Source organism: Phoxinus phoxinus, assembly GCF_949152265.1.
Source record: "Phoxinus phoxinus genome assembly, chromosome: 2".
NCBI lineage: Eukaryota > Metazoa > Chordata > Actinopteri > Cypriniformes > Leuciscidae > Phoxinus > Phoxinus phoxinus.
The window spans coordinates 47,568,162-47,640,250 of NC_136877.1; the positions used below are offsets into that span (position 1 = coordinate 47,568,162).

The 72,089-nt window shown below is 39.8% G+C and overlaps 2 protein-coding genes and 1 long non-coding RNA gene across 5 annotated transcripts; 2 read left to right on the forward strand and 1 right to left on the reverse strand.

Annotated features, from left to right (window-relative positions):
• Positions 1–28,708: 28,708 nt before the first annotated feature.
• Positions 28,709–32,448, forward strand: LOC307012419. Of its 2 annotated transcripts, none has more exons than XR_013800616.1 (4): positions 28,709–29,076; positions 30,361–30,477; positions 30,580–31,376; positions 32,316–32,448. It is a non-coding gene; the product is annotated as an uncharacterized lncRNA (long non-coding RNA). The 2 variants fall into 2 exon arrangements; XR_013800617.1 differs by having other exon boundaries at positions 30,927–31,376.
• Positions 32,449–33,310: 862 nt separating this feature from the next.
• LOC307012407 (uncharacterized protein) lies at positions 33,311–42,412 on the forward strand. 2 transcript variants are annotated; one of them, XR_013800613.1, is made up of 5 exons: positions 33,311–33,371; positions 33,519–35,368; positions 40,239–40,330; positions 40,550–40,683; positions 40,765–42,412. XR_013800613.1 is itself a non-coding variant. In XM_079639024.1 (4 exons), the coding sequence occupies exons 1-4, from the start codon at positions 35,319–35,321 to the stop codon at positions 40,801–40,803; spliced, it is 315 nt and encodes a 104-aa protein (XP_079495150.1). In that variant the 5' UTR covers positions 35,230–35,318; the 3' UTR covers positions 40,804–42,412. The 2 variants fall into 2 exon arrangements, 1 of the variants encoding a protein (XP_079495150.1); XM_079639024.1 differs by lacking the exon at positions 33,311–33,371 and having other exon boundaries at positions 35,230–35,368.
• Positions 34,194–35,659, reverse strand: LOC307012383 (E3 SUMO-protein ligase ZBED1-like). Its single transcript, XM_079638970.1, has 2 exons — positions 34,982–35,659; positions 34,194–34,330 (listed from the first exon to the last, which is right to left on the reverse strand). The coding sequence occupies exons 1-2, from the start codon at positions 35,561–35,563 to the stop codon at positions 34,307–34,309; spliced, it is 606 nt and encodes a 201-aa protein (XP_079495096.1). The 5' UTR covers positions 35,564–35,659; the 3' UTR covers positions 34,194–34,306.
• Positions 42,413–72,089: the final 29,677 nt, after the last annotated feature.

Below are 72,089 nucleotides of genomic sequence, written 5' to 3' on the forward strand. Positions count from 1 at the left end.
ATATTTTATGTAAAGCTTAAAAGTCATCAAAAAAAAAAAAAAAAAAAAGCTGAAAACAAATAATCTCTATATATTAATAGACATATATGGTTGTTATAACTGTGTAGCCTATAATCTTTTCGTCTTTGCAAAGTTTCTAATTTTGCAATTGATGCATTTGCAGTTTAGTTGACAAGCACAGAGAAGAACTCTCTAACAAACATGGAAAGGGGAACATACAAAATCACTGGATAAAAGATGGCAGAGTACGCAGAGAGCTTTCCACAACTCTTAACTGTACTCAACATCCACCAATGTGTTTATGGACAGAAAGGGTCCGAGAACCATACTTTTCAGGAGATGTGGGATCTCTATAGCCAGCGTTCTGTCCAGAAGGCCAGAGGATTTTCAGTTTGAGGGATTCGATCCAGAAGCTCTGTCAGCCGGTGGCTATTACACCCGTGTGCAAATGAAAAGATTTAGGAAGTTCATTTATGACAGGAAGAATCAAGTTAGTTGTCTGAATCACAACATTAAATCAAATACAAATTTCAGCACATTACTTCATTCATGAAAAAAAAAAAAGTTAAATCAGAATGTTATGACTTATATTTGTTACACAGAAATCAAGCTCTTCTATGAATGACCCCTCATTGCTGGATGACACTCACTTACTAGAGGTGATCAAATCTGAGTCCACAGCATCATCAAAGAAGTCCTCGTCCACAGCATCATCTGACAGCATTTTTTTTTTTAATGCTCTGTTCAGCCACACAAAGGAGATTCATCTGAGTCGTCTTTTGGTGCAAAAGTTGAAGTTCAGTAAGTGTTACTCAGCCGCCCGCTTGCTGGACTCCAGAAAGAACCGGCTGATTAACTGCTTAATTAATCAGCTGTGGCTTTATCCTGATTGTGGAGGAAAGGCTCGAGTGTCTCCACTGAAACATCAGAAGGTCAGCGTGTGCAGCAGAGAGTGACTGTGATGATCCTGAACTCAGCAAACTTTGGATTCTGATCCTGAAAATCAACTCCAGGTGTGTTAATGAGTTCATCAGGAGGTCTTGTCAGCCACAAATGTGACGGATCAAGGTTGGGCAGTCCTCCGAGCTACAGAGCAGAATGAGGCCACTCCAGAAAACTCAAACCAAGACTCATCTCTTACCGGTACAGGAGTCACCTCGAATTGCTCAGTCGAAGAAACCTCACGAAAGCATACAAGAGAATTCAGCACTGCATAATTAGTAGAGGATCCGATTCTGAGCAATCTGGGTATTTCTTCACCAAATATCACCAAGACACTCCAGGATTTCATCAGTTGTCAGAAGAGACTCATCAACCTGCAGTCGACTAAAATGTGTGTGCACTGTGATGCCAGATCCAAAGACTCAGCAAAACTCCCTGAATCTGCACAGACGTCTCACACAGCAGAGCGATCCTGTCCAGAGCCACACTGTACAAAAGAAAACACACAGTTAATCTTGCTTCTCTTGGACGCTCCGCAACCTAACAACTCAGGGACACAGAAAGTACAAAGGAACAGTTTTTGTCTGATGAAAATAATGTCCACCTCAAAAGGATCGGACTAAACCGTGTACACAAGTTATGAATATTTTACCAGTTGTGGACGCACACAAATAAACTATTGTGAATTTCAACTAGGAATACGGTTGTGTAATTCTTCCAAAGCTTTACTCTGAATATTGCTTATATTGTTATGTTTTAATATTCTATATTTCATGCAACTAATATTTTATATAAATTCACAATTAATTGTATTATTTGTCCGATTTTTTAAACTACTATGTTGTGGAAAAGGCAACTTCTTAATTATATCCTAACTAACATTAGGGATTTTCCTACAACACACTAGGTTTTGTCCCTGGTACAGATTAATGCATTATCCTAAATAAAGAAAATCAATAAAACTGCATCAACTGCAGCCTTAAATGATAAATAAATGAAGTAACTATTTAGAAACGGAGCACGTTTCAATTCTATTATTGTACCAGTAAATCAGGGGAGAGCGCGAACGCAGTCCCCCACTACCAGAAATTATGCAGTCGAGATTCCCACATTTGGGGAATTCGCAGGGGTCAGCACAACCGGAGTGCAATGGCTGAGCCTCGCCCTGGGTGAACCACCTTCATGATCATGGTGTCTCCCCTGCCAGGTAAGTATGAGTTGTACACGCTCCCTGTAGGCTCGCCACTGAAGGAAACATCATTCTCAACCACGGTGAGGCGTCACTTCACTTCACATGGTTCATCATCACAATCTATTATAAACCCTCAATCTATGCTCTAAACTCTGGATCTTGTTAAATCATCTGTCTTTTTTTTTTTACTGTCGTACTGTCTTTAGACCCTTTTTGCGCCGACGTTACAATTATGTCACAGCATTAGCTGGAGGCAAAACAAAGGGAAAACTGGAGGCAGCCAATACAAACCAACACAGATTCGGCTACATAATGAGCTTAAAATATCATCTTGTGTTGTTGTCGGTGCCAGAATCGTCAGACTGCAGGCTTCCAATTAGAAATTTTATCGCATAATATATTCTAAACTATTGTGATCGTATATGCAAAACAGAGGATTCACAAATATTGTTGTGATTGATTGTGACTAGACTTTTTGAAGAACCTGGTAAGAAAGCATAATCCAGGGCTCCAGACTAACTTTTTTCCCTAGGAGCACAGTGGCCCCTAACTGAAAATTTTAGGAGCACAGCCAGGAAATTTAGGAGCACACACCGTAAATCAACATACTAACCAAATATTCACATTTCTACAAATTTCCAGTGTATTACTAATAAATACTTTGATAATGGATGCAGAAATTACAATGCCTTTGCGCTCTGATTTAACGTTACAGCCTCTTGTCTTCTCAAAGCAACCGGCAGTTGATTTATTAACACCGCATACTCTATGCTTGAGGATAAGATTGTTATTAAATAGAGTATTGGGTTTAAACTGTGAAGTGCCTGCACTGTCGGCAAACTTCGTGTTCCCCGCAGTTATGGGGTAGCGACTGCAACATTCGCAGTTCATGGAATTCGTCTCCTTACAGCACTACCTCAACCAGCTGAATTCTCACCGCCAGTCTTCCCGAAAATGGTGGGTTCGGCCTTTTTCGCCACTAAAACCTCTCACTCTGAATCATCATCCGACTGTGACACTGTACTAGGGCTGCAACATTTCAAATAGCTCACAGTTCTGTTTGTATCACGGTTTTAGGTTCACGGTTTCGGTATGATTCGGTATGTGTTATGTTCAGGGGGAAAAAAGACTACTTTCAAAAAAATTAAGAAATAATCTAACCACACAAGCAAAAGCACAAATAAATACAATAGAGCAAATATAGCCTAGCCTACTAATAAAATAAACTATGCTTTTCAGGTAGGTCTAACATTAGTTTTCAGGTACAGAAATTGAATAAAATAATCAAATGTCTAATAATAACATTGCATATTTGACTGTATAAATTAAAGATGAATCCTTATTAAAGTTATAAAAGCTATTTAATTCAGAGCTGATTCAGTAGGCCTACACCGATACTGTGAGTGTCTTTCTTCATATGTTCACTTAAGGCATAACAGATACTATGTCTGCTAGGATACTCATCAAGACGGACATGTTGACATACTTTTTGTGTGAATCTGTTCATTCAAGAGCAAGACTTGAAAGATAACTTGAAAGATAATATTTGCGCGCTGTCCGAGATGAGTAACCTACGCATACACACAGACGCGCGCGCGCACAAACACTCCCACACACACACACACGCGCGCACAAATCTAGACGCGAGTTCTCTTTCGCGTCTTGCTCTTGAATGTTTGCATTGGCAAAATAAATGAGTTTAGTTTAAACACCGATGGTAACATCTGCAGTTCAGGTCTCGCCTGCGCTCGTGCGCTATCAACTCCCGGGTGGTGACGGCGTAAATGACAGGTCGTGTTCGAGCATTTGGCACTCACATTGAACAATGCACAAAGAGTAATCGTTTTCTTCACGTTTTTTTATTATCGCTGTTGTAATGTTTTATTTGAGAAGCCAGCAAGTGAATTTAACTGGCATACTAGACGCAGGTCGGAAGAACGAGAGTACGCTTGCTCGTTGCTCAGACACACACACTGTAGCAGGTTGTGATATTTGTCTCCGTCTCCTTCCCACAGACGTTTAAACGCGCGCTCGATTATCTCTAGGACCCTCCCCCTCCACACATTAGTCACTTACAGTGGCCATTCCCTATTCTTCTCGCACTGCCACACATTCCGGATTAATTGATAAGCCCCTTCCACGTTTAACGTGTAAAAAAAAAAAAAAAAAAAAAAAAAAAAAAAAAAAAAGGGACAAATTTACTGGTCGCACATGTGCGACTGGATGTAAAATTCAGTCGCACACTCTCAAATTTTGGTCACAAAATGCGACCATTTGGTCGCAGTCTGGAGCCCTGTAATCAAGTATATAAAGTTTATGAATTAATTGACTGTCTGGACTTTCTGCTGCATCTTTTTCCTTCTAGAAAATATTCACATCTTTAAAATGGTGAACATGGTCGTCTTCTGGCCTTGGCGCTGACTAGGCAGAACTTCGGATCGTACCACACAAGACTTGTACGCGAGTCGTGACCATTCAACACATAGTTATAGGCATCTAAAGATTTATACGCCCTCAGCTTCTCTTTACGCTCAATTTCTCTATCAGGAAGGTGTAGATGTCAAAATGTTTTTTGCATGTGAAATGGTGCAGTTACAGCATCTGCCAGCAGGGGAAAAATGGGACTAACAAACCAAATTGGGACCCACTGCTTTTGCACACAAAGGTTTACATGCAGTTAATAACAAAGTTACTCAGCTGCATCACTACACAGCATTTTGTAATAAGCAAGTTTTCCAAACATAATCATCATTCTACTTTTACTAGTACATATATGAGCACTAACAACAACTTTAAAACATACATAATCAATATACTACTTCTATTAACTTCTGCTGCCACACTAGACTAAACTCATTTCTTTTGTTAACCACTTTAGGGGGGGTGCACCGTTCCCGGAAGTACTGCAATACCGGGTCGATGCGTGGAGTGGACGGAGCAAGCCCCTATTCCATCTCCCTGATCCAAAAATCAATTTAATATATGGTGCCCGGGTAGGGCACGTATCAGATATTAAACTGATAAGAACAGATACTACACTTGATCTTAGCCAAAAGGCCGAGAAGCGATACCCACAAATGGTCAGCAGTAGCAACTGCACTCTTTGAGACAGCAAATCTGATGATGGTAAGCTTTTATTATATTATTTTAACTAAAAAAAGTTAATGTATAGAATGTAATTGTTAACATTACTCAGACCAGGCTTAAAGGGTGATAAACCCCCCTTACTTCAGCACCGGTCGTTCACACCTCAGATTTGAAAAAGGCTGAAGAAATGTGCGTGTGTGTGGCCATATCAGTTAATTAGAATTTCATTAATTTAACTAACAAACAACTTCAATTCCAAGTGCACCAACAAAAATAAAGCCAAATTGCATATGGCATATGTATGGTACAGAATAGAATTTTAACAACATTACCGTGCATGGCACTTGAACTGCATTCAACAATAATACCACATCAAGAAAAACATTAAGTGCATAATATGGTGTGAATGTCGATTTAAATAGTACATTGGGTTAAATCTGTCGTTTAATGAGGTCTAATAGCCTATGTTGTTAGTGGCAAGAATGAATGAATACGTTTACAAATACATAGATCCGACTAGGCTATTTTATGTGTGTGTTTAAATGGTCCAGTGGTAGAACTTTTGCCAAGCGTATAAGAGGTTTCTGGGTTCTAATCCGCTCTCAAATAGTTTTTTTTTTCTCATCAAGACCGATTGACACGTTTGTGTGCATTTTGTTTTGTAATTTCACCGACTGGAACGAATGGAGAGTGTCCACAACGGATTGAAGCGCTCGTCCTAGTGAAGACTGTGCGCGAGCCACAAGAGAACACAGTGTCCGCGCCACTGATCGCAGCGGCAACGAGCACTTTGATCACTTGATTTCAAAAACACCACATTTCAGCGCTAGATCGCCTCTTATTTAACAAACTAATGAAATTACGCCTTAAGGGCCAGTACAAAATCCCTCAGGGGCCGGACCCAGCCCTGGGGCCGCCAATTGAATAGCCCGGTCCTAAATATATTTATAGGGTCATAAACCCCCCTTACTTTAACACCGGTCGTTCACACCTCAGATTTGATAAAAGGCTGAAGAAATGTGTGTAGAAAGCTGTGGTTGTAAGGGGGGATGGGTGGAGTGCGTGGAGGCAGGGCTAATTTGCATATTCATACAACCGCATACTAAATTAAGCAACGGTGTAGAGCGTGTTTCCCAAACCTGCTCCTTGAGGCACATTAAAAGTGCACATTTTGGATGTCTCCCTTTTCTGACCCATATATTTCTGGTCTTGGAGTCTCTACTAGAGCTGATGAGTTGATTCAGGAGTGATAATTAGGAAGAGTTGGAAAAAGTGTACTGTTGGCGTGCCTCCAGGAACAGGGTTGGGATACACTGGTGGAGAGTTATTCAAAATATGTCATTTTGATGAACAAATGAGTTTTCGGGATAAAATTCAATTCTGTTATTGTACCAGTAAATCAGGGGAGAGCGCGAACGCAGTCCCCCACTACCAGAAATTATGCAGTCGAGATTCCCACATTTGGGGAATTCGCAGGGGTCAGCACAACCGGAGTGCAATGGCTGAGCCTCGCCCTGGGTGAACCACCTTCATGATCATGGTGTCTCCCCTGCCAGGTAAGTATGAGTTGTACACGCTCCCTGTAGGCTCGCCACTGAAGGCAACATCATTCTCAACCACGGTGAGACGCCACTTCACTTCACATGGTTCATCATCACAATCTATTATAAACCCTCAATCTATGCTCTAAACTCTGGATCTAGTTAAATCAGTTGTCATGAAGTTTTACGCTGATTGTTGACAATGAGACCTTCCGATTGGCCGAGAGTCTACATTCCTTGAACACTCGACTGTAGATCTCTCTACCAATCATAGAGAAGACTTGACTCAACTCCACCAATCAGACAAGAGACATTTTTTTGCATGTGAAATGGTGCAGTTACAGCATCTGCCAGCAGGGGAAATGGGACTAATCAAATTGTGAACCACTGCGTTTGCACACAAAAGTTACTCATTGAATAAAACCTACAGTTTCACATGAAAAAAGAAGATAGTCGGCTGCATCACTACACAACAACACGTACTATATATTATAATAAAGGTAGAATGATGATTATACTTGGAATGAAATGCTTGCTTTATATTAATAAAAATACTATAATCAGTCACAACTTTAAAACACCCAAACACAACAACATGCACTACTTCTATTTACCTCTGCTGACAACACAAGACTAAAATAATTTCTTTTTTTAACCACTTTAGGGGGTGCACCGTTCCCGGAAGTACTGCAATACCGGGTCGATGCGTGGAGTGGACGGAGCAAGCCCCTATTCCATCTCCCTGATCCAAAAATCAATTTAATATATGGTGCCCGGGTAGGGCACGTATCAGATATTAAACTGATAAGAACAGATACTACACTTGATCTTAGCCAAAAGGCCGAGAAGCGATACCCACAAATGGTCAGGAGTAGCAACTGCACTCTTTGAGACGGCAAATCTGGTGATGGTGAGCTTTTATTATATTATTTTAACTCAAAAAGTTATTGTATAGACTGTTAACATTACTCACACAAGTCTTAAAGGGTCATAAACCCCCCTTAATTTAACACCGGTCGTTCACACCCCAGATTTGAAAAAGGCTGAAGAAATGTGTGCGTGTGTGTGGGGGGTAGTAGTATGTGTGTGTGTGTGTGTGTGTGTGTGTGTGAGAGGGGGGGGTTTAAGACAATAACTCAATAGAGCAAGTGAGGAATCTGAATTGATAATTAAGTTCAATGTAGCTTATAATATAGCCTTATTTGTGGCTTATTATATGTCACTTAATTGTGAAGTGGACATGCATTGTTTTTTTTTGTATATTTAATACCGAATAGTCAATAGCTGTTGAAAATATATTATTATATTATTTTATGGATTATATTTATTTTATTTTTCCTTAAGAGTTCAGGAGTCTGCCCATCTGTGCCAACCATAGCATGTTGAAATCCAAAAGAAATTCATTTAGCACATTGTGTACTGTATTTTATATTGCAGTAAATCTATCCCAACCACTGTTAAAGAAAACAAGAAGGCATGTGGTTTAAAAGATGGCAAGTAAAATAAAAAGCACATCTGTATGCAATACAGTTTCATTATTGTTCATTATTATCCAGAGCGGCTTACTATAAATAATTTGTGCGACCAAATCATGTTTTGCGCCAGTAACTGAAAAAGTTAGTAGCGCAAGTGCCACCAGTGGAAAAGGTTAGTGTAGTTCCCTGAAGTGTATTCAAGAAATGAAATCACTATTCTGTATATTAAGTTTGCTGTTGTTTTTATAGCATATAATTAAACAATTATAAATTTAAAGTGTTAAAAAATAATTAGGTCATAACTCTTATACATATCCTTTGCAAACATACATATATTCTTACGGCCTTTATTTTATTTACTTTTTTCAGAAATTATGGCAGGTCTCCTCAAGTTGAGGCTTTGCTCAATGGAGCGTCCTGGAGGAGAGAGAAACCTGCCAAGGAATGAGAATGGTCCAGATGTGGTTTCAAGAACAAGTAAAGATAAGTCAAAGCAGAACCCTGAATTGTATGTACTGCATAGATTGGAAGAGCAACAGAGATTGAAGGAGTACAGGAAGAATCTATCAGATGGAAAGAAGGAAATTCAGAAAGCACAAGCCCGTGAAAGGATGAGAAGGTATAGAGAATGCCTTCAAGGGGGTAAGGAAACACAAGGTGTCATGTCAAGAAAGCCTCAAACTAGGAGTGAACTGGAAAAAATTGCCGCAAGAAGGGAATACTTTAAGAACAAGAAGCGTGAACAGAGAGCTAGGATGTCAGCACAAAAGAAAAGACGAGAGAGAGAAAAGGATCGCAACAGGAAAAGGGTGTTGGCAGAAGCAAAGAAAGACTCAAGCATCAATAACAATCCACCTAATCACACGGGGGCCGCAACACCTGCTAATCAGGAATCTAACCCGGTTCAAATACAGTGTCAGCTAAATGCAACACCTGTTTTGTCTACTAGTTCTGGGTACAAAACTGTTTTTTCTAGAAGGAAGGCAACCTGGAGGATAAAAAAAGGCTGATGCCAAAAAGTCCACAGAAATATGGCACAATAGTAGCTGGCTTAGTTGTACCATGCAAGTGTCATCACCGTCTGTTCACCTTCAGATGATGCCAGAAAGCTTCACAAGTTACCGTGTATTGACCGGAAATGTCAAGAATGCGGTGATGATGCTGTAGAAGCATATCTGCAACCACTAGATGTAGCAGCAGAAAACGAAGTCTCCTGGCAGGTCTGGGGAAATACTACAGTGTGTGGAAATCTTAGGAAGGCCCTACTACCCAGAATTGATCCAGGAGATAAAATGTGAGCTCAAGATCTTACCCAACCATTTTTTTCAAGCTACATGGCAGCAGCGGAAGTTCGGGGAAACAGGGAAAAATCCCACCAAAGATTTAGTTTGTCTGTATTATGGACTTCGCTGAGAATTATACATGCCTTTTACAGAACGAGGTACAGAGTGCCCACTGGGATAAAGTCCAGGTTACAATTCACCCAGTAGTGCGTTTATATTCTTGTTCTTGTGGTGATCCAGAGCCAGTACGAGATTCAGTGATAATTGTGTCAAATGATGCCAAGCTTAACCATTAATATTTTGTTGTGACTTGAAGTTAGGGCTGGGCACCGAGTCTCGATACTTTTTAGGTACCGACCCAATTGCCTCGATACTATCGAGTATCGAAAAATGACATGTTGTTCGGTTCCAGATTTCGATACCTAAGGAGTTAACTCGTCAACGTCAGTGCTCAAACAAATACATATGAAATGCACAACGACACACATAAAGTCGCTCACGCACATACACACAAACTCTATTCACACGAAACACGCGGAACTCTCCGCGCACTCATATGAGACGCGCGCGCGCACGCACAAACTCTCGACACGCATACTTATGAGCCGCGACCCGAGAGCACACACACACACAAACTCTCCGCGCACATATTCATATGAGACGCGAGCACACACACATAATACCTTAAAGATGTGGAAAAATCGATCAAAAGTGTGGGTACATTTCTCCAGACTCGATGCCAACAGCGCGCGCGATGCAGTATTGCTGCAAAGACCGGTACCACGACAAACACGATGAAGACCTTGACAGTGCACGGAGTAAACATAAGAGCAGAAAGTTGCTCCGTCTTCGACTGGTAAATGAAGAGATATCTTGTTTATCACTCGGACAGTGTTTATATTGCAATAAATAATAGGCCTAACCTACTGAATGTACACTGCCGTTCAAAAATTTGTTGGTTAATGGTTAGTCAGAAATTTTTTTCAGTAAGGATGCATTAAAGTTATCAAAGGTGACATTAAAACATGTGTAATGTTACAAAATGTTTCGTTTTTAAATAAATGCTTTTCTTTTGATTTTTTTATTCATAAAAGAATCATGAAAAAAATGATCAGTTTCCAAAATATTAAGCAGCAAACCGTTTTCATATTCTGAAGGGTCATGTGACACTGAAGTAATGATTTTGAACATTCAGCTTTGACATCACAGGAATAAATTACATTTTGAAATATATTAGATACGATTTTAAATTGTAATACTATTTCACAATATTACTAAAGTTTTACTGTATTTTTTTATTTAAAAATTCAGCTTTGGTGAGCATGAGCGCTTTATAAAACATTTTTTATTCCTTTGTACACTGGCTAAGGAGCATGAGTCAAACTGAAAAAATAAAACTAAATACATAAAAAATAAAAGTTTTTCTGAGGTAATATGTTATGTAATCTTGTTAAAATGGATTTCATAAAATTGGTATCGAAAAAAGTATCGTTAGGAACCGGTATCGAAACTGAGGTATCGAAATTGGCATCGGATCGAAAGATTTTGAACGATGCCCAGCCCTACTTGAAGTACCTCGAGCGCAGTGTTATGTTGCATCACGCAGTATTTGTCCTGAAAAGTACTGAGTAAATGTGATGTTTGTTACCTCAAAACATAATCAACAAACAAAATAAAACGGAATTTGGGAAAAAATAAAACGGATTTTATAGGGCCCTGCTACTGCCCTTAGCAACCCTAAAAAGGTGGTGGGTACAAAATGACTCATGACGAAATCTGGTGGGTACGCATCCCCACCGTCCCCGACGCCAATGCCGCCAATCAACCTGTAGCATCGAGGTAAGATAATTATTCTAATTTCTATAAACACTAGAATAATATAAATTCTATAAATACTAGAACGACCCATCAACTGTTCTCTTGAAGTATCTGAAATTATTGTGCGTAATGCATTCTTATTAAGGCTAGTTGCGTTTACAAAGTGGTTGTCTTATAGATATAAGTTTGACAGTTACCTTAAAACAAATAGAAAGAGTAAAGAAAATATCAATCATGCTCACTGTTAAGATATGAACTCCCTTTACCTGATCATTTTTGTCTTACGTAGGGACATCCCAAAAACTTGTGAACTCAGAAAAGTACTTTTACTCAAGTAAATTCCAACCTCTGCATTTTGACAATGTTGTTTTGCACTTTCTTTTGCACTTCAGTGTTTTAAAGTTTGTATAGTGTTTGTTAAAATTCAGTTATGTTGTTTTGCACTTTTTAGCACAAATATTTTTTAATATTTGTATAGTTTGTTAAAATTGCACATTGCAACTTATTTTGAAAAGCTGTTTATTTATATATATTTTTTTAATTTAGTATTTAATAAATATTATAATTGTTAAATTTACAGTCCCTCCAGAAAAACGCGCCGTTTTTTTTGTGATTGTTGCGGGCAAAAATCCTTGATTATGCGGCACGGTTTCTTAAAAAATGGAATATGCGGGATATTTATGCAATTTTATGCGATGAAATTGCGGCAACTTGCAAAAATTGCGGTTTGATGAAAAAGAGAAAAAAAAATTTTTCCCCCAACACCCTTTTCACTAGGCTACTACTTTAATGTAAAGAGTCATTTCTTATTACTTCCTATGATAAGCAAGCATACTACCTCACATAAAGTGCTGGGAATATTTAAGTTCTCATCTTGTATTATTATTACACATGGCTCAAACTTACAAAACATTGATGAGTCGAACAAGTTCTGCAGCTTTACAAAATGAATATGCTACAACTTCTGTAAAAATGACAAAGTGGCAAAGTGGTTGTCCAGCGTCGACTTCCGCCTGTGGTCCAACACACAGTTGCACAGAGTACAAAATAATTTGCCCCCACTGTCATGTAACACACTGGGAAACTGCAACCACGCTAGGGATGGGACGATACACTTAAACTCACGATACGATGCACCTCGATATGCCAGGGTCACGATACGATACGTCGCGATACGATATCAAAAAAGGAAAAAAATATTACTGTATAACAACAACTTATTTATTTTTGCACACAGGGAAACACAAGGCCTAACTGGCCAAACACACACAACTGAAACGCGCTCACACACACACAACTGAAACGCGCTCACACACACACAACTGAAACGCGCTCACACACACACACAACTGAAATGCTCACACACACATAACTGAAACGCGCTCACACACACAACTGAAACGGGCTCACTCACACAATCTGTTTTGCACGCGGACTTGACGGAGGTAGAGTTGGTGAGTTACTCTATTGCCGTCTTTGTCTTTTTTTAATGAGAAAGCCAAAATACTGCCAGACATATATGACTTGTATCCAGGCGGAGCGTCCTCAATTTCGACCTCGTTTGACTCCATGGTCGGCTATTTGGGGGCAAGGCAGTTGGTGCTAATGCTAATATTTGTTAGCTCGCTCTAGACTGCAGTGTTGTTGTTGCAGCGCTGTCTTGACGTGATGACGTACCGCAGCCGCACCGTTCCCCGGATATATATATATTTTCATTTAGTTTTACCCTGCTTGATCAGCAGATAGTGCTGCCAGCCTGTCACCATAGACTGTATGTCTTCCCCATATACACACACACACATATAATACACTAAATTATTTATATACTACGCAAATCATGCAGCAGTGCCATCTATCTTTATTTCGCGATCCATTTTTTTCGACCTCGATGCGTTTCGTCACGTTTTGTATCGCGATATTTTGTCAAACGATATTTCGTCCCATCCCTAAACCACGCCCACTACGGTCACAGATTATGGCTGGTACGGTATGGAGTTTTTCTTACCGCGGTTGAAAAGCAAGAAATTCCCACGGTATAGCGGTAAACCGCTTTAAATCTCATCTCCCCCACCCCGGTGTCTGATGTAACTCCGGCTCGCAGCTGCAGGTTCCACTGCTTTAGTTTAGAACACCGCAGCGCATAGGCTATATCTTCAAGTTTAGCCTAACCAAACGTCCAGTTTAACTGCCACAAGTTGATCTTGTAATAAAGATCTCATCGAGGAAAAACACACTGTATTTTTGCGTTTTCATTGCATTTTTAATTTATAAAAAGTTAAATAATGAATTTTAGTATAAAAGTATTAATGATTAATCAATAGTCGATCGTTAATTCTCCTGATGATCGACTAAGAAAATATAATCAAATGCCCATCCCTAACATACTATTTCTAATAACCTCTGCTGCCCCACAAGACTAAACTAATTTCTTTTGTTAACCACTTTAGGGGGTGCACCGTTCCCGGAAGTACTGCAATACCGGGTCGATGCGTGGAGTGGACGGAGCAAGCCCCTATTCCATCTCCCTGATCCAAAAATCAATTTAATATATGGTGCCCGGGTAGGGCACGTATCAGATATTAAACTGATAAGAACAGATACTACACTTGATCTTAGCCAAAAGGCCGAGAAGCGATACCCACAAATGGTCAGCAGTAGCAACTGCACTCTTTGAGACGGCAAATCTGGTGATGGTGAGCTTTTATTATATTATTTTAACTCAAAAAGTTATTGTATAGAACGTAATTCTTAACATTATTCAGACAAGGCTTAAAAGGGTCATAAACCCCCCTTACTTTAACACCGGTCGTTCACACCTCAGATTTGAAAAAGGTTGAAGAAATGTGTGTAGAAAGCAGTGGTGGGGAGGGGGGATGGGTGGAGTGAGTGGAGGCGGGGCTAATTTGCATATTCATACAACCGCATATTAAATTAGGCAACGGTGTAGAGCGTGTTTCCCAAACCTGCTCCTTGAGGCACATTAAAAGTGCACATTTTGGATGTCTCCCTTTTCTGACCCATATATTTCTGGTCTTGGAGTCTCTACTAGAGCTGATGAGTTGATTCAGAAGTGATAGATTAGGAAGAGATGGAAAAAGTATGCAGTGTTGGCGTGCCTCCAGGAACAGGGTTGGGATACACTTGTGTAGTTACATTCAAGCTATTTTAAGACGTGAAATTTTTTTTTTCGAGTTTTCGGGATAAAATTATTGACTACAGGGAACTTTAACGGAATAATCCACTGTTTCATCACGTCCATATCAGAGATACTACAGTACCAATTAATGATTTAAAAAGAAAGATGAATTTTGAGAGCATCACAGCCAAATAAATGATAAATAAATGAAGTAACTACTTAGAAACTGAGCACATTTCAATTCTATTATTGTACCAGTAAATCAGGGGAGAGCGCGAACGCAGTCCCCCACTACCAGAAATTATGCAGTCGAGATTCCCACATTTGGGGAATTCGCAGGGGTCAGCACAACCGGAGTGCAATGGCTGAGCCTCGCCCTGGGTGAACCACCTTCATGATCATGGTGTCTCCCCTGCCAGGTAAGTATGAGTTGTACACGCTCCCTGTAGAGGTGCCACTGAAGGCAACATCATTCTCAACCGCGGTGAGACGCCAAGTACACATGGTTCATCATCACGATCTATACTCTAAAAACGACATGACATGACAGATGATTTAACAGAGCAGAACACATAGCACAAACACGGAGCAGAACACTGAGCAGAGAGCGCCGACACACACACACACAGTGGCGCAAATTCAGTGCATCCAGCTTCTATGGTATTTGAATTCAGCTTTGCTAATTGTACACAGCATCTTTGTCTTGTCAAACGTGCCATCAGGCAACTTTTTAAATCCAAACATTCCTCCTAAAACTCCATCCTTGTCCTTCATCATGACAGGGTGACTTGGTTCGGCACTTTTCACCTTTGGCTAAGCCCCGCCCCCCTTAGTTACTGTTGCTACCTCCAACAACTTCATCTGGGCTCTGGTTTGGTATCAACATGGCTTATGCTGTGACAGCTCTTCCTGCTGAAATTTTATCAAACTTTTATAAAGCAGCAAATAAAGTGTCCGATAGAAGTAGGCAAAAGGGGCTGCAGTATGCGTTCGAAGGCTATATTCAAGACATTACCGGTGAAACGCAAGCAACAACAAGGCATCCAAATAGAGGCAAAAGCATAACGGTCACAGTAAAAAAAAATGAACCACCGCATATCCTAATCGAGACGGAGGCTGGGACTAACAAGATCAAAGAGCAACACTGTTCATGCAAAGGTGGGTAGGTCTCTTGCTTCACTTCTATAATCGTTATTACAAAACAAACGGAGTACGCGAGTATAAAGTTGTATTTATTAGCAGCGTGTGCAAGAGTATCAACAATTAGGGTAGAGAACCGAAATCATAACCTAAACAGCATAAAACTGTCTAACTAGGATAACTTCACAGTAAGGTTAAAAGCAAAAATAGAGCACACAAAAGTGTGCTTGTTGATCCTTGAGGGGTTTCGCTGACTGAGGACGTCCACACAGTTTAATCCAAAGACGACACTTATAAAAAACAGACACCCCCTCCAACCTCTCTGGGAAACGCGTATCTGTGTTAAAAATGCCCCAGGCACAACGTTTAACCATATTTTTTATAAAACTACGACGGTAATAGCCTGCCGAGACCAAAAATATGAGACGCCTGTGTTAAAGTCAATAGAGCGCTATGAAAAAGTGTCGGACCGCTGTGTGGGAGCTCGTTCTTGGCTGCGCTGTAATTGGTCAATCTACATTCTAGGGCGTGGCTTAGACAGGCGAATAGCAGCCACAACAGGAAGTCATTAAAACGAAGCAAAAAATGAAGGCGTTAATTCCCCCAGCCCTAAAAATTTGCGTTACCTTGTCTTTATTTGAAAAAATGCGTACCAATGCGTACGAAATTACCAGATTACTGAGTGCCCTGTTACAGTTTACTTTCTTTTTATTCACATATTTTTACACAATAACTTTGTGAAAAATACTGTAATAGGATTGCAGATTCAAGAAGTTGTCATCTAAAGTATAATAAGCATGTTTATTTTAAAGTTTTGTTTTCGAATTTATTTATAATTGATTAGGCTAAATATTGATTAAAATAAATATAAAGTATATGTAGCCTATATTAAAATATCGGCCATCCTGCTCTCTAAGATATCGGCAATCAAAAAACATTATCGATCAACCACTACTATCGAGGATGAATTTAAAGCAATTACATTATGGCCCATGTTTTTCTCCATACTGGCAGCTTCAAAGATGTATGCAATTTAAAATACTGGATATTAGGGATGTTGCGGTGACGGATTTTTTCCACCGGTTAATCGACGTGTAAAAAAAACGGTAATCCCGGTGTCACGTGTCGGGGATTTCGGGTGGCCGAAAATGCGGACGTGCACACGTCTCAATTTACTTTCACTTTAATTAGCGGCAATTCAGTAGCATTTGTTTGAATTAATCATGGGTTAATTTATTTTATTCTTAATAAAAATACACAAAACAATAAAACACTCGCTTGTATTACACACATCTTTATTGCAAAATGAATAATAACTTAACACACCATGTAAAAACTAAACAAAAGCACTTATGAAACACCTTTAAAGTGCATTTATTAACAAAATGAACCACTGCACACATCGTGCAAGTATCAAACAAGAAATTATATATATAAAAAAAAAAAAAATCACTATTCGTTAAATAAAGTGCCTGCCTTTTTCAGCAAAAAAAAAAAAAAAAAAAACACCGCACAACCATCGAATATGAAACGAACGAACATCAAAAACTTCGTTAAATAAGGTAGCCTACCCGAATAATCACTGGGCACTTAAGTGCAAATAAAAAATACTCACCTTAAGCTGTTAAAAAAAAAAAGAGTAAGGCCTATTACCTGCATACACCGTACAAAAAAATTATAAATAGGCTAAATGAGAAACAATAAACGAAAAACCTTCATTTTAAATTGCAACAGGGAACAAAACGTGATCACACTGCTTGTTGCATACATTCTTACATATTCCTGGCCAGAAAAGCCAACATATTTACTTGTGCTTGAAGATGTGCGTGTAAATTCAAAGTGTAACTGTACGTTTACACCGCCGCCGGCGAGAGCGGCAAAATTCGCTCTTGCCGCCCTGCCATCGACGCCGTGAGATTCGGGGACTCTCTGGCGCTCTGACGTAGATTTTAGAATGCGTGATTTTTTAAAAACTTTATTTAAAGGAGCCGCCAAGCAAATAAGAACTGAACATAAATCAGTATCATATTTTGTGCATCACATGTAGGGTATATAAGTTAACCTATTAAAATCTTTTAAATGTGAAAGTAACAAAACACCAACAATTTCAGACACCTTTTTCCATTCGTCGTTCATTTTATTAATGTCCCTGTATGTAAACAGGGACACGTCGTACAATAACGGGAAACCCGCAACAGAAATAATTAACTTTTCCTCCATTTTGCTTAGGAACTAATGTGGCCGGAACCAAAGTTTACAGGATTGTGTTCTCTGGTATCCTCTCAGGCGGAGGACTTCTACATTCCGATTGGTTGCCGCCGAACCACGTCATAGCTTATTACCATAAAGTTGACTTGATTTCAACTCTTCTCGCCACTCTCGCCGTCCAAGACGCGCCACACCGCTCTCGCCGGAGCTCGCCACCGGCTCTATTTGAAAAAGAATGGCTTCCCGCCAATTTGACGCTCTCGCCGCCGGCGGTGTGAACGCACAGTTAGGCTGCCTCCGGATGCTGCCACTTTCATCAGGCAAAGTTTACAGGTTGCCTCGTTAACGTTTTCAGATTCCCTGTTGGCATTTGGTTTGAATCCAAAATATTTCCAAATAGGTGCTTTTGCATTTCTCTTTGAAACCAGATCTTCCGCCATCCTTTGCCAGTTAGCTCGCCTCACTCTCCTCAAATGATAAATGAAATCGGACACCTGCTGCTTTACTGCGGCGCTCGTTCCGCTTACGCTAAATTACGAAGGCACGTAGTCACTAACTGAATTAAGTGCTTTATTACTATAGGCTAAAACTTCAACACGATGGGGACGGTGCCGGTGGTCACGTGCTATGACCGGTAGGTGGGTTAAACACCGTGTATCACCGGTAACACCGACTATCGCAACAAGCCTACTGGATATGCATTTTGTATTTTATCTCCAATGACACTACATTAGTGCTATTATTATCCATTATAGTATTATTGTAATCCAATATTATAAGTTTACACAAAGCGTAACATGTTAGATATTCAAAAGTTGCACTTTTGTTAAGAATATCCATCACTCTGACAGATTTAGTTGTTTTTATCCATCATGTAATTTCCCATTGACATAATGCCATTCCATTTTGTGTATCGTTTTTTATATAAATCTAATATATAATATTTTAAACAATAATAATTACAATAAAATGAAAGAAAAAGATGCATTCACATGACTAAAAACGCCTCAGTCAGTCGCGTTCATTGTAGTTCCTTCTCAGTCTAGCCGAGGCGAGCTGAGGCGATACTAAAACGTGACGTGACACGCGGGAGACTGCTGATTGGTCAGCGAGAATCGTCACTATTCACTGCGCCATCATTGCACGCGCCAGACGGAGTATCCTGAATAACCCCGGCATTTTTAAATAGTTTTGCCAGAGATTGCGTGATATACCCATTACTAATATTATGTAAAACAGCATACACTCGATTTCCTCCATTGTCCTGTGTGTGTGGGTAGCGGGTGTGTGTCGCGTCGCTATGACGACCACCAGGTACTATTGTGGAAGTACTATGCAATGGAAAACGGAGCGAAACGCGAGCCGAGCCGAGACGAGCTGAGAAGAGCTGAGTCGAGTCGAGCTGGTACTGGTAATGGAAAAGCGCCATAAAACACTCAAAACAACATGGGAGATCACTGCGTGAAAAATACACCGACATCGCACTGACAGGACCGACCAGGTTACTTTTCGGTTACTTTTGATATTAAACATTAAACAAAGTCTCACCTTTTAAATTTGGTCACTTTTTAAAAAGAAATTTAAACAATAAATACCGTTTTGTGGCTCTTTAATGTGTCTGACAGATCACTGTGTAGAGCATCAGTTAAAGCTGCTCGTGAACCGATCATCTCTTCCTTCTACGTTAACGTTAGTTCATTTATAATTAAAACGGCCAAATATAGAGCTGGTAAGTCCCGCCCCCTCCGTAAAACCCCGCTGGACCTCAAAGTTGAAAAAGCGTCAATGCAAGTGAATGGGAGAAAATAATTATTTTCTGGTCCCGTTTGAATTGTGCCATGAATGTGAACATATGTTGTCTGTGAATTTTTTATATAATCTTTCATGTTACAAGTTTGACATTATATGGTATGATTCGTCAGCTAGCAGTTGTGGAAAAGACATAACGAGAAAGACTACATGTCGCCTATGTGACGTCACCCCATAAAGTTGACTTACCCGTGATTTTCGCCAACCTCAACGATTTTGTCCTCTCCCTGAAAGAAGGCGGTGAAGTGCACCAAAGACACAGCCATGTCTAGCGGGATCCGTGAGCTAGAGCCGTGAGCTAGTGGTGTTGACGTTTCAAACGCGTCGAAAGCAGCGAAGAGTTGTAGTCCACAAAGTGCTCTCACACAAAGTCTACCCGTATCAAACTTCTACCCGCTAAATTGTAGCATTCTTCACACGAAAGATTATATTAAAAATTCACAGACGACATATGTTCACATTCATGGCACAATTCAAACGGGACCAGAAAATAATAATTTTCTCCCATTCACTTGCATTGACGCTTTTTCAACTTTGAGGTCCAGCGGGGTTTTACGGAGGGGCGGGACTTACCAGCTCTATATGGTGCCTTCACGTGCTATGGTAATTATGGTAAATACCAAAAGCCGACGTGGAAAATGCACATGAACACCCCCTCATGTGGTATTTTCCACTGGGCAACTCGTAGAATATTTTGATGCACGAGTTGCCGAGATGAGATAACCTTTGACCTTTTCAACATGGCGGAGAGCGACGCAAGCGTTGTGAATGGTAAGCATTGTACACAACTAAACGTTTTTTGCTACTGTTAGCGGATTGTTTTTGTAGCCTATACAATGTTGTGTCATTAACAATTGTAATATAATGCGTTAACACTCAGTGTCAGTTTTAAAAATAAAGTTATGTTTGGTGTTACCTACCCAGAGCAGATGTTAATACCAGTTCACAAGTGGAAAATATCATAAAAGCACTTGAACACAACACACTGGTAAATACCAGTTCACAAGTGGAAAATATCATCTTTTCCACAGCACGTGAAGGCAGCAATATATGACCGGTTTAAGATGGCGGCCGTTTGTCGGACAAAATGGTGGATGGCGAAGTATGATTGGTCATATCACCTGTCAATCAAGCTCCCTGCGAAGGGCATTCAAAATATTTAGAAGGAAAAAGTCTGCCTAGATGGAGATTGAGCACTCTCGATAACGGAACGGCATAGCGCTATTTATCTTGCAAAGAGTCTTGTTGGCTAATTAATAAGCTATCTTTAGTTATCAACTATCTGTGTAACTAACCGCTTTAACCTTGGCCTTCTCTCCCCCTTCCCTCGTCGGGGAAAAAGTCAAATCAGCCTAGCTTACCGTGTCCTCATCTAAAATACTGCATAAGTTACCTTTGACAAGAAATGGCAGCAAACATCAGAGTTACTTTGAGCTGTAGCCAAAATTTGACAAGCAATAAAAATAAGTGAATAATCACATAATCGATGCGTCGTTTCAGCGGAATATGGCAACAACTGGCAACAAAACCAACTAAATTGAATGTAAGCTGACGCATCATGACAGCAATAAGACCAAACACATTAGTGACAGACACTTCCACATAATTGATAATAAATCATATCATTAGACTGGCACAGCAGCCGATAAATGCCTGTAACAGCTAAAGCTGGACATATAAGACAGTGGAAGCCAGAATAAAATCAGTCACATAACTATTAGATTGTAAATAACTTACCCAAACAGCACTTCCAGCAGTAAAGCTTTAGCTTCTCGGCTGATGCGGTGGTCCAGGGGTGTCGCGAATAACGGCTGTGGTTGAAATACTTTAAAAAGCTTTGGCTTTCAGCACAAAATTAAGCTCTCGAGTAACTGTTAGGTCTTCCTTTGTCGACTAACTTATTATTTTCTTTAAAAGTTATTTTAAAAACGGCGTGGATGATAAATTAGTAAAGATGTCCTCAATTAATGTTGCTTGCAGTTTTCATAGCGAATAGCGTTATTTTATCAGCGTTTTTTCCCTCCGATCGAGTTCCTCACAGCAGGCGCGGGCGGTCTGGTCATAAACTTCGTGATATCAAGCTCCACCCACTTAGAGGAGCGATATGATTGGTCCATTTTATTGTCATTTGAAATTAGTCTCTCGTTGCCACGCTGGACCACCAATCACAGCGCTGAACGCGGAAAAATCCTAATATGGAGAAAACCAAACTGACCTTTACGACACAAACTGAATAGCAGATTTGAAGGGTTTATTTCCTCAAAAAGATTGAGATGTTTATTGTCAAATTATAACTAACTAAAATAACATTAGAATTGGTGACTTTTTAAATAAAAATTATTTAAAAGTTTGCAAATTATATATATATATATATATATATATATATATATATATATATATATATATATATATATATATATATATGTATGGGTCATTCCACGAAATCGGTGCCTTTTCAACTTTAAAGATTTAAAAAATATAATTGTTTCAAACTGATTTTTTTCAATACCCATTAAATTAAGACATCTTAACATGTCAAGAAATTGTGTTGGGCCATCTCAAGCTATGCCATTTATTATTTTAGGACTGTTTATTTATTTAATTTTTTGATATTTTCCTCAGTCCTGTTACCGACTAAAGTGTTACTATATAATACTTCCAATTACAAATATGCAACAGTTTGCACATATACAAGTAGTATTTTAGTCACTCTTTTAATTCAGATTGTCATATTTAAAAAAAAAATCTGTTTTATATCATATTTGCCATTAAGATTACTGAAAATGTCCTATTTCATGGACGACATCACATTACAATTAAGACATATGTATACTTTGACAAGACATTTCTTTTAAAAAGGGTCTTGTCCAAAATGCAATATAGTGCAGGTTACTATGGTGAGATCTGTTTGACTGTCAAATGTAATGTTTCTTTTAAAATATTAAATTAATGACAGTAACAGGACTGAACTCTCAATAACCGAGAGGGTCTTTAGTCACCTTTTTGTTTGTCATTGCAGTTAATTGCATGCATTATGGACAAGAATTATGAACTTATTTACTTCCATATATGTTGTCACCTATGGAACATTAGGCCATGACAATCTACATCCATATGGGAGGTAATCTAGAATTATATAGAAAAATACAATCATAGCAGAAAACACAACTTTTTTTATAACAAATCATCTTTGGACATGAAAACCCACTGGAAATACAACTACAAAAAAGTTAATCCACAGGACATAAACTTGTTTTCTTTCCTTGGTCTCTGTCTCTCTTATACTTATTTTTTATATTATTATTATATATTATTATTATTATTGTTATTATTTAATTTTTTTAACGTTTAGTCCCTCTCTTCTAACAATAATATTTTATTCTGTTTTTATTCTGGGCCGGTTGCACCACAGTGGTTACAACTTAACCCTCTGGTGTTCTTCGTTTCAGAGTCACACTTAGGACCTTCGGGACCAAATGGTCCGGGAGGGTGGGAATAATATTTATTAAAAAAAAATAAAAAAAAATGTTTTTTACTTGTTTTTTATAATATTTTTTCTTTTCTTTTTTGGTGTTTTGAGATAATTTTATGATTTGTAATTAATATTTATGCAATAATTATGACCCATTTTTTCCCATTGAATATAATATAAAAAAATTATTTATATGTATTTTTTTTTTTTTTTTTTTAAGCTGTATTTCATTTTAGAGTCAAGCCTTGGCCTCATGAAAACAATTTTTTAAATTATATTGGTGCCATCTGGTGGATACACTGAGCATTTTTATCACGCAATAGCACATTTTTACCACTAGATGGATTTACAGCTTTCTGTAGAAAGGCTTGCGAATTCTAGTGATTTTTGCACATATTTGCCAATTTTTTTTCAGGTTGTTGATTTTAAAATATAATAACAGATTCTCAAAGACTATTTTTTGTCTTTTTTGTTTGTTTGTTTGGTTGGTTTAATATTTATGCAATAATTATGACCCATTTTTTCCCATTGAATATAATATAACTTTTTTATATATATGTAATTATAATTTTTTTTTTATTAAAGCTGTATTTTATTTTAGAGTCAAGCCTAGGCCTCATGAAAAAAATTGTTTTAATTAGATTGGTGCCATCTGGTGGATACACTGAGCATTTTTATCACGCAATAGCACATTTTTACCACTAGATGGATTTACAGCTTTCTGTAGAAAGGCTTGCGAATTCTAGTGATTTTTGCACATATTTGCCAATTTTTTTTCAGGTTGTTGATTTTAAAATATAATAACAGATTCTCAAAGACTATTTTTTGTCTTTTTTGTTTGTTTGTTTGGTTGGTTTAATATTTATGCAATAATTATGACCCATTTTTTCCCATTGAATATAATATAACTTTTTTATATATATGTAATTATAATTTTTTTTTTATTAAAGCTGTATTTTATTTTAGAGTCAAGCCTAGGCCTCATGAAAAAAATTGTTTTAATTAGATTGGTGCCATCTGGTGGATACACTGAGCATTTTTATCACGCAATAGCACATTTTTACCACTAGATAGATTTACAGATTTCTGTAGAAAGGCTTGCAAATTCTAGTGATTTTTGCACATATTTGGCAATTTTTTTTCAGGTTATTGATTTTAAAATATAATAACAGATTCTCAAAGACTATTTTTGTCTTTTTTTTGTTAGTTTGGTTGGTTTAAATGGTAATTTGAAGTGCCAGTTTTACTTTATAATACAATCAAATTAGCTTTCATTTGTGTGTGTGTGTGTGTGTGTGTGTGTGTGTGTGTGTGTGTCTGTTTTGCACTCTTGATGTTTTAGAGATTCGCCCCTTCACTGTTGAGTCCTTTTTTTCTGCATCCTGGCTGATTTGTAGATTGTATGCACAAAAAAACTCTTGTGTTTTCATATTTTTGACAATTTCCCATTCATTTCCTATGGGGGTAATTTTTGACCAAAGAGCAGAAGTGTGATGACCACTTAGCATGCTTGGATCATGACTTCAATATTTTTTGTTTGTTCACATACCTAATACCATAAAAGTCACCTAGTTTTGTAACATTCCGAAGAAGCTGTGATTTTTAAAAATTCAAAATAGATTTATGTAATCTGAATTTATTAGTGTGTATGTGTATAAAAGTGTGTTTGTGTGTGTGTGTGTGTGTGTGGATGTGTCTGTTTTGCACTCTTGATGTTTTATAGATTCACCCCTTCACTGTTGTGTGCTTTTTTTCTGGATCGTGGCTGATTTGTAGATTGTACGCACAAAAAAACTCTGTATTTTCACATTTTTGCCAATTTCCCATTCATTTCCTATGGGGGACCATTTGGACCCGAAGGTCTTGAGTGTGACTATTTTTTTTACAACCACTTAGACTATTCAAATCCTGTCGCCAATTTTTTTGGGTGTTCATATACCAAGTACCAACACAGTTACCAAATTTCGGACCATTCCGATGAAGCTATGATTTTTGAAAAATGTTTATTCAAAAGCTTCGGGACCATTTGGGCCGAAGAACACCAGAGGGTTTTAACTAAATATTTACAGAAGCTTCCGACGAGGAGTAACTATTGGAATAAAATAGACTGACTTAACCGATTCAGTGAGCTTGTTTTATCCGACAGACTTCAATCAAACTATGCTGACATTTCTACTCGCTTACATTTAAAAGACCATTAGACCAAAATAATATTATATGTATGAATAACTTTGTTGGCGGCTCATCAACACGAACTGCATTAACTTATAGGCAGGCATTTAAATTACAGTGTACCTTGAGACGGTCACATTAGTAATCCACCGTCAGCAGGCCATATTATTGTTACTGACTTTTCCTCTTCCCCGTGAGCAACTAATATATTCATAAATGCCTATGGTTGTTTTCGGTGTGTTTTTCTTTTCATCTTTGCAAAGTTTCTATCCAAATATTTTACAATTAATTTATGTAGTTGCTGTAGGGTTGATTGCAGAACTTTCTAAACAACCTAGGAAGAAAATACACAATCACGAGACAGGAGCTTCCCTTAATTATCTGTTCTCCATCCACCAGTGTATCTGTGGACAGAAAGGATTTGGGAACCACACCTTTCAGGAGCTGTGGGATCTCTGTGCGCAGAAGGACGGCCAGATGATTTCGGCAGAGGTCAGAGGGATTTGATCCAGAAGTCGTAGAGCTCTTTCTGCATATACACCTGTAACCCATATGACCAGTGTGCAGACGAAAAGGTTTAGGACAAGTAGCCTACCACCAACTTATACTTCTTGCCAATCAAAATTTGATTGAATGTTATTCAAATGACTAACACATAAAAAATTACATCATATTCTATCTAATATACATGCATAAAAGTACAGGAAGCATTTCTGTTACAAGCCCTGATTAGGGACAAACATAAAAAGCAGTTTAGAAAAATGGCGAAACAAAATCGCAATGGCCAGAGCAAGAAAAAGAGCTAATTAATTGGCAGCAAAAAGTAACAAAACAAACAAAAACATCACAAAACCCTATGAGAGAGTTCAGCATATTTGGCAGGTAGAGGATCCGGTTCGGAGCAAACTGGGTATTCCTTTGCCAAAAATCAACACCAAAACTGTCTGTGATTTAACCCGTCGTAAAGAGAGATTAATCTAACCTCCACCTAGAATCACTTCATCTGCCTCACAAATGATCCACTTCCACCAACACAACACCAGTGACGACGTCCACCAGCCAAACGACAGGCCTTCAGTCTGGGCCAAGGCTACAATATACAGAAGAAAACACTACGGTAATCTTACCAATGTTGGAGCCAAGCTGTCACTTTGTACACTCTGTCCAACGAACCAACTCAGGGACACAAAAAATACTAAAAGAAGAGTTTTTGCCCTGTAAAAATGATGTCTATCTCAAAAAGGCATCCGTCGTCAAGAGAGATTAAATCAACTAAAATACCATCTGCCACCATATTGAAGACCACGTCGATCTCCTCAAAAGATCTCCCTCCACCTGACTGCACACAGATTGAATATGTACATATTAAGCACAGCAGGAATAAGGTCTTGAAAGAACGGACACGATGATGCCAAACTCAGTCTCAAACTCCCTGAATCTGCACAGACGTCTCTCACACAGCAGAGCGATCCTGTCCAGAGCCACACTGTACAAAAGAAAACACACAGTTAATCTTCTTACTTCTCTCTGACGCTCTGAAACCAAACTCAGGGACATATAATCCTGAAATAACCAGGCACAACCACAGCAGTTTGGTGGTTCACCACATATGTGAACACATGTTTTTGTAGCTGGGGATACTGTGTTACATCTTCGGCCCCCTTTTTCTTGTTTCTTCAATTTGTCAAATAAAAATCAATTCTGAATTTTCGAATAAATATTCTTCAGTGTTACTTGTTTTTATTTTATCCCTGCTTTAGTGTCCACCTTACTAATCTGAATTATTACAATATCTTACACTTCAGTGTATATACAGAAAACAAAACAAAATAAAAGATGGTCAAAATTAAAACTAAAAATGCTAAGACTTTATCAAAAATGTATTTTTAAATGTCTGAATAGATACCTGAATAAATAGTGAAGAAATAAAAGGAAGAAACTGACTTAGACTCAGGGAACAGTCCATTTGCTCCATATAGAGCTTTAAAGCCATCTAGTGGCAAGAGTCATGAAATATTATGTTGCACTACGGATTTTACTCCACAAGAGGTCGGCAGAGACAATTTAGCTCAAAGTATGTCACATTGATTAACAGGGTTATGGGTGAACATTTAAGGTGAAAGAATGTGATTACGTTATAAAATAAATCTCCCAAAAAATATAAAAATGAAATGATATAAGCTTTTTGAAAAACAACAACAAAAATAGGCTATATGTATGATTGTGGGACTTTCGATAAATGTACACCCGTCGTGGGCTGGACTGTAATTGGGCATACCGGGCAAATGCCCGGTGGGCCGACGTGCTTTTTGGGCCGATACATCATCTCATACTTATTATTATTATTTTTAACGGCCCATAAAACTCATGATACATCGGCGGCCCATTCGTTTTGTTGTGTTTCATTGACGGCGCTGGGTTAGTGCCGGTGTAATGCATTGGTCAAAAAAAGTAAGCGTTAGTGTGTATCTGTCAAAATAGTCTGAGAGATGGAGAAGAAACGCACGGAATGTGCAGAGAAATAGCGTGAAAAATAGATACAGGCCCTTCAAAGCAGACGCTGTAAAATGTGTCAAGATATATATTTTCTGCAGCAGGACCTTCATCAGCTCCAGTCATGATGATGATGATGATGATAGTGAGGAGGATCAGGAGAGAGATGAGAAAGTGTAGAGTCCGCGGTAAGCAGAACTACTTTCAAAACACTTAGCCTATAGCCGCGTTTCCACCGCGGGAACTTTCCCCAGGAACTAGGAACTTCGGGGTGGTACTCGGTGTGTTTACACCGCAGGAACCTGGGTCTAAACGAAGTTCCGGGTAAATATTTCCCCCTCCGAAAGTCCCTGCTAGCGAGGTAGTACTTTTTAAAAGTTCAGGAACTTTCGGGGGCGGGACTTGTGCGCTGAAGATGCTGATTGGTTGTGTTCACGCCGCATTTTGACTGGAGGACTCCACGCAGCATTCTATTTTAACAAGCATTTTAAAAAATCTATAACGGTTCGTGGCTTCGTGCATTAAGAGTTGTCTGTCTGCAAATATGGAATTTAATAAAAAAAAAAGAAAAAAACACAGCTGGACTGGACAAGACGACGAGGTTCAGGCTTTATTAAGCGTATTGTAACAGGAAATTTTCTGCGCGTTCGTCCCAGTCATCTCATTCAATGTGTGTAAAAGGCGTGCAAAGTTGGGTGGTGTTTATATGACCACATGTAGTGTGCCAGTTTGGACCAAAAGTGCATTTAACACGAAAGGTCATTTAACTTTGAATCTATTATTGTACCAGTAAATCAGGGGAGAGCGCGAACGCAGTCCCCCACTACCAGAAATTATGCAGTCGAGATTCCCACATTTGGGGAATTCGCAGGGGTCAGCACAACCGGAGTGCAATGGCTGAGCCTCGCCCTGGGTGAACCACCTTCATGATCATGGTGTCTCCCCTGCCAGGTAAGTATGAGTTGTACACGCTCCTTGTAGGGTCCCCACTGAAGACAACATCATTCTCAACCACGGTGAGGCGCCACTTCACTACACATGGTTCATGGCAGTCACAGTTCCCCATTACTAGAAACAATTCAGTCGAGATGCGGTCAATATCTACAGTGACCATTTTAATAGACGAGAGTCTACAGTCGCTGACCGTAGACTGCCAATAATAAACCAGAGACTCATTTTGTGAATTAGGTTTTCTGATTGGCTTAGAGTCTATAGTCACTGTAGATCGACCAATCACAGAACAGAGACGTTGCAAACTGCCCGCCCCTTTTCAGCGCGGCGCTCGTTGTGTTTGTGTTCCGTCTTCAGGTTTGTATTTTCACAGCATTTTACTGGTTTATGAATAACCCGCTCGTTTTAAAATATTCCCGGTCTACTGTCATTTGTTATGAGATCCGCTTCAAACATTACAATGCTCATGAAAACTTTCGTTAACTCTATAATCTATATAATAAGTAAATCCACTTTACAGGCTCTTCGAAAGCGATACCATAGAAATATACAGAGCAACTGGTTGCGTGTGGCGCGCAGTGAATCTCTTGAACCTTTTCCCTCTCTGTCCTCTCACCCCTCTTCCGGGAAAGTAAACAAGTTAACTCGGCCTAAAACCAGCCCAGCTTACCTTGTCCTCTTTTATAATACTGCATGTTACCTTTGACAAGAATGCCACCTCTCTTATGTTTTTTTCTGGACCAGAAAAACAGAGTAAGGGTGAGAGTTATCACTAAAATTAAGCAAAAAGTATTAAAATCTTAAAAATTAAAATCATCATAAAGAATTGCATCATCACACAATTGGTTCATCGTTACAGGAGAATATGGTGACAACTGGCCACACCGACCTAATGTAATTGAATTGTCTACTCTAGAAAGCTTATTTGCTGCAATAAAAAGTGTTTTTATTTTATTTACCTTTAAATTACTACTTTTGATAGTAATTTAAGCACATTCAACTTAAAAGGTTTATGAATGAAATTGTTATTTTGAATTTAATTAATCTCAAAATATCTTACATTGATATTCTTTGCCGAACTTTTGTGGAAAAAAATAAAACAACATTTCATGACTCTAGCCAATAGATGACCTTATACCTCTATATGGAGCAAATGAGCGGTTTACCCTGGGTCCTAAAGTCAGTTTTTCTTCCGTATGATACACATGTAGACATTATAAAACAACTTTTTGGTGAAGTTTAAGCATTTTTAGTTACAACTTTGAGCACTTTAAGGTTTTTCTATGTGTACTGAAGCATTTCTCACAATCAATTAATTCCTATAGGGGTAAATTGACCCGCGAGGGAAGGATTTGTTACTTTTTTAAATTTCAACCACAAAACACCTCGAATCCATTCATTTTTTGTGTGTATTCGTGGTTCAAGTGGGGGTCTTGGACCCCTTCGATGAACACTCAATTTAAAAAAAAAGAAAAAAAGATTTCCGGGTCAAAATGACCCGAGGGAAGAATGAGGGTTAAACTTGTGATTAGGGAAAAATGTAACTTGTGCAGAATTACAGCAAATGTTGCTAAGTCAGTAAGTTTATAGACTGACCTGTGACTCCATGCTGAATGAGGTCCTGTAATGTAATGCCTGCAGAAAGGCTGCCAAGGAGTCAGAGGAACACATTGGTCGTTCCTTGTCATGTGATGCGTTCATCATCGATCATCTCAGTCCAGCTCACAGAGCCGTGTTCCCTGCTGCCTTAACATTACGGTGAGTCTGCATAATTTCACAATAATCTGATTTCTAAATGATTGCACTAAAAACAATATATCTACGATGCACAGGCATCCATTGATTGTGCTTTAATGTTAGGCGAGGTGTGAAGCTGGTGATGCACCTGATGAGGAATCGCACTATGGCCAAAGTGTGGAGAGCCATGCGAGGAGAACCTGGAAAAAAAGAAAGACTTAACCCTCCTCACCAGTACAAAAAAAACAGAAGATCACAATAAAGCCAGAGTTTATTGTTGTGTTTAGGGAAAGACTAACATGCACACGAGTGCAGATTCCCATCCGACACAAACACAGCAGGAGACACTCGCTGTGATAAAATTCTCAAAGATTATAATTATTTTTTTTTTTTACTCAAAGTGGATGGAGGTTATTTGTTCCTAACCATCAATAATGAAGTCTGCGTCTGTCTATTTTCTCTGCTTTCAGGGAATTTGTGCCAACAATTTCTGCAACCATCACCAAAGCTGCTGAGGAAAGCCTTTCTTATCTCATTGAGGACTACCGACCGAACACGGATCATGTCCACTTTTGGGAAAGTCTTGAAGTCTGACTCCACCAAGAAGGTAAATTAAACTATTTACAATCAGACATTTTTGCATTTGTAAGACCGAGTCACTGAATTTAGCAGGGATTGTTGTCCACAGCAGAGCAAGATTTCTACACTCATGGCCTGGTATGCGTAATGGAAAATGAATCCAGAAAGAACCGGCTGACGGACTGCATATTAATCAGCTGTGGATTAATCCTGGTTATGGAGGAAAGGCTCTTTACTGAAGCATCAAATCACTAGAATATACTAGCGTGTGCAGCAAAGAGTGACTGTGATGATCCTGAACTCAGCAAACTTGAGATTTTGATCCTGAAAATCAACTCCAGGTGTGTTAGTGATTTCATCAGGAGGGCTTGTCAGCCACAAATGTGACAGATCAATGTTTGTCTGTCCTCCGTCGTCATCAAAGTGTTTCTGGCACTGGTCAGCGACTGAGCTTCCGGATGAAAGACCTAAAGAGATTGGAAAACTCAAACCGAGACTCTCATCTCTTACCGGCGCCCCCCACTCCCACATTTCTGTTACAAGCCAGATTAGGGAGAATCATAAAAAGCTGTTCAGAAAAATAGCGAAACAAATTGCAATGGCCAGGGCAAGAAAAAGAGCAAATTAATTGGCAGCAAAAAGTAACAAAAACAAACAAGGAAAATATAAACATACAAAAGTTAAGGACTGGTGAGCTAACTGATCTAAACTACTACTAGTTAAAACTGTCCTAACTCCCGAGAAAAATAACAAACACAAAAGGGTCTTCCGGGTCAGCTTACACAGGCAATCCTTCAACACAGTCAAACCAAAATGTATTCAGACACCTACATTTCTCACAGTTTATTCGCTATAGTTTAGAAAATGGTAATTAAATATGACAAGAACTCAAGAGTTATCAAATCAATTGAAGTACACAATTAGATAATACCAATTTAGTTCAACCAATTACAAAGCAATGCTTTTGTTCAGTCTGTGGTGTAAAAAGGTCGCATTAGCAATTAAAGAAAAAATACTTAAGCAAAACATGGTCCTTAAATTATATTTAAGTTATAAAAAGTTTATACATTTTACTGGTAGTCCACTGTATGAAGAATTTTTGGGTATAATATGTCAGTTTACTTTATTTAGCCATCCTCACTTGCATAAATTAACTATAATGTCCTGCACCTACTAGTAAAAAAATACTAGCAAAATTTTTGGTTTGACTGTATAGAAGCTCTTAATAGAGCAGTGCAACAGTTTTTATATTATTAATTTCTCTGGAAATACATTCACAGACAGCACCATACCACGAGTCCACGGAGTGTCTGAAGCCCATGTACATTGTACGGAGATCTTGTACATTGACCGTGGCTGCTGTCGTGCACAAGGCCCGGCCACCTTGGAGACTTTGTTCGACACATGGATGGACAATGGCATGGTGGAGCTTTTGGACATCACTGGATCCATCGATTTGATGCAGACATTCACACAGACAGCCACTCCAAGTATGCAGTCTTCAAATCTGCGCCAGCAGGAGCGGTGCTGGCCTACAACAGACCTGGAGCTGCTCATCAAGGGCAAAGGACCCGACAACTTTTACTACGCTGAGTGATGAAGACATGGTGCGTCTCCATGTATCGAGGGAGCAGCTGAAGCACCGTGTTCGCAGAGTGATCCTCGTCCAGGAGACGTTCTGGCAGCCGTTGATGAGCCGTCGATGGGCTCGACGAAAGTGGAGTCAGCCTCCAAGTCACCAGGTTAATAATCTATTGTTGACACATAAAAAGTTATTAGCAGTATTTCCAGTACTGAAAACATAGCATGTGAGGTACATATGAACTACATGATCTATACACTGTCCTATGTACTATACCGTTAAGCCCTATTCGGACTGGATTAGAGAGATGGGGTAAAGTAACTATTACCAGAGCTTCTCAGTGATTTTAGTCTCGTCCGAATATGCCATCTCAGTAAAGATTACAGCGACTTTTACCTTCCGTTATGTTGAAAAAGCATATTCAGTTGTGTTCTAGACGGTGGGACAAGTAAAGGACTTTCTGGCAGAGTACGCTGAGAGCTTCCCTCAAATATCCATCGTCCTGGAGGCCAACATCGACTGCTGTATATATGGGCAGAAAGGGTTTGAAAATCATACCTTTAAGGAGATGTGGGAGCTCTACAGCTAGCATTCTGCCCAGAAGGACAGGCCACACGACTTCAGGAGCAGTCAGAGGGATCTGATCAAGGCGGCGCACAGCTCTGTCTGCCAGTGGCTGAATACACCTGTAACACACATCAGCAGAGTTCAGATGAAAAGGTTTAGGAAGTACATTTATGACAAAGATGAATAAGTAAGTGGCCTGCAATGCAAACATTTTAAAAATATATATTTATGAATACATATCAGGAAACAAAAGAAAAAAAAAGTAGATGTGACTTTTTTTCTTTATGCAAGACATGTTTGATTTAAAAGTCTGTTAAATGCATTTGTTACACAGTCAAAATCTCCCAGCAAGGATCCTTCATGGCTGGACGACAGCCATATATTAGAGGTGATCCGATCTGAGTCTACATCACAATCGTTCACGTCCACATCTGCTGCTGCGTCCACAGCCACGTCTACATCAGATGCTGCGTCCACAGCCACGTCCACATCAGAGACGGCCACTGCCATGCTGCCTGCTATGTCCACGTGCACTGTCCTTTCCGCTGCCACTTCAGCCACGGACACTGTCACGTCACAGACCGTCATTCCCACGGGCATATTTCATAAGTCTGCTTCCAAGCTCAAGCACAAAGCGTCACAGTCCACAGCCATGAGTCAGAAGTCTTCTTCGGGAGAACCATGTCTGAGTGACTCCCCTGTGAGTAATTCATATCATGAAAAATAATCCAACATTAATTTTTATTATTGTAGTAATTCACTGTGTTGATGTATATTGCAGGTTGAGCTTGAGGGATGGGTACGCAATGCTAATTGCATTTCTCCAGCGGACCTCTCGTGGGTGAAGGACGACACAGAGAGAGGCTCTTCACCCACATCCAGGTGTACAAGCAGAGTACCGGCGCGCTGAAGAGGCGACGGGTGATGAAGTCAGACCGGATGTGGTTCTACCCTCCTGATCCTCCAGGCTACGTTATTGGCGCTGTGCCATCTCCAAACCTCTTCTTTAGGAGTTGCATCTTTGTCTGGCGGCCTTGTTGGGGTATGGAGATACTCGCTGAAGTGCCCCCGTGGTGAAGAATGCGTGGGTAGAGGAAAGGACGTTCACCTCTACAAGTCTGGCTACCACACCAAGGATCGACATATCTGTAATTGTTTGTTGTTATTACTAGAGTTTCAGTTCAACGTCGATTTACACAACATTCATTTTCATGTAAACACATTCAAGGTACAAATAAAAATGTGCTACTGCTATTAGGGCTGGGACGGTATGGATTTTTTCTTACCGCGGTTGAAAAGCAAGAAATTCCCACGGTATAGCTGTAAACCGCAACCTCAGTGTTTTTTTTTGGTCTCAGTGGTTCAAGGCTAAAAACGAAGGCTATTTAATTTATTTAAGTGTCGACTGCTCACAATACCGTGATTGTTTATTACAAAAAAAAAAAAAAAAAATTATATATACATATATATATGATTTATATTTATATTATATATTTTACATATTTATATGATTTATATATCTTTCTTGTGCGCGCTTTGGTCTCAGCAAGGCTATTTAAAGAATGCTATTTAATTTAACAAAGTGTCGCACTCGCATACTACCGTGATTGTAAGCCTGCCAGACGGATATATTTTTCGATAGCCTTTTAATAAAATTGGAATTTCAGAATCACATACTTAAATGTTTAATTGCCTACAATAGATTATTTATTAATTATATTGAATTAAATCTCGCAGGCCCTGCTTATTTGTAGTCAATCTTTCCAAAAACAGAGTTGGAAGAGAGTTAAAACTTACCAATACTAAGGAGTGCTGAGGCAGGTCCAGCTCAGTTTGTTCTTTCTGAAGCCGTTGTTTCTTTTGCCAGCTATGGGAGAAAGCGGTCACCAGCGTTCGATACAAACCCATGGCCCGGGCAGTGCGTTCTTTTTCTGCTTTCATGGAGTTGGTGACGGCTAAATGGAGGTTGTGGCCGAAGCATGGTAGCCATCCCCGTCCAAGTTTCCTCACCGCAGCCACAATGTTGGCTCCGTTATCACTAGTGACACAAGCCAACCGCTTCTCATCCAGATACCATTCTTCAACAGCGGATCGCAGAGCCTCGGACAGGTTATCACTTGTGTGACTTTCTGGCATGAAGGAGGTCTCCAAACACCTTGACTTCAGCTCCCAGTTGGTGTTCAGGTAATGAATTGTCACGCTCATATAGGGCATCATATTAACGCTTGACCACATATCTGTTGTAAGAGAAAAATGGTCAGCGTCTTTTAACTCGCGAGTCAAACTATCCTTCATTTTCACATACTTCTCTGGTGCTGCCTTTTTTGAAAAGTATTTTCTGTCAGGGGGGACATATTGTTTGTCGAAGGCCTGTAGCATCGCCTTAAAAGCTGGCTTCTCGACTAAATTAAATGGCAACTTTTCCTCCACCAGAAGGCGGGTCACACTATCTGTCAGGGTTTCGACACTGATGGCTGTCGCCAGGGGTGCCGCCAGGAATTTTGGGCCCCATGACAAAAAAATAACATTGGGCCCCCCCTGCACAGCTGTTGTCACCAGATCTTTAGGACATACCTGTCCCATCAGATGCTTTACATAACTCTAATCAACTGCTTGCAACTGTCTTGCTTCTTGTAGTTCAATACTAGTACTAGCACAATATTTACTGCTGGTGATTTGTAAATGCAAGTCTGCATATAGTATGCAATTCATTATTTGATGCAAGATTAAAAGCCACCATAAAAATGTCCTTAAAGCAATCCTTTACAGTCTCAATGTATTTTTATTGTAAAATTAATGACAGATTAAAAAAAAAAAAAATGAAAAAACCTAAATATATATTAACTTTTTAATCAAAATAAATGAACATCATCATCTCAAAAGAATAAAAACATCAGATTTTTTAACTTAACTGCACATATATGCCAACAACAAAATAAAGTTGACGTGTAAAACGGAATTTCCACATCATGGTTATTATAGTGCTACAAAACTGTCTGTGTGTGTGTGTGTGTGTGAGCTTCTAAAAATAAATTGAAATACACCAGTATTCCTGTAATTCTTTTGTCTTATGAATTTAATAAACAACTCGTCTCTGTCCGAACACACCGCACCATCTACATCATGTGTGTGTAAATGCGCAAAAAACGTTTCCATTGCAGTTTTACGAAATATTAATTTTTCAAAATTTCCTGAAAAACCACCTCATTTCAATTTGCGCAATTTGAAGGGTAATTGAAACACGGATGACGGTGTTTAGTTGCCAGAAACACCAGAAACCACAAAGTTGCATAGTAAAAGAAAATCTGGTTTTCAAAAAAACGAAAGAGAGAAAATAGAGAGAGGAAAGACAAAAGAAAGGGTGTCAATCTGTTAACGAATTACAGGAATACTGGATTCTAAACCTCAAAGAAATGCCACAATCAAGACCTCGAAGCAGAACTGAGGGAGAAACACCCAGAAACTCCTCATATCTGCCGCTCACAGTTTCTTTCCTTGCCATTAATGCATGAATAACACGCCTACGTCTCCTTCCGTTAATAATAATATTGACGATTTTTTAAATGACTATTCCAGGAAGAAAATTAAGTTTTAGTCGCATAACATCGGTTAATCGAAACGGCGTCATTTCGCAATAGTTTTGTATCGATATTTAGAAAATAAATCGCAAAAGTTCTGCGCAAATCTGTAATAGAAACACGGCTACTGGTGAATGCGCTAAGGCAGGACCAAACCATTTCATGCAGATACAGGGGGGTGGATGTTTACTTTTTGGTCAATGGGGATATTTAACTGTTATTGCCAAAATAAGTACAATCAAAGACATCATTAATTTTATTATTATTTGAAATATACTCAATGATGATGGTTTATATAGTGTATAATATAATACAAAATTTAAATTACTTTTTACGTATTTGTTGGGGCCCCTGTCAGTCAGGGGCCCTTGGAATCGTCCTAACTTTTCCCCCCTATACGGCGCCCCTGGCTGTCGCGTTGGTACTTAGTCCCTTTAGCAAACGAGTCTGCGATCCCCAGCTGTCGTCCCTGGCCTGAGGTTGTGGGCCGATCCTCAGATAAGCACTTGTGGTGCTGCCAAGGGCAGCAAATGCTGCCGGATGATGGATTCGAAGATGCGTCCTCAGGTTGGAAGTATCTTTTTGTGGCAAATTCTACAAATGGGCTCACCCAAATTGGCTGGAAGTCCTTTTTCGTCTGGTTCAAAGCAAAAATGTGCCCATATTGGCGATGTGACATTTGGCTTTGCCACCAAGTTAGCCCTCTCTGCCATGTTTCGATGGAAAAGTAGCCTATCTACCCAGCCAGGCCAAACTGACCTCGATGAGGAGAATGAGGCATACCAGAGTGACCCAGAGACAGATCACGACAGGATGGCTGTTGACCCAGCTCACATAACCCTTACCACCGATGAAACCACCACTGCTCACCCTCCGGCCATTGTGAGTAATTTTCTGCTCACCTGTACGCATCGCTAACATGTATTGTTTATGTTTATAGTCTGACTGACTTTAAACTTCAGTTACATAAACATTTTAACTTAACATGTGATCGTTGTTCTTTTCAACAGGAGGACACCTGTAGCCCTAGCCCACTTCTTGGACTCCAGAAGCTGGAAAAGTTCTGTGCACTACTGGTAGACTTTGGCCACACTGTAAATAGGCTGAGCCTGACGACAAAAGAGGAACGAGCTGATCGAAACGTGGCAAGCCGTAGAGGAACATGATAAACTACCGCAGAAGTTTCATCAGCTGTACAGAACACACTGGGGTAACACCCTGTATTGCCGCACAAAGAGAGATGATCTTGTCGATGCGGCTGTGATTCAGAAAGTCAAAATGGCCAAACGCTACGCTATGCGCCAGCTCAACAAGACATCAGTGCTCAGCACAACAGACTCATGTATACGCTGGTGAAACTACTCTGGTTGGGTTCACCTACAAGTTCCAAAACCCAAAGCCCAGACAAAACAGTAATCCTGAAGGCTTACGAACGAATTCAGCACTGCATATTGGTGGAGGATCCAGTTCTCAGTAAAGTGGGTATTCCTCTACCAAAAATCAACATCAAGACAGTGCGTATTTCATCCGTCGTCAGGAGAAGCTTATCAATCTGCAGTCAACAAGAATGGCATCTGTCACCGTATTAAAGACTACGTCAATCTCTTCAAAAAAAAAAAAACTTGCCTCCGACACCGTGTCAACCGTCGGTTCTCCCTCTATCCAACTACGAACAGATAGTGTATGAGCACATTCCCAGCAAGGCAGGTACCAAAGTGTTAAAAGGAAGATCGGACATCGCAACACCAGCTCCAAAGACTCTGTCCCAGGTCTCCATCTATAAATCTCCCCTAACATCTCGCATACCCCAGCAGAAACCTTCAGTCTTTGCTAACATCTTCAGTCCTCTACCTGAAATATTTGGATCTACCACTACTGCACAATCGTTTCCACCACCACCACCACTCTTTTCCTCCGCCACCACCACTACTAAGATTCTGGACACATCTGCCATCACAACACCGGAGGAAGCATCTTCCAGCCATGGCAACACTTCCGCCAGCGCAACACCTGCGCAAGCATCTTCCAGCCATGGCGACACATCACGGAGAGCTAACACCCCATTCTGGTCCCAAGCTAACAATCCAGCCTGGTCCCGAGCTACGATATACAAAAGAAAATACACAGAAAATCTTACTTCAGTCGGAGCCAAGGTATCGCGTGTACACCAACCAACTGCAAGCAAGCAACTCAGGGACACCAAAAATATAAAAAAAATACTTTGTCACGTGAAAATAATGTCTACGTCCGCAGGATTGGACACAGTAGTGTACAGCAGCTACGAACATTTCACCACAGTCGTTGATGCACTCCAGTGAATAAAAAGTTTACTACAGTTTATATTGAATATTGTGTATAATTTTGGGGTTTTTAATATAGTTTTATAATCTGTCAAATAATGTGTCATGTAAACTAAGTCAATATTTAGTTTTGTTTACAATTTTAAGCTTGTTTACTTAATGCAAGTAATATTTTAGATTTCATTTACCTCTGATGTTTAAATTTTACGTTTCATCTACCTCTAATATTTACATTTTATATTTCATCTCCCTCTAATTCTAATATTTTACTATTTATGTAGCTAGTATTGTTTATTTTGCTATTTATTTTAGATTTCATTTCAACTCTCTTTTATTTGCTTCAGTTTATTTACTAACTGTAATATTTTTATGTAAACTGATTCAGTGAATAAAGCATTCAACAACAACAATTACAAAGTGAATGGCTACTTCATTTATAAACAGGATGCATTTTAAAACAATATTTCACATGTGCAAATCAAAACAAAACTTCTAAGACCAAAACATCAATAGACCATCCAATCACGTTGCGGATCAATTGCACATCCCCCCGGCTGACCGTAGACCGTTCGGCTCTCTGATTGGCCTAGAGTCTACAGTGACCGTAGACTCTGGGCCAATGACGGTTCGCCGGCTGACCGTAGACAGTTCGGCTCTCTGATTGGCCCAGAGTCTACAGTGACCGTAGACTCTGGGCCAATGACGGTTCGCCGGCTGACCGTAGACAGTTCGGCTCTCTGATTGGCCCAGAGTCTACAGTGACCGTAGACTCTGGGCCAATGACGGGCCGTAACTGTCTACGGTCAACGTAGACTATCATCATAACTATTCAAACGCTGAGACGCGAAAAGAGGACCGGCTGGACTCTCAGCTGATATCATCATCATAATCTTAAATGCTAAATTCAATGTACAGAATTTTAGACTATTGTACTGGAATCTAAATTAAACATTTAATAAATGTGTAACCCAACAGCATAATGTTTGCAACATCTCACCCACCCCAGTACCTATCTGAAGTATTTCATACACCCTGCAGGTGTTTATTAGTGGTGGCATCTAATTATAATTAGATTATCATTAAATGATTATTACATTATAATAATATTATCATTAATAAAATCATTATTATTGTTATTATAAAATAAAAAACAGTCTCTTACAATGAATATTTCAGAGGAACACGTCCGTGGAGAGCCATGCGAGGAGAACCTGGAAAAGAAAGACTTAACCCTCCTCACCAGTACAAAAAACCTGAGACGATCACAAGTAAGCCAGAGTTAATTGTTTTCTTAAGTGTTTAGGGAACGACTAACATGCACACGAGTGCAGATTCCCATCCGACACAAACACAGCAGGAGACACTCGCTGTGATAAAATTCTCAAAGATTATAATTATTATTATTTTTAACTCAAAAGTGGATGGAGGTTATTTGTTCCTAACCATCAATAATGAAGTCTGCGTCTGTCTATTTTCTCTGCTTTCAGGGAATTTGTGCCAACAATTTCTGCAACCATCACCAAAGCTGCTGAGGAAAGCCTTTATCTCATTGAGGACTACTGACCGAACACGGATCATGTCCACTTTTGGGAAAATCTTGAAGTCTGACTCCACCAAGAAGGTAAATTAAACTATTTACAATCAGACATTTTTGCATTTGTAAGACCGAGTCACTGAATTTAGCAGGGATTGTTGTCCACAGCAGAGCAAGATTTCTACACTCATGGCTTGGTATGCGTAATGGAAAAATTAATCCAGAAAGAACCGGCTGATGGACTGCATATTAATCAGCTGTGGCTTAATCCTGGTTATGGAGGAAAAGCTCTTCACTGAAGCGTCAACTCACTAGAATATATACCAGCGTGTGCAGCAAAGAGTGACTGTGATGATCCTGAACTCAGCAAACTTGAGATTTTGATCCTGAAATTTAACTCCAGGACCAGGTGTGTTAGTGAGTTCATCAGGAGGGCTTGTCAGTCACAAATGGGAAAAGAAAAAGAAAAAGAGCAAATTAATTGGCAGCAAAAAGAAAACAAACAAACAAGGAAAATATAAACATACAAAAGTTAAGGACTGGTGAGCTAACTGATCTAAACTACTACTAGTTAAAACTGTCCTAACTCCCGATAAAAATAACAAACACAAAAGGGTCTTCCGGGTCAGCTTACTTACCTAGGCTTTCCCTCTATTCTAATATAGCTAAACAAACACACACTCACCATCCTGTACACAAGAAAAGAAAAACCACCAACAACAGGTTTTTCTTATAGGCCGAGGTGAAGCGCCACCAGCAGCTGTTAAATAGGCAGAGGCCGCAGGTGTTGGAAATCATTATATTATTATTGGAGTGAGAATGTATTTTACTGTTTTGACATCTTCAAGGTTGAGCTGGACAGTTGGGCATATCTGAGAAAATGCTGGAATTAAATGGCATTTCACCAGCTGAGTCTCATGGGTAAAGGCCGACACAGAGAGAGGGCTCTTCTATCATGACAGTGCCGGTGTGCAAAGAAGAGGCGACGGGTAATGAAATCAGACCGAATGTGGTTTTACCCTCCTGAACCTCCAGGAAATGTTAGCGGCACAATGCAATCTCCACATCTCTTCTGTCGGAGTGTGGAGATCCTCGCTGAGGTGTCCTTGTGGTGAAGGATGCGTGGGTAACAGAAAGGACATGTATCTCTACAAGTCAGGCAATCACACAGGCAATCCTACAACACAGTCAAACCAAAATTTATTCAGACACCTACATTTCTCACATTATCACAGTTTATTCGCTATAGTTTAGAAAATATGAATATTAGAATATGACAAGAACTCAAGAGTTATCAAATCAGTTGATATTTCACTGGTTTTGGCAATCCTTCTGTTAGACAATTCACAAATTAATTCAATTTAACAGCTGACAAAAGACAGCTATTCAACCTAAGTACACAATTAGATAATACCAATTTTGTTCAACCAATTACAAAGCAATGCTTAATTTTGTTCAGTCTGTGGTGTAAAAAGGTCGCATTAGCAATTTAAAAAAAAACACTTAAACAAAACAAAGTGTCTGAATAAATTTTGGTCCCAAGTTTATAAATTTTACTGGTAGTCCACTGTATAAAGAATTTTTGGGTTATAATATGTCACAGTTTCCTTTTTTAGCCATCCTCACTTGCATAAATTAACTTTAATGTCCAGCACCTACTAGTAAAAAAAAGTTTGTGTCTGAAAATTTTTGGTTTGACTGTATAGAAGCTCTTAATAGAGCAGTGCAACAGTTTTTATATTATTAATTTCTCTGTAAATACATTCACAGACAGCACCATACCACGAGTCCACGGAGTGTCTGAAGCCCATGTACATTGTACATTGACAACTTTTACTACGCTGAGTGATGAAGACATGGTGCGTCTCCATGTATCGAGGGAGCAGCTGAAGCACCGTGTTCGCAGAGTGATCCTCGTCCAGGAGACGTTCTGGCAGCCGTTGATGAGCCGTCACTGGGCTCGACGAAAGTGGAGTCAGCCTCCAAGTCACCAGCTTAATAATCTATTGTTGACACATAAAAAGTTATTAGCAGTATTTCCAGTACTGAAAACATAGCATGTGAGGTACATATGAACTACATGATCTATACACTGTACTATACCGTTAAGCCCTATTCGGACTGGATTAGAGAGATGGGGTAAAGTAACTATTACCAGAGCTTCTCAGTGATTTTAGTCCCATCCGAATATGCCATCTCAGTAAAGATTACAGCGACTTTTACCTTCCGTTATGTTGAAAAAGCATATTCAGTTGTGTTCTAGACGGTGGGACAAGTCTGTGGCAAAACTCAAGTGTCAAGTCGAAAGCACTTGTTAAAAGCAGGAAACTTTTTTTTAGCGATAGGCAAGTGCCTATTGCAAACATAATCCAATCTGTACTTAATACATTGTTCGACCAGACCTAACTCTTTTATATATATATATATATATATATATATTTATTAGGGCTGACTTCTAATAGTCGAGGATTCGACGATTCGATTCGGAGAGGTCTGATTCGACTATGAACCTCATAGTCGAATACATGGGCGTCAGTTTGGTTTGAAATGTGCTGGGGACAGAGACTGGGTACAATTTTATTTATTTTTTCGCTTTCGCGCAGGTCATGTTTTGAAAGACGATGTCCTGTAGCTTACTAATGTAAATAAATAAAAATGTATTCAAAAATCTGCTTCACATTTTCAGCAGGGCTGCGGAGCGGCTGTGGGTTGACTCCACACGGTTCTCATGTGCGTTAAAAAGCTTTACGTGGTTTAATGTACCTAAACAACGATTACCAAATTTCCCTCTCATATTGCTCCTCATAACCACTGAAAATGGTAAAAAAATCGAACCCGGAGTCCAATTATTACGGACGTTATCTGATATTAAGCGTTTCTGCTTCACATTTTCAGCAGGGCTGCGGAGCGGCTGTGAGTTGACTCCACGCGGTTCTCATGTGCGTTAAAAAGCTTTACGTGGTTTAATGTAGCCTACCTAAACAACGATCACCAAATTTCTCTCTCATATTGCTCCTCATGTTTATGAAATGTTATGATATATGTGTGATGTGTTTTTTAGCTCTTTTGTTTGAAATGGAAAAAATCTAGCTGCTATCTAAAAAAAAAAAAAAAAGGTTCGACTATCAGTCGACTATGGCAAAATCTAACGAATCAGATTCGACTATGAAAATCCTTAGTCGAAAACAGCCCTAATATTTATATATATATATATATATATATATATATATATATATATAAATATAGGTTATACTACAATACGTGTTTGTGCACGTGATATCAGAAAGCAACGGAACACACACATGACGACAGGAAGGTGACGGCGATGTGTAAATTAAGTTACCCCTCACACTTCTGCTAGTTTTACTGAGATATCTTATCCCATGCGAATATTATATTGCAGACGTCCTGTGGTAAAATTACATCATTCCATCTACCCTTGTCAAGCTAATCCCGTCCGAATAGGGCCTTAGTGTATATTATAAACTAATAGTTTTACAGTATTTTAATATACATTTATCATACACTATGTTGACACATATGTCCATCTCATGTTTAACTGTTTATGATTAATTATTTGCGTTCTCTGTTGAAGGAGGCTGTCTCCCCCATTGGTTCAACCGAAGGCACTTGTGCCAATCAATGCCTTATTTTATTTTCTTCTTTTATTGGGACGTTGTTACGTCATTGGACCTTCTTGATGGATTTTAATTTTAATTGGAAACAAGTTAGAGGCCCTGCACATGTTGCAACATATTGTAATACCAATTGTAAGTTTCTGTTTTACTTCGGGTATATTTTGATGGGTTTATGGGGACATAACAGATGCTTAAGTTAAAACCTCATGGTCCAGCTGTTTCTTTCACGCTAAACACCCCTCAAATGAGCCTTTTTCATACAGTTCATTTTAATGGTCTACATATTACAGTTTTGCACATATATGAATTTATGAAACAAATGCTAAACCTGTGATAGTAAAGAAGTCAATGATGTCATTAGGGCTGTCACTTTACGTTTGAAAATCAATTGCACAATCGATCGGACCAACCAAATAGGGAAAATAGGCAATCGGTTTTAACGGCCTTCTCTCGGTGTGCGTCCCGATACGCCCGCAGCGAACGCACATCACAGCAACTACAGGCTCTGACAAACACACATAACAGCAATTTATACTTTTGCATAATGTCTCTCTTTTTACAACAAAAATGTGAATTCTGCCGGTATTCAGACAGTCTCATGCATACAGATACAGATTCGGGCTACAATCGCCTATGTAGGCAATATTTGTTTGGCATTTCTAATCGTAAACACAGCCATGTTGAAGCCTGCAGTAATGTTTTTCATTGATGTTATGGCAGTCTACTCTGCTTATTGTTTTTCCGAGTATGTTGCACTCCGGTTTGTCATTGTGCACGAAACTTCACGCCAATAAATCATCAGAAATATTGCTGACTTGTGCGAGTCTCAAGCGCCCTCTTTACGTTCGTCCTAATGCCTGTGTTAGTTGTTTGTGGATTTACCTATATTTGGTGTTTAAAATGGAAACGTCTTTAGACATAGAAAAAATGCAAAATAAATGAACACTTATGTCTCAAAAATAAATAAATAAATTCACAAAAGTGACAGCCCTAGATGTCATAAATGCTATGTGTGGAAATTCAATAATTTCCAAGCATGACATTATTTTAACGTATTTTCATTTATTTGTAAATGAATTAAACCTAGATTTGTGTTGATAATAGATTTGTGTTGTGTAAATGTGTTGATTTGTCCTATATTGTCACTTCAAGGTCCGACTCAGGTTTACCTCATCGGCAGAATTGCTCTGTGAAACTCGGACCGCAGTTCTGACTCGTTGTTCGGTGGCAAAGGTCGAAATCAATACCAAGACTTTCCAGGATTTAATAATCAGTTTAACCCTTTAGTCGACTAAAATACCATCTGCCACCATATTGAAGACCATGTCAATCTCCTCAAAAGCTCTCCCTCCACCTGACTGCACACAGATTGAATATGTACATATTACAGGCACAGCAGGAACAAGGTCTTGAAAGAACGAACACGATGATGCCAGATCCACAGACTCAGTCTCAGTAAAACTCCCTGAATCTGCACAGACGTCTCACACAGCAGAGCGATCCTGTCCAGAGCCACACTGTACAAAAGAAAACAGTTAATCTTCTTGCTTCTCTGAAACCAAACAACTCTTTTTGTCCTTAAAAGGATCAGACAATACAGTGTACACAAGTTATGAACATTTCACCAGTTGTGGACGCACACAAGTAAACTTCAACTAATTTCAACTAGGAATACTGTAGTGTAACTCTTCTTTCGAAAGTTTACTTGAAATATAAAATATTAAAACATAACTTAGAAATATTCAATTAACTAATATTTTATGTAACTGTAGATCAATTCACAATTGATTATTTGTCAAATTATTTCAACGACTATATAGTGGAAAAGGCAACTTCTTAATTAAATCCTATAACATTAGGGCTTTTCCTACAACACACTATCTTTTGACCCTGGTGCAGATCAATAGATTAGGCTACCTTAAATAATATCATCATCATCAATATTATATATACTACATGATGCCATCAAGAACAATGACAACATGTAACAATGACAATCATGCAGCAACACATTTCTTCATATAATCAGGCACAATCACAGCAGTTTGGTGGTTCACCACATGTTTTTGTAGCTGGGAATACAGTTACATCATCGCCCCCCTTTCGGTTTTTCATTGCAAATTTAATGTCAGCATGTGATTTCATAGCCTGACTACGTCAGACTTCGTACTTCCGCTCAATTTCATTTCACTTCTGTACTTAGTCTGAGACATCGACATGTCTCTCAGTTTTCCTCCGGCCTGAAAACAGCCGGCCAATCAACGAACAGAGGGCGGGCTGAGAGCCGTGACGTAGACGCTAAGCGCCGAGTTTGAGATTGGGGAAATCGAAAACGACCGCGGATATGGAGACAAGGGATGCAATTCGCTCTGTTGTGGAGAATATTCCCGGCATTTCCAAACAGTGTCTCCTTTTTTTCCCAGTTCGTAAATATTGCCATGTCATGCTGTAATCTTGCAATTAAGTTGCAGCATTTCCGACAGACTCGAAATGAACAAAGAGCTGTGTTTGACAGAACTAATCCTAACTTTGACAGTTGGCTGCAAATATTTTCCTGTTTCTCTTTACTGTCAAATAATAGTTTAGAGGCCCCGATTGTGCCGTGGATGCGTAGATTTACGTCACATAATCTACAAAAGTCGTTGACAGCCATGTTCACTCCGGTATTTCTCTCGATGGTTTCGTTTTCGCATTATTTATAATGTGTTTACAGTGGCAGTTCGATGCTGCTGAGCTGGTGCATAACACAAGTCATAACCAAACGTTATGTGATTGGCTTACGGGTAACCAATGATTTTATACTTCAGACCAGAAAACTGGAGGCAGCCAATTCAAACCAACACAGATTGGGCTACATAATGAGCTTAAAATATCATCTTGTGTTGTTGTCGGTGCCATAATCGTCAGGCTTCCAATTTGAAATTTTATCGCATAATGTATTCTAAACTATTGTGATCGTATATGCAAATCATAGAGGATTCACAAATATTGTTGTGATTGATTGTGACTAGACTTTATGAAGAACCTGGTAAGAAAGAATAATGCCTGCATGCCTATTAAACAAAGTCTAGTTAGTCCAAAATGCAGCACCTAGATTTCTTACAAGAACCAGGAAGTATGACCATAATATTAATATTACAAAAAGATACCAGGTTCTACGTCAAAATGCCGGCTCATTATTGGCCGACGCTGTTCAAGTGAGCACCACGACACAGGAGTGTGGTGAAAATCAAGCTTTTATTGTCGTTTATGTGGTGTTTTTAATGCGAGTTAAGACAAACCATGTACAAATTCATCAGTCAACACAATTGTATTTTCTCCTTAAAACCAAAGATAGTTTCAAAAATGCAGATTGAAATCGCTGATGTTTCTGACGTCACAAACTACTTTGTAACCAATCAGGTCACCGTGTGATCATCAACGAGTGGATCTCTGAGCTGGTGTGAGTGAGTGGAGGCGGGGCTAACTTGCATATTCATAGACCACGTATACTACAGTAATTGACGCAAGGGTGTAGAGTTACATTCAAGCTATTTTAAAGCATGAAGAATTTTGTTTCAAGGAATTTTTTTTAAATATGTCATTTTGATGATCAAAGTTAAATTCGTTTTAAGGGATAGGCCTACAACTAATTGACCACAGGGGGACTTTAACTGAATAATCTCATGTCCGTATCAGAGATAGGCCTACTACTGGACCAATTCCTGATTTAAAAAGATGAATTTTGTGAGCATCGCAGCCTTCAAATAAATTAAGTTACAACTTAAAACACTGAGCACATTTCAATTCTATTATTGTACCAGTAAATCAGGGGAGAGCGCGAACGCAGTCCCCCACTACCAGAAATTATGCAGTCGAGATTCCCACATTTGGGGAATTCGCAGGGGTCAGCACAGCCGGAGTGCAATGGCTGAGCCTCGCCCTGGGTGAACCACCTTCATGATCATGGTGTCTCCCCTGCCAGGTAAGTATGAGTTGTACACGCTCCCTGTAGGCTCGCCACTGGAGGCAACATCATTCTCAACCACGGTGAGGCGCCACTTCACTTCACATGGTTCATCATCACAATCTACTCTAAACCCTCAATCTATACTCTAAACTCTGGATCTTGTTAAATCATTGGTCTTTTTTTTTTTACTGTCGTACCGTCTATAGACCCTTTTTGCGCTGACGTCACAATTAGGCCTATGTCACAGCGTTAGCTGGAGGCAAAACAAAGGGAAAACTGGAGGCAGCCAATACAAACCAACACAGATTCGGCTACATAATGAGCTTAAAAATATAATCTTGTGTTGTTGTCGGTGCCAGAATTGTCCGAGTAGAGGCTTCCAATTTGAAATTTAATCGCATAATGTATTCTAAACTATTGTGATCGTATATGCAAATCATAGAGGATTCACAAATATTGTTGTGACTGATTGTGACTGGACTTCTTGAAGAACCTGGTAAGAAAGAATAATTAAATATATAAAGTTCATAAATTAATTGGCTGCATCTGGACTTTCTGCTGCATCTTTTTCCTTTTAGAAAATATTCACATCTTTAAAATTGCACTGTAATGTCACTCTTTACATGGTCGTCTTCTGACCTTGGCGCTGACTAGGCAGAACTTCGGATCGTACCACACAAGACTTGTACGTGACCATTCAACACATAGTTATAGGCATCTAAAGATTTATACGCCCTCAGCTTCACTTTACGCTCAGTTTCTCTATCAGGAAGTGTAGATGTCAGGCCACTAGGGTTGGGCATCGTTTTGATTTGAACGATTCTGATTCCGATTCCGATTCTTCCTTTCGATTTCGGTTCTTTTCGATTCTCGATTCCGATTCTTTGAGGGGCGGAGTCATTTTATTTTGATCCGAATGTTCCAATACATATAAATAAAACATCTCCAGGTAACTAGCAGAGCATTCATGTCGTTCGTTTGATAAATAAGAGACGATCTAGCACTGAAATGTGCGATCATTGGCGCGGATACAGTGTTTTCTCTTCTGGCTCGCGCACACCGCACTGTCTTCACTCGGACGCGCGCTTCAATTCGTTGAGGAGACTCTCTATTCGTTCCGGTCAAATCACAAAATATAATGCACACAAACGTGTCCCTGCTTGATATACAACCACTGATGACAAGCATAATCGGTTTTGATGAGAAAAAAATAACTATACGTGTGCGGTTTAGAACCCAGAACATCTGAGACGCTTGACGAAAGTTCTACCACTGGACCATTAAGGTACACGTTAAATAAGTGCAGCGGATTTATGCATTTATTTATACAATAATTATTGGCACTGACAACATGTATTACATCTCATTAAACGACAACTTAAACCCCATGTACTATTTAAATCGATTGTTGGACTTAATGTTATTGTACATGTGATTTAGCATTGTATTACCAACCCCCACCTGTCCCACCCACTTTTTAAAACAAAGTTACGCCACTGGACACTCCTTGTTAATTTGTACACCATGCAGTTTGTCAAGTGTTGCACTGTGCGAGTGCCGACTCAGGCTTTTTTAAAGTGAAATAAAGCCACACTTTTGAGCGCCGCTTACCGTGCTCCAAGGCTGCAACAGAACAAGCGGGCGCGGCAAGCACTTTCGAAAAATCCGGTGGCCACTATGGAAACCAAAACTTGCGCGGAACCGATGATCGGAATCGAATTTTTTTTTCTAAACGATTCCAATGGCATCGTTATTTTTTAAACGGTTCCAAGTTGGAACCGGTTCTCGATGCCCAACCCTACAGGCCACTCAACCGAAGCTAATCCTATCAGATCGTCCATCCAATGAGTGAGTGTGTACGGGTCGGCCAATCTGGTTCCGTCAGTTAAAATAAACCTTTTCAGTTTTCACATAATTGCGGTCCTGGACAGTGAGTGACCTTACAAAATCAGATTTTGTCCACATTGTTAAAAGAACAAGCCAACAAAACTTGCTAAGTAGCGTTAGTGAAGCGGCCAGGGGAATCGTTCTGCCTCCACCTGAGCTCCGCCCACAACATTTTTTCAACTGAAAAGGGGTCTGTACACTGACTGTTGACAATTAGACCTTCCGACTAGCCGAGAGTCTATATTTCCTGAACACTCGACTGTAGATCTCTCTACCAACCATAGAGAGCCTAAGTCCCGCCCCTCCGCTTCCGGCTCATGGGACCTTATTTCGGGAAAAATATGTATGGAAGTCAATGGGGAGAGATAACTTATCTTTTTATTCCGTCTGAACTGTCCCCTGAACTACACATATGATGTTTGTCAATTTAAAAGGTAAATATGAAAGTCAAGAAAGTCGCAGTTTGTCATAAAACAGAAGAGTAACGTTTAGTTGTATGTGAAAATCGCTCGATGAACTACATCTCTCGTCTCGCACTATGTAGCCTACGTCACAAGATCCGTTGCTCGTATGTGTGTATTCTGGCTCAAAACACGAGTCAGGCATGACGGCGTAACGTTACGATTATAATGTAAGACTATAGAAAAAATGACAGACGTTAGCTTCAGTAAAGTTAGCTTCATTCATTGAGAGAAAAGGTATGACGTCGCATGTGCGCCTTCTGGGTTTGTAGTCTTTGTAATTACGTATTTTCATAGTCTTATACCTCAACCGTTTTACATCAAACTGCGACTTTCTTGACTTTAAAATGTATCTTTTAAATTGACAAACATCATATGTGTAATTCAGGGCACAATTCAAACGAGATCAAAATATTTGTTTTCTCTCGCCATTGACTACCATACAATATTTTTCCGAAATAAGGTCCCATGGTGGTCGACCGGAAGGGGAGGGACTTAGGCTCTCTATAGAGAAGACTTGACTCGACTCCACCAATCAGGCAAGAGACACATGTTTTGCATGTGAAATGGTGCAGTTACAGCATCTACCAGCAGGGGAAAAAGGGACTAATAAGCCAAATTGTGACCCACTGCTTTTGCACACAAAAGTTTATCATTGATAAAACCTACAGTTTCACATGCAGTTAATCACAAAGCTACTCAGCTGCATCACTACACAGCATTTTGTAATAAGCAAGCATTCCAAACATAATCATCATTCTACCTTTACTAGTACTTAGTATATGAGCACTAACAACATTTTTAAAACATCCATAATCAACATAAACTATTTCTAATAACCTCTGCTGCCACACAAGACTAAACTCATTTCTTTCATTAACCACTTTAGGGGGTGCACCGTTCCCGGAAGTACTGCAATACCGGGTCGATGCGTGGAGTGGACGGAGCAAGCCCCTATTCCATCTCCCTGATCCAAAAATCAATTTAATATATGGTGCCCGGGTAGGGCACGTATCAGATATTAAACTGATAAGAACAGATACTACACTTGATCTTAGCCAAAAGGCCGAGAAGCGATACCCACAAAAGGTCAGGAGTAGCAACTGCACTCTTTGAGACGGCAAATCTGATGATGGTAAGGTTGTTGTTTTGTTAGGCAAAATGTTTTTGTACAGAATGCAAGTTAACATTACTCAGACAAGGCTAGGGTCATAAACCCCCCTTACTTCAGCACCGGTCGTTCACACCTCAGATTTGAAAAAGGCTGAAGAAATGTGTGTAGAAAGCTGTGGTGAGGAGGCGGGAAGAGGGGAGGGGACAGTATGAGGGTGGAGGAGGGGTTCAAGCAAAATAACACAACTCAATAGACCTGCGTCACACTCACTACAGACATGAAAGAACATTACAATGTAAAAGAACATCCTTCGCTGATCACATAGTAAAAAGGGGGAGGTGTTGCTGTAATTTCTAGTAATATATTCAGTATTACTGAAAAGTCTAGTTTCTTTACAAGTGTTGGTGCTTAAATGTAACACCATCTAGTGTAAATGATAAATCTCGTTTGACATTTGTGCGGGCTACTGGCTACTAAGCCACCATACAGACTTAGTTTGCGGATTTTTTTTTTATCAGAGCTAGAGGTCTGCTACCCTCAGATAACTCGCACAGAGAATGATATATATTTGTGTACATAGTTGTGCAACTGCAAACTTTGTTTTGAAGTTTAATGTTTGGGTTCCAGGGAAATCTGTGACTGTCACCTTTTCAACCACATCAAAGATTCGTAATTAGTAAGTCCGTGCTTTTTCTCTCTTTTTTTCTTGCGTCGGGTTAAATGATTTCGGGTACGGGCTTAAGTTTAAAGCCTGTGCAGACCTCTAGTTAGTGCTGGCTGCAGACTAATTGTTGGTGATTTTAAAATCCAAGTAGATATGAAAAAGATGCATTAGAATTGGCATGTAGAGACATTCTGAACTCTATTGGAGTTAGACAACACGTGTCAGGACCCACTCATTATCGTATTCATACTTTTGATCTAATATTATCACATGGAATCAATGTTGATGCCATTGAAATTCTGCAGCAGAGCGATAACATCTCAGATCATTAGTCCCATGTATAGGGCTACTCCCTTTAGCCAAGGTTGAAAAGCCAACTGTGTGTTAGAAATATTGTAGAACTATCACTTCTGCCACTAAAAATTTAGAAATAATCTTCCTGATCAATTTCATCTCCTCGTCATCACAGAAAACTTAGAAAAACTCGATATTGCAACTGAAACTATTGACTCTTTTCCAGCACTTTAGACACACTTGCTTCTTTGCGCAAGAAAAAGATGAAAGAAAATAGTCCAATGCCGTAGCACAACGAGCAAACTCGGGACCTCAAGAGAACAGCCAGAAAAATGGAGCGTAGCTGGAAATTTTTTTTTCTTCTAATTATTGAGGTAAACTAACTATTAAAGAAAAAGTGTTTCTAATTATTGGGCAAAAAACCTCTGCACGTACTAACCTAGAGTACTTGTGACGAATAGTGTTGTCAAAAGACCCGGTACTTCGGTACCATTTCGGTACTAAAAAAATTAAATGGTTACGGTACCAGCTTTTCTTAAGTACCGGTGGTACCGAAGTATCGGGTTAATCCGGTTATTAGTTCGCTGTCCGAACGGTGCACAGTTGCGCGTCCTCTTCATAAACACACCGAGACATGGCGACCGGCGGCGCTGCTAATGCGGTGGCTCTGAATCCACTTGTTGACAAGAAAGGAGGAAAGAGCCGTTCATATAGCGCGTTTTTTGCACGTGCAAATTCGTTTTCCAGGCGGCAGGCGCGCCTCTGTTCATGGTTGCATAGCAACGGCAGACGCAACGGGAAAGCACGCGCTTGTGGAAATGAGAAAGCGGTGCAAACTGCGCTCTCCATGATGACGAGGAAGTATAATCAAAGAATTATTGATTTCTAGCCCTTGCATTAGCTTTACTACTAGATATATTAATTGAGATGAGAAATAAAAAGCCGCCCTGTACAGCTATGATCAGCTGTTCGGCCGAACTTTCCATGTTGTTACGGAAAGGCCGCTGGTTTTTGTCACATGACCTGTTGAGATGCTTCTATTATAAGCCGCGCGCCTACATTTGAAGTAACGAATTTGCACACGCATAAAACGCGATATGTGAACGGCCCCTAAAGTGGTATCGTGTGCGGTTGTATCTAGTTTAAAAGGCCTTTTAAATATGACCGCAGTTTTGAATTGAATAAAAGGACAGTCAAGTCAAATAAAACACGTTTTATCTCCCGTTTAGTTGGTAAACAATAAGATACCATTCATTAATGTTAGCAGAGTAGCTACACAGACAACACACGAAATACTGTTTCGTTTTCACAACTACCAGTCTCTCTGACTGGCACACTTTATTCAAACAAAGACACCTGCATTCATTCAGCCACTGATTAGGTCACATGACCTGGGTCACGAAGGGGGAAAAAAACAAACAGGAAAAACAAATACAAATGAGAGCATAATATTTGTACATCTTAACACCCCCACTTGCTCTCACATTTCTATTTTATCATTTTTGACATAAATATACAAAGTTCATACACCAAACATAAACGAGTCAAATTTCCTTAACTTAAGCTTTGTTGCTGGTTTTGTTAGTACATCTGCAACCATCTCATCAGTTGGACAGTACTCCAGACTAACCCTGCCCTCCTTTATTACAGACCTCACAAAATGGTACTTGATGTCCACATGTTTACACCGCTGTCTATACACAGGATTTTTTGCTAATGCTATGGCACCCTGATTGTCTTCATAGACTCTAGATTCATATTTCAAACCATCAAGGTTTTCTAGCAATTGCTGTAGGTATAAACACTCCTGTACAGTCACAGCCAATGCCATATACTCGGCCTCACAGGTGGACAGTGCAACAGTAGGTTGCCTTTTGGTCTTCCATGAGACCAATGGACCATTTTTGTTTAGGCTAATACAGTAACCCGTAGTACTCCGTCTATCAGTTACATCAGCTGCCCAATTCGCATCGCTGCATGCATCAAATTTTCATTTGCACCTTTTCTGTAGCACAGTTCTTTGACTTGTGTCCCTTTCAAATACCTCAAAACATGTTTGACAGTAGTCCACTGTTCTGTGGTTGGCCTATTAAAATACTGTGACAGTTTACTAACTACAAAACTTAGGTCTGGCCTTGTACATGTTGCCAGGTAGATTAAGCTACCTACTACCTCCCTGTATTTTCTGACATCACTCATTTCCTCAGCATCATCAGTGTAATTTAGTTTTTGTTCGCAGGGAGTAGCTCTGGACTTACAATTTTCCATGTCAAATCTTTCAAGTATTTTCTCAATATACCCCTGTTGTGACATTTTAACACAATCAAAATCTTGCTCATAATCAATACCAAGAAAATGTGTCAATTTTCCCAAGTCCTTCATTCTAAATTTTGCACTGAGCATCTCTTTCACACCATCAAGTGCATTCACATTGTTGGCTGCAATAATCAAGTCATCAACCCATATGATTATGAAAACTTTCTCAGTTTCTGTAACTTTTGTGTAAACACAATGATCAGCTGGATTTTGAACAAACTTGATTTCACATAAATACTCATGCAACATTCTGTTCCAGTTCCTGCCCGACTGTTTAAGTCCATACAGTGATTTTTCCAATTTATACACCAGTTTTGTATTACCTTGAGATTTTACCTCGTAACCCTCTGGTTGTTTCATATATATGTCACACTCTATTGGCGCATGTAAATACGCGGTCTTCACATCCATCTGATGAACAATCAAATCTTCCTGTACTGCTTTTTGTATTAACACTCTGATGCTTGTTATACTGGCAGTTGGAGAAAAAGTCTCATCATAGTTCACACCTCTCTCTTGACTAAAACCTTTGGCAACATATCTTGCTTTGTATTTGTCTGTTCCATCACTATTCTTCTTGATTGCATATACCCATTTACCCCCCACTAATTCTTTACCGTCAGGTAGATTGGCCAGGGTAAAAGTTACACTTTCCTCTAATGATTTAATCTCTTCATCCATAGCCTTAACCCACTCATCTGCATTCACGGATGTCACAGCTTCTTTGTATGTTTGGGGTACATTGCATACAAGCCTGTAACAATAATCAATGTCAGCTATATCATCCTCAAAACCACAAACATAATCACTTAAATAACCTGGCTTTTTTCTCTCTCTGGCAGGATTTCTCCTCTGTTCAGGTTCACCTTCATCTATTTGTGTTTGGTTCTCGCACACTTCTGGCTCTTTTACGGTGACATGTTCCTGAGAACTTTGCAGATTAACTTCGGGACCTTTTCCCGATTCTCTAGGATTATTCCTGACCCCAAAATCATCATAATCATCATCAATCAGTGTCACGTCTGCCTCAGTCCTCATTTTGGGTACAAATTCAACTAGTCTGCGTTTCTGTATTTTCTTGCTGTCTGGATAGTAGATCATGTATGCAGGACTATTCTTGTCATATCCTACAAAAATGCCTCTCTCACACCTCGAGTCTAGCTTCCCTCTGTCGTGTTGGTAAGCGTAACATGCTAACCCAAACTTCTGCATCCTAGAAATGTTCGGTTGCCTGCCTGTTAACATGAAGTAAGCTGTCTGTTTAGTGCGGTTGTTGAAACATCTGTTTCTCACTACAGCAGCTGTCTGGACTGCATAGGTCCACAGTATCTTTGGTAACCCGCTTTCTATTAACATGCACCTAGCCATGTCGAACAAGGTTCTCCAATTTCGTTCCGCAGTGCCGTTTTGGTGTGGAGAGTATGGTGCAGAGGTCTCATGTCTAATACCATTTCTACTCAACAATGCCTGGTACTCTCTTCCTGTGAACTCTGTCCCATTGTCAGACCTGATGCATTTAACTTTCCCATATGGAGCCATATCTGCGAGGAATTTTTCTGTGGCGGTCATTGTGTCACTCTTGCTTTTCAAAAAATATACAAACACCGCACTAGAATAATCATCTGTGAAAGATAATGCATATTTATGTCCGTCTTTGGACATTGGGTCTATAGGCCCTGCCAAATCGGTGTGTACCATTTCTAGAGCTGCTTTGGCTCTTGCATCTGGCGCTCTGTTTCTAGTCTCAATAAACTTCCCTTGCGTGCAAATCTCACAACGTGGGATATGTTTGTCCGCTCTACTCTTAATTTCCATACCATCAACAACATCCTCCAGCTTAATTATATCCCCATAGTTGCAATGACCTAATATCTCATGCCATGTCTGCAAATCATAACATTTTTTACATTGGTCAACACATTCATTGTCTATTGTGTGCAAATAGTACAGTTTGTTGTGCACGTGTATGGGGAATTCAGTACCGTCTTTATGTAGCAGGACGTTCTTCCCTTCTCTGAAGATCACCGTTGCTCCGTTCGAGGTGGCTGCCTTCACAGAGAAGATGCCCTGTGGATATGATGGGATGTACAGCGCGTTTCTTAGTGTTGTTTTGAAACTTCGTCCTTCGCTGTCCACCAAACATACTACTGCGTCCCCTCTGTGTTTGGCGACTCCGTTACACCTCGTGCCATCTGCTAATTCCACGCAGTGTGTGTCAGCCTTAAAACTGCTGTCAAACCTCTGGAACTTTGCGATGTCTGTGATGATGTGTGTAGTTGCGCCTGCATCCACCATTAGGCCTCTTCTCTTTTCCTCATGCCTCCCCATCTCAGCGTCGCTTGCCCGAAAGACATACTCCCGGTCACCCGTCTCCTCGGACACTTTCCTCGCGTTATCCCGCTGCCTTCTCCGTCTGCAGGTTGCATCGCGGTGAGTGGTACTTTTGCATTGATTGCACCACTGTTTACGCTGGCATGTTCTTGCTTTATGGCCTTTTGTGCCACACCTGTAACAGACAATGTCTGCACTTACAGCACAGTCAGAAAAAGTGGATTTCGTTCCAAGCTGCGCTCTTGCTTTCATTACATTGTCCCCGGACGAAGTGCGCATATTTTCAATGTCTTCATAACTTCGGAGCTTTGTTTTAAATTCGGCAAAAGTCATTTTTTCGTCGCTCTGAGTAACGTGGATAGAAAATGGTTTAAATGTTTCTGGAAGTCCTTTCAAAACCATTGCTATTAAGAGTCCGTCACTCAGATTCTCATCTGCATTTCTCAAAGCAGTGATTGCAGTCTCAGCTCTGATGACATATTCCGTAACACTCTCACTGGGCGACTTTTGCAGTGAAGTTAGCTCTGTGTACAAGCTTATTACCCGGGGCTTCCCCTTCCCGGCATAATATCCCCGCAAAATCTCCAACGCCGCACGTCCGTCGTCTGCTGCTTCTCTCATGACCAGCGAAAGACTTTTGTCATCCAGGAACTGTATCAGCTCTGCATAGGCTTCAGCGTTTTTCGCCGTGTCTTCCTCATCTTCGTCAGAAGGTTCATTTAAAATAGTCTCCTTCAGTCCTTGCAGACAAAGGTGACCCAAAAATTTAGTCTCCCATAACTCATAATTCCTCTCATCTCCGTCGAAGACTAGTCTTGACCAGCGGCTCGTTGTTACCGCTGCCTTTTCCCTCCTACTCATGTCAGTAGGTCTCTTCTCACTCTCAAACTTAAACTCGGGTACACGCAGTTTTCGTTGCGACTTTCACCCGGCGTCTTAATACCCAAACTGTACGTTATCTGGGCCCATAACCTGTTAGCAGAGTAGCTACACAGACAACACACGAAATACTGTTTCGTTTTCACAACTACCAGTCTCTCTGACTGGCACACTTTATTCAAACAAAGACACCTGCATTCATTCAGCCACTGATTAGGTCACATGACCTGGGTCACGAAGGGGGAAAAAAACAAACAGGAAAAACAAATACAAATGAGAGCATAATATTTGTACATCTTAACAATTAACATTACTTAATGCCTTATCTAACATCAACACATTGAGTGAACAATATATTTTTACAACATTAATGTATGTTTGTGAATGTTATTTAATACAAACACTTGATTGTTCATGAACAGATACAACTTTTGATTTTAAAAATGTATTAGTAGGCTACATTTTTAAATTACCATAAGGAGAATAATTGCTTCAGTTTATATAACTATTGTTAGGTCATTGTATCTAATGTTATCTAACAAATGGATATACACTTTAATATTATGCAAATTTAATCTAAATTAGCTTTGGTACCGAAATTGGTACCGGGAACCGTGGATTTTCACAGGTATCGGTACCGAATACTGAAATTTTGGTACCGTGACAACACTAGTGACGAACATGATGCACTGAATCACATGATGCAACGAGCACATGGCTTAAGAGAGTTGGAAGATGGCAGGTTGAGGGCAATGCCTTGAGCAGTGGAAAGATGTGGGAAGTTAATCCCTGCATATCTCCAAAAACTGAGGTAGAAGGAATATTTCATTGATTGCCTTTGATTTATGGTTAGTTTTGGAAGTTTACTGGATGTTCCGAGAAACTACCAATAGTCCAAGCAACATCGGAGGGGAAATCATTTGTCTGTCTGTCTGACTGAAGACCAAACAAGTATTGTTTTTTTTATATATTCTTATGTTGGGTGTGCCAGTGGAGTGTCCATGCAACTATGTGGTTTGAAGTGCTGAAAAAACTCTTTCTGAACTGCACAGTGGACTGGTTTGCTTAGTGCCGGTCAGAATGGACTTAAGGATTCTTAAAGGCCTATGTGCATATTGACTCGGATGTACAAGCTACTATGCTGGATTGTGAACCCAGTCAAGAACTGTTAATGTTAACTTAAGTTCAATTAATTCTGAAACGGGTGGATTGCACCCCAAATTATTTAAAAAGGAATGAACAGAATCTCATTTTTGAATGAACCGATTTTTTTCTTTTTTCTTTTTTTCCCCTGAGTATTTGAATTTATGAATTGAGTATTTGAGTATTCGAATTTCTGGCATATTTTTCTTGTAAATTGTTTTAAAAAAAAGTTTTGTTTTTTGGTTGAACTTTGCATTTATGAATCATTAATGCTTTGCCCTCACTGAACGGTATTTTGCTCAAACTAATAACAGTTTCTATTAATTGAGCCTTGCTGTTTGTGTGTTAATACTTCAACCACATATTAAGGGTTCCTACTTTTTTGTAAATGTTTGAATGGATTGTATGGTTGACTGACTCAAATAAATTTAGTAGGTTTAAATCAGCTGCTTGGAACCCCAATGAATTAGGTCAATCCGTTATACTGTCTAACAACTGATGGCTGCTCTGTCAAGTCTTCGACGTTGGTTAGGAACCTGGGTGTGCTCTGATACAAACCTTTTATTTAAAAGCCAAATTTCTAGCATATGTAAAACCGCATTCTTCCATCTTAAAAATATATCTAAATTACTACATATGCCCTCAATGAAAAATACGGAAAAGTTAGTTCATGCGTTCAGGACCTCAAGGTTAGATTATTGTAATGCTCTACTGGGTGGTTGCCCTGCATGCCTAATAAACAAAGTCTAGTTAGTCCAAAATGCAGCACCTAGATTTCTTACAAGAACCAGGAAGTATGACCATAATATTAATATTACAAAAAGATACCAGGTTCTACGTCAAAATGCCGGCTCGTTATTGGCCGATGCGGTTCAAGTGAGCACCACGACACAGGAGTGTGGTGAAAATCAAGCTTTTATTGTTGTTTATGTGGTGTTTTTAATGCGAGTAAAGACAAACCATGTACAAATTCATCAGTCAACAAAAAATGGCTATTTTCTCCTTAAAACCAAAGATAGTCTCAAAAATGAATTGAAATCGCTGGTGTTTCTGACGTCACAAACTACTTTGTAACCAATCAGGTCACCGTGTGATCATCAACGAGTGGATCTCTGAGCTGGTGTGAGTGAGTGGAGGCAGGGCTAATTTGCATATTCATAGACCACGTATACTAATTGACGAAAGGGTGTAGAGTTACATTCAAGCTATTTTAAAGCATGAAGAATTTTTTTTCAATTAATTTTTTTTAAATATGTAATTTTGATGATCAAAGTTAAATTAGTTTTAAGGGATACAACTAATTGACCACAGGGGGACTTTAACTGAATAATCTCATGTCCATATCAGAGATAGGCCTACTACTGGACCAATTCCTGATTTAAAAAGATGAATTTTGTGAGCATTGCAGACTTCAAAAAAATTAAGTTACAACTTAAAACACTGAGCACATTTCAATTCTATTATTGTACCAGTAAATCAGGGGAGAGCGCGAACGCAGTCCCCCACTACCAGAAATTATGCAGTCGAGATTCCCACATTTGGGGAATTCGCAGGGGTCAGCACAACCGGAGTGCAATGGCTGAGCCTCGCCCTGGGTGAACCACCTTCATGATCATGGTGTCTCCCCTGCCAGGTAAGTATGAGTTGTACACGCTCCCTGTAGGCTCGCCACTGGAGGCAACATCATTCTCAACCACGGTGAGGCGCCACTTCACTTCACATGGTTCATCATCACAATCTACTCTAAACCCTCAATCTATGCTCTAAACTCTGGATCTTGTTAAATCATCTGTCATTTTGTTTTTACTGTCGTACTGTCTATAGACCCTTTTTGCGCTGACGTCACAATTATGTCACAGCATTAGCTGGAGGCAAAACAAAGGGAAAACTGGAGGCAGCCAATACAAACCAACACAGATTCGGCTACATAATGAGCTTAAAATGTCATCTTGTGTTGTTGTCGGTGCCAGAATTGTCCGAGTAGAGGCTTCCAATTTGAAATTTTATCGAATAATGTATTCTAAACTATTGTGATCGTATATGCAAATCATAGAGGATTCACAAATATTGTCGTGACTGATTGTGACTAGACTTCTTGAAGAACCTGGTAAGAAAGAATAATTAAATATATAAAGTTCATAAATTAATTGACTGTCTGGACTTTCTGCTGCATCTTTTTCCTTCTAGAAAATATTCACATCTTTAAAATGGTGAACATGGTCGTCTTCTGGCCTTGGCGCTGACTAGGCAGAACTTCGGATCGTACCACACAAGACTTGTACGTGACCATTCAGCACATAGTTATAGGCATCTAAAGATTTATACGCCCTCAGCTTCTCTGGAAGGTGTAGATGTCAGGCCACTCAACCGAAGCTAATCCTGTCAGATCGTCCATCCAATGAGTGAGTGTGTACGGGTCGGCCAATCTGGTTCCGTCAGTTAAAATAAACCTTTTCACATAACAATTGCGGTCCTGGACAGTGAGTGACCTTACAAAATCAGATTTTGTCCAGTCATTGTTAAAAGAACAAGCCAACAAAACTTGCTAAGTAGCGTTAGTGAAGCGGCCAGGGGAATCGTACTGCCTCCACCTGAGCTCCGCCCACAACATTTTTTTCAACTGAAAAGGGGTCTGTACACTGACTGTTGACAATTAGACCTTCCGACTAGCCGAGAGTCTATATTCCCTGAACACTCGACTGTAGATCTCTCTACCAACCACAGAGAAGACTTGACTCGACTCCACCAATCAGGCAAGAGACACATGTTTTGCATGTGAAATGGTGCAGTTACAGCATCTGCCAGCAGGGGAAAATGGGACTAGAGCCCTGCACGGGCCTCAAATCTAGGCCCTAGCCCGGCCCTGGCCCGAGACGCTCAGGCCCTAGCCTGGCCCGTGTCCGACAGCTCATCATAATGATCAGCCCGAGTCCGACCCGAGCCCGTTTTTTTATTTTTATTTTTTTATACACAGCTGTAGCCTGGCAAACTAGCTATTTGCAGCCATTAAAATACGTCCGTTTTGTTAGTTAAGTTTCTTTTCATTTCTTTATTAAGTTAATTTAGACAAATGTTCGGTTTCTTTTTGTTTTTTTATTGACGACCAAGCAGCCGACAGCGAGTTAAACATGTTTGATCCATTTAGCCTCTCAAATCAACACTTTACTTGGCTACAATAAAATCCATAAAACACCTTAAGCATATCACACATAGACAGTTATAGTTTAAACATTTATTATCATTTTTTAAAAGCTGAGGAAAACTGCTCTGCTGCTCACAGTCGCAACAGCGCTCGCAAACGAAATGAGCTATAGCCTACAATCTAAACAAATCAAATAAATGGCATTAAATTAAAAACAAACATGCAGATTATCTTACCTAAAAAATCAAGTCTTCACTACAGAACATGGCCATTCTTATTTCCAATAGTTTCCAACAGACTAATGAAAATAAAGTAGTTTTTAAACGAAAACCAACAAGACAGCCCCCTAACATGGCTAAGAACAGTCTCTCACAGAGCATCGTGAAGAAAAATCACAGCATCCACAGTGGAAGGTTTTAATCCAGTCGTACTTTTTTCTTGAACTATTCCAGCTGCGCTGAAGTCACGCTCGCTATATTTCTGCTGCTGGCGGCGACACTAAAAACAGCGAGCCGGTCGCGCGAATCTTGGGTCGTGCCGCAGGGAAACCTGTGTGCGTGCGTGTGTGTGTGCGCGTGTGCGAGCAGACTGTGTCAGTCATATGTCAGTGTGATAGGTTTAAAACGTCTTTCTATGTTTGTTTTTCCATCGTCAAATTCTCATATTTAATTTTAATACATGTCTAAAATAGGCTATAAAAAGAAGGATAAGCCTAAAACAGGCCCGAGGCCCGGCCCGCGTGTGAACTATGACGTGAAAATTGGCCCGAAGCCCGGCCCTAGGGGCGTAAATAAGTCGGGGCCCGTCAGGCTCGGGCTGAAATGCAGGGCTCTAAATGGGACTAACAAACCAAATTGTGACCCACTGCTTTTGCACACAAAAGTTTATCATTGAATAAAACCTACAGTTTCACATGCAGTTAATAACAAAGCTACTCAGCTGCATCACTACACAGCATTTTGTAATAAGCAAGTTTTCCAAACATAATCATCATTCTACCTTTACTAGTACTTAGTATATGAGCACTAACAACAACTTTAAAACATCCATAATCAACATAAACTATTTCTAATAACCTCTGCTGCCACACAAGACTAAACTCATTTCTTTCATTAACCACTTTAGGGGGTGCACCGTTCCCAGAAGTACTGCAATACCGGGTCGATGCGTGGAGTGGACGGAGCAAGCCCCTATTCCATCTCCCTGATCCAAAAATCAATTTAATATATGGTGCCCGGGTAGGGCACGTATCAGATATTAAACTGATAAGAACAGATTTTTTTTTTTTCGAAAAGTTTTTATTGTCTCATTCCACTTTTTACATCGTCATCATCTCAACAGGAGGTCATCATACGCTTTGTTTCCATAACATTTTTATATAGGAAATGCATACATCTGTTTAAAGCATGTGTTAGTGTTAAAACATGTGTTGGTGTTTAAAACATGGAACAATAAAACTACTAACAAGAAAAAGCTTTTGGAAACTAAAAGGGCTCTTGATGGATAAAACCTACAGAGGGTAAAAAACTCAGACGATATATAATAAATAGGTAAATACATAAAATAGATACATAAAGCGAAGTCCTGTCTTTGTGCAAGAAGAAGATAAAAAAAATATATATATATATAATAATAATAATAATAATAATAATAATTCCCAGCCATCCTTCGGAACAGAGCCCGAGACCCGGCCCGTGGGCCAGAGGAGATCCTCTTTAACCACGGCTCCGCTGCTCCACCTGGTGTTGAATTTGGGGGGCATCTACGGGCAGTCAAGGCTCGTGGCCGAGGGGACCTTCTCCAGTGAAGCTCTGGTCCCCACGTCCGAATGGCGACATGCGGTGTACTCCTGCAGCCTAAAGTTTGCCAGCTGTTGGGTGGCGTGGAGGGACACCTGCATGCGCTTCCCCACCAGCAGGTTTCTGGAGGTCCAAATAGCGTCTTTGATACAGTTCATGGTGAGCCAGTACTTTATGTAGTTTTCTGCTGGCAAGTTTTCCTGGCTCACCAATCCTACTGTTGTCCAGTAGTCTGGGACCCCCCCTGCTGGTAGGTACGGGAATTGCAGGGGACCAGCTGTTGCCCACAGGTCCCTCACGGCACTGCATTCCCAGAGCGCGTGCCTCACAGTCTCGGGCGCGCCACACCCGGGCTGTGGGCACGTAGATATCCTGGCCATGCCCCGGGAATGCATCACGGCCCTGACCGGGAGAATCTCATGAGCTGCCATCCATGCCAGGTCCCGATGTCTGTTCCGAAGGGCTGGATGAGACACGTTCTGCCAAACTGTTTTTGCTTCACTTTGAGTGAGCCCATGCACTGGGCTCACTTGCTCTCGTTCCTGCACAAGAGAGAGGAGAAGACGATGATTTGTCAAGGTATTAACTTCTTTTTCTTCTAAAAGGAATTTTTTTAAAAACTTCTTTATAAAAGCATGTGCTGGAGATAGTTTAAAAGCAATTGGTACTGTATGATCCCTGGGTAAGATTTGCAGGGCTCTTAAATACGAGCCCATCCAAAAGCGACTCATTGCTGTGGTTTTATTTTCTGTGTTTTTGTTTGTGGCATATTTTATGTGGAGTGCAGTGTAGTATGCCCCTAAAAACAAGTACAAATTTGGTACTCCTTTCCCTCCGTTTTTTGGGGCTTTCTTCATCTCCTCTCTTTTCAGCCTTTCCCATTTACCTCCCCACAGGAAGCGGAAGATTTCTCGGTCCACGGCTAAAAGGAACCATCTGGGGGGATAAAAAACAGAACACAGCAATAAAAATAAAGGTAAAATCACAGATTTGATGATTAAAACTTTACCCTCTATTGTCAGTTGTCTCAATCTCCAAAAACCTAATCTTTGTCTTGCTTTTGCTAAAACATTTTGCCAGTTTCCCTTCCCCCCTCCCTCTTTGTCGAATTTGATCCCGAGTATCTTTACGTCAGTCTTTTTAACTTCGAGTTCTGTGTTTTCTATTTCTGTAGGTCCCCACGGTCCGAAAAATTGTACCTGTGTTTTTGATCTATTTAGTCTAGCCCCCGACGCCCTTCCAAACCAGTCAGTCAGTTCCATGGTCTTGTGGATTGATAAAATGTCAGTACATAAAAGATTCACATCGTCCATATATAAAACTGTCTTAGCTATCAGTCCCCCGGTCCCTGGGATAGTCAGTCCCGTGATCCATTTATCCTTTCTCAAAGCCTGCGCTAGTGGCTCGATACAAGCGACATATAGGAGGGGAGATAATGGACATCCCTGACGGACACCACAGCAAACATCTACTGCCTTTGTCAAGTGCCCATTTACCAAGAACCTGCTGGTTATCCCCCTATATAGCAGTTCCACCCAAGCTACAAATCTCCCCGGAAAACCCATCTTTTGCAGTACTTGGAATAAGTACTGGTGCGAGACCCGATCAAAAGCTTTTTCAAAGTCTAAATTTAAAACGGCGAGCCGAATATTTCTGTCTCTCGCATAACAGATGGTGTCTCTCATCAGAATGAGGCTGTCCGTGATCTTTCTCCCAGGGACTGCGCAGGTTTGATCCGGGTGGATCACATCCCCTAAAATCGAAGACATACGACCCATTAAAATTTTGCTAAAAACTTTACAATCCACGTTTAAAAGAGTTATAGGTCGCCAGTTCTTTAAGTCAGTCTTTTGGTCTTTTTTATGTAAGAGTGTGACTATCCCAGTCCTGAAGCTATTTGGTAGTCTGTCCAAGTCGTCAAATTCGTTAAAAACAACTAAAAGGTCCTGTGCTAAAATATCCCAAAAGGTCTGATAAAACTCCAGCGGGAGGCCATCCTCCCCCGGTGACTTCCTTTTCTTAAATTGTTTAAGGCATTTTTCCATTTCTATCATGTTAAAATCTTTTGTCAATGCTACGTTATCCTTGATTGTTTTGTCAACTAATTTTAAGACCTCTTTTAAAATATCATCCTCAATATCTTTCTCTCCATACAATTCTTCATAAAACTCTTCAACCACCTTTAAAATACCTTGTGTACTATGCATAAGGTTGTTTTCTTTGTTTTTTACACCCACCATACCCCCACCTCTATTCACTATTTTACGGAAGAAGTAGCTTGTACATTTTTCCCCTTCTTCTAATTCCTTTTCTCTACTTTGTAAGATGACACCTTTATTTCTTTTCTCTTCTAATTCGGACATAATCTTTTTTACTTGGCGAATATCTTCATTGAAATCAAAACCTTGGTTCAAAAGATTAAAATAACGCTGTAATCGTTTTTGCAGTCCCACCATGCATCTCCTCTCTTTATCTTTTTTCTTTTTCCCAACTTGTTTAAAATAAGTCTTTGTCTTTCCCTTCACCATTTCCCACCACTGTGCCTGTGAATCGTAAAAGTCTTTTAGGGTCTTCCATTGGCTGTACTGCTCCCTGTATTCTTCTACAACCTCTTTGTCTTCCAACAGGGAGCAGTTCAGCCTCCACAGCCCTTTGCCTGTCGTCACACCTGTGGGAAGTGAGAAGGTGCAAGAAAGCATAGCGTGGTCCGAAAAAAAGACAGGGGTTAATTTAGCATCTACTGGTACGAGGTCCCGTGTAAAAATATAATCGATACGGGAGGCTTTGGTGCCATCACCACTAAACCAGGTGAGTCCTTGCTCCCCAGGATGCATGGTTCTAAAACAGTCAGTCAGTTTAAAATCTCTTATTATCGTCTGCAATAAAATGGATGTTTTATCTAATTTAAAGTCTTCTCCACCCCCTTTCCTGTCATTTTTGCTTAAAATACAATTAAAATCCCCCGCTAAAATAATCGGGGCCCTCCCTAAAAGGTGGGACTGCACGTCTTCTAAAAGGTCATTCCTATCATTTTTGTCCGTAAAACCATAAATATTTAAAATATTAAAATCATGTCCTAAAAAGGACAGATGTATTAACAGAGCTCGCCCATCTCTCACCACTGTGCTCCCCTTCACCACAAGCTGAGGATTTTTAATTAAAACTGCTACTCCATCTGCTCTATTATGGTTGGAGCCACTCCACACAGATGTTGAGTGGGGCCACTGCTCTTCCCATTTCCTATAATTTTTCATAAAAGGTAAAGCACATTCTTGTAAAAGCAAAATATCACAGTTTTGGGTTTGTAAAAAGGATAAAATAGTTTTTGCTCTCAGTTGTGACCGCACACTTCTTACATTTAGAGTAGAGAGTGTGAGTGTCATGAGCAGAACAGTTAAAAACGACAGGTGGGTCAATTTAATAGACATAATTAACTAAAAGTTCAAAAAAGAAGATCTGTGTTCTGTGAAACAAGCTCTTCCCTTACTTCTATATTTTGAGAATCAGGGGATTGAAACTGTTTCCCCCTTGAGCTGGCCCTAGGGGTGGATGTTTGGAGTTCTATTTGCAAAAAGGATACTTCGTTAGGGGAGTCGAGTGGGAAGAGCCGATTCAAATCCTCAGATGAGGAGGAATCTGACAGCAGTCCCACTCGGTCCCTTTTCCCGTTTTGCTCCTCAATGGGGGATTGAGCGTTCCGTTTTTTACCCAGCAATTTAACACCTGGGAAATCATTACTTACCTTGTTTTCCTTTTGTTTATTTCCTTGTTCTTCCTCCAAACCCTTTTCCTGGTCTTTGTTGTTTTGTTTCCCCTCGCCATCATTGCTCTGTTCACTTGACTCGGTTTCGTGGTCAAACAATGTTTGGTGAAGTTCCATCTCCTCATTTTTATCAGCTCCAATTGTGTGATTTGGCAGGAAAATTACATTTTGCTCCACCCCCTCTCTCCTTAGGTCCACCCCCTCATTTCCTCTTTCATCTGTCCCCTCTCCCCCAATCACCAGATTTGGCGGGAGATTTGAATTTTTTCTCTCCGCCCCCTCGTTATCTTTTGGTTTGATTTCCTCTGTCGCCATTTTGTGTGTTTTAACTTTGTTGGCAAAGGACTTAGGGCAGTCTCTGTAGAGATGATTGTAGTCTCCACAAAGATTGCACTTTCTGCCATTTGGACATTCTTCAAAAGAATGTCCAATTTCTCTACACTTATTACAAAAGACTTTCTGGCATGCTTCGACAAGATGTCCCAACTCCCCACATCGCCGGCAGAGTTTGGGCATTCCTTGATAATGGATGTAGCCCCTGTTTTCACCCAGAACTATCATTTGTGGTAAATGTCTCAGACCTTGGAAGCCCCTGGGGTCTTCCCATTGTTTGATTGGGACCCTCCAGGAACAATTCCAAATCCCGTCTTCATCATAAACCTTCATAGCCTGGCCCCTCACAGTGCAAAATCTTCCCAGCCATGTACAAACATCTTCTCCATTTACAGTCTCATTGAACATCTTAACAATAACCACTTTTTGTGTATTATCGGTTAGTTTCTCCACTTTAAACATGGAGAACTGGGTCTTATGTGTGTCAAAGCGTTGCCAGAAGTCGTTTAATAGTGCTGCATTCTTAAAACTCACATCAAAGCCTTTGTTAAAAGGCAGGGTCAGAATACAATTCAAGTCAACAGGGGTAAACCCTAAACATTTCTGCATCAATTTCCTGGAGAAGTCTAACCTAGACATTTCCAACAGCTTTCCATCTTTTTCTAAAAAACTAAAACGCACACTGTGGTGCCTCCGCATGCCGGAACGAGCAGCCGACATGTTGGAGGCACCCCCAGCTTTAAAAAGTACTTAAGAGTGACTATATAAAACAGTAAAAATTAAAACAGTGATCAGAGATAAAAGACTTACCTTAAGACAGATTCTCTCAGTAAAAATCTCCTTAAAACAGAAACAACACAATAATGGGACAATAAATAATAATAAAAAATACAGCTGTGAGCAGTACAATATACCTCTCTGAAGGAGTAGGAAAGTGCAACAAAAAGCACAAACCAAAAACTTACAAAGAGGCGATCGCAACACTGCCGATTGACAAGACACTTGATCTTAGCCAAAAGGCCGAGAAGCGATACCTACAAATGGTCAGGAGTAGCAACTGCACTCTTTGAGACGGCAAATCTGATGATGGTAAGGTTGTTGTTTTGTTAGGCAAAATGTTTTTGTACAGAATGCAAGTTAACATTACTCAGACAAGGCTAGGGTCATAAAACCCCTTACTTCAGCACCGGTCGTTCACACCTCAGATTTGAAGAAGGCTGAAGAAATGTGTGTAGAAAGCTGTGGTGAGGAGGCGGGAAGAGGGGAGGGGACAGTATGAGGGTGGAGGAGGGGTTCAAGCAAAATAACACAACTCAATAGACCTGCGTCACACTCACTACAGACATGAAAGAACATTACAATGTAAAAGAACATCCTTCGCTGATCACATAGTAAAAAGGGGGAGGTGTTGCTGTAATTTCTAGTAATATATTCAGTATTACTGAAAAGTCTAGTTTCTTTACAAGTGTTGGTGCTTAAATGTAACACTATCTATTGTAAATGATAAATCCCGTTTGACATTTGTGCGGGCTACTGGCTACTAAGCCACCATACAGACTTAGTTTGCTGATTTTTTTAAATCAGAGCTAGTGCTAGAGGTCTGCTACCCTCAGATAACTCGCACAGAGAATTATATATATTTGTGTACATAGTTGTGCACAGTGGTGTAGTCTAGTTTTTTGTAGTGAGTATACTGTGAACCCCTTTAATGTTTGGGTTCCAGGGAAATCTGTGACTGTCACCTTTTCAACCACATCAAAGATTCGTAATTAGTAAGTCCGTGCTTTTTCTCTCTTTTTTTCTTGCGTCGGGTTAAATGATTTCGGGTACGGGCCGGGTTCGGGCTTAAGTTTAAAGCCTGTGCAGACCTCTAGTTAGTGCTGGCTGCAGACTAATTGTTGGTGATTTTAAAATCCAAGTATGAAAAATATGCATTTGAATTGGCATGTAGAGACATTCTGAACTCTATTGGAGTTAGACAACACGTGTCAGGACCCACTCATTATCGTATTCATACTTTAGATCTAATATTATCACATGGAATCAATGTTGATGCCATTGAAATTCTGCAGCAGAGCAATGACATATCAGATCATTAGTCCCGTGTATAGGGCTACTCCCTTTAGCCAAGGTTGAAAAGCCAACTGTGTGTTAAAAATATTGTAGAACTATCACTTCTGCCACTAAAAATTTAGAAATAATCTTCCTGATCAATTTCATCTCCTCGTCATCACAGAAAACTTAGAAAAACTCGATATTGCAACTGAAACTATTGACTCTTTTCCAGCACTTTAGACACACTTGCTTCTTTGCACAAGAAAAAGATGAAAGAAAATAGTCCAATGCCGTAGCACAACAAGCAAACTCGGGCCCTCAAGAGAACAGCCAGAAAAATGGAGCGTAGCTGGAAGAAAACAAAATTAGACATTTTTGCATTTCGTGGAAAGAGAACACAATTGCATACAGAAAGCCCTTTAAACTGATAGATCTGCTTATTTTTCCTCTCTTTGAAAACAAACAAACACTACCATAGGTTTTTATTTGATACAGTGGCTAAATTAACAATAAATAAAGCTTCCATTTCTGAAGCTTTCAAACAGAAAAAAAAAGTGTTTCTAATTATTGGGCAAAAAACCTCTGCACGTACTAACCTAGAGTACTTGTGACGAACATGATGCACTGAGTCACATGATGCACTGAGTCACATGATGCACTGAATCACATGATGCACTGAATCACATGATGCAACGAGCACATGGCTTAAGAGAGTTGGAAGATGGCAGGTTGAGGGCAATGCCTTGAGCAGTGGAAAGATGTGGGAAGTTAATCCCTGCATATCTCCAAAAACTGAGGTAGAAGGAACATTTCATTGATTGCCTTTGATTTATGGTTAGTTTTGGAAGTTTACTGGATGTTCCGAGAAACTACCAATAGTCCAAGCAACATCGGAGGGCAAATCATTTGTCTGTCTGTCTGACTGACTGAAGACCAAACAAGTATTGTTTTTTTTAATATATTCTTATGTTGGGTGTGCCAGTGGAGTGTCCATGCAACTATGTAGTTTGAAGTGCTGAAAAAACTCTTTCTGAACTGCACAGTGGACTGGTTTGCTTAGTGCCGGTCAGAATGGACTTAAGGATTCTTAAAGGCCTATGTGCATATTGACTCTGATGTACAAGCTACTATGCTGGATTGTGAACCCAGTCAAGAACTGTTAATGTGAACTTAAGTTCAATTAATTCTGAAACGGGTGGATTGCACCCCAAATGAGTTAAAAAGGAATGAACTGAATTTGAATCTCATTTTTGAATGAACTGATTTTTTTTTTCTTTTCTTTTTTTCCCCTGAGTATTTGAATTTATGAATTGAGTATTTGGGTATTCGAATTTCTCAATGAAAAATACGGAAAAGTTAGTTCATGCGTTCAGGACCTCAAGGCTAGATTATTGTAATGCTCTACTGGGTGGTTGCCCTGCATGCCTAATAAACAAATTCTAGTTAGTCCAAAATGCAGCACCTAGATTTCTTACAAGAACCAGGAAGTATGACCATAATATTAATATTACAAAAAGATACCAGGTTCTACGTCAAAATGCCGGCTCATTATTGGCCGACGCTGTTCAAGTGAGCACCACGACACAGGAGTGGTGAAAATCAAGCTTTTATTGTTGTTTATGTGGTGTTTTTAATGCGAGTTAAGACAAACCATGTACAAATTCATCAGTCAACACAATTGTATTTTCTCCTTAAAACTAAAGATAGTCTCAAAAATGCAGTTTG

Bases quoted from the DNA above. Each gene is read 5' to 3' on its own strand.
- LOC307012407 (XM_079639024.1), top strand. From the start codon at position 35,319: ATGAAGGAGGTCTCCAAACACCTTGACTTCAGCTCCCAGTTGGTGTTC. The intron at 35,369-40,238 runs GTAATGAATTGT...TGAATATTTCAG, and splicing joins AGCTCCCAGTTGGTGTTCAG to AGGAACACGTCCGTGGAGAG. The intron at 40,331-40,549 runs GTAAGCCAGAGT...CTCTGCTTTCAG, and splicing joins AAAACCTGAGACGATCACAA to GGAATTTGTGCCAACAATTT.
- LOC307012383 (XM_079638970.1), bottom strand. From the start codon at position 35,563: ATGCTACAGGCCTTCGACAAACAATATGTCCCCCCTGACAGAAAATAC. The intron at 34,331-34,981 runs GTAAGTTTTAAC...AAACAATTACAG, and splicing joins CTCAGCACTCCTTAGTATTG to ATATGTCGATCCTTGGTGTG.